At 44.1% G+C, this 60,948-nt stretch overlaps 3 protein-coding genes, 1 long non-coding RNA gene and 7 other non-coding genes across 20 annotated transcripts; 4 read left to right on the top strand and 7 right to left on the bottom strand.

Moving 5' to 3' along the window:
* Positions 1-14,070: 14,070 nt before the first annotated feature.
* On the top strand, positions 14,071-24,820 carry LOC139554901 (CTP synthase 1-like). Of its 5 annotated transcripts, none has more exons than XR_011670912.1 (17): positions 14,071-14,204; positions 15,249-15,421; positions 17,938-18,108; positions 18,457-18,557; positions 18,721-18,921; positions 19,033-19,113; positions 19,337-19,488; positions 20,053-20,185; positions 21,359-21,447; positions 21,755-21,849; positions 21,997-22,103; positions 22,194-22,290; positions 23,560-23,581; positions 23,695-23,791; positions 23,884-24,028; positions 24,128-24,204; positions 24,301-24,455. XR_011670912.1 is itself a non-coding variant. In XM_071368164.1 (17 exons), the coding sequence occupies exons 2-17, from the start codon at positions 15,256-15,258 to the stop codon at positions 24,315-24,317; spliced, it is 1,785 nt and encodes a 594-aa protein (XP_071224265.1). In that variant the 5' UTR covers positions 14,071-14,204; positions 15,249-15,255; the 3' UTR covers positions 24,318-24,820. The 5 variants fall into 5 exon arrangements, 3 of the variants coding, with proteins under 3 accessions (XP_071224265.1, XP_071224266.1, XP_071224264.1); XM_071368164.1 differs by having other exon boundaries at positions 23,560-23,615; positions 24,301-24,820; XM_071368165.1 differs by having other exon boundaries at positions 14,136-14,325; positions 23,560-23,615; positions 24,301-24,820.
* LOC139554903 (uncharacterized) lies at positions 24,558-27,485 on the bottom strand. Of its 2 annotated transcripts, none has more exons than XR_011670914.1 (9): positions 27,429-27,485; positions 26,712-26,776; positions 26,380-26,438; positions 26,096-26,160; positions 25,853-25,900; positions 25,622-25,682; positions 25,251-25,330; positions 24,989-25,072; positions 24,558-24,792 (listed from the first exon to the last, which is right to left on the bottom strand). It is a non-coding gene; the product is annotated as an uncharacterized lncRNA (long non-coding RNA). The 2 variants fall into 2 exon arrangements; XR_011670913.1 differs by having other exon boundaries at positions 25,255-25,330.
* Positions 24,859-24,931, bottom strand: LOC139555428 (small nucleolar RNA SNORD99). Its single transcript, XR_011671010.1, has one exon. It is a non-coding gene; the product is annotated as a small nucleolar RNA SNORD99 (small nucleolar RNA).
* Positions 25,453-25,584, bottom strand: LOC139555425 (small nucleolar RNA SNORA44). Its single transcript, XR_011671007.1, has one exon. It is a non-coding gene; the product is annotated as a small nucleolar RNA SNORA44 (small nucleolar RNA).
* Positions 25,986-26,064, bottom strand: LOC139555413 (small nucleolar RNA SNORD103/SNORD85). Its single transcript, XR_011670995.1, has one exon. It is a non-coding gene; the product is annotated as a small nucleolar RNA SNORD103/SNORD85 (small nucleolar RNA).
* Positions 26,254-26,334, bottom strand: LOC139555414 (small nucleolar RNA SNORD103/SNORD85). The gene has a single exon (XR_011670996.1). It is a non-coding gene; the product is annotated as a small nucleolar RNA SNORD103/SNORD85 (small nucleolar RNA).
* Positions 26,528-26,663, bottom strand: LOC139555415 (small nucleolar RNA SNORA16B/SNORA16A family). Its single transcript, XR_011670997.1, has one exon. It is a non-coding gene; the product is annotated as a small nucleolar RNA SNORA16B/SNORA16A family (small nucleolar RNA).
* LOC139555416 (small nucleolar RNA SNORA16B/SNORA16A family) lies at positions 26,933-27,058 on the bottom strand. Its single transcript, XR_011670998.1, has one exon. It is a non-coding gene; the product is annotated as a small nucleolar RNA SNORA16B/SNORA16A family (small nucleolar RNA).
* A 1,744-nt stretch (positions 27,486-29,229) lies between the features above and the next one.
* On the top strand, positions 29,230-31,292 carry LOC139554902 (ras-related protein Rab-39B-like). The gene is made up of 2 exons (XM_071368166.1): positions 29,230-29,567; positions 30,660-31,292. The coding sequence occupies exons 1-2, from the start codon at positions 29,353-29,355 to the stop codon at positions 31,093-31,095; spliced, it is 651 nt and encodes a 216-aa protein (XP_071224267.1). The 5' UTR covers positions 29,230-29,352; the 3' UTR covers positions 31,096-31,292.
* A 4,443-nt stretch (positions 31,293-35,735) lies between these two features.
* LOC139555426 (U11 spliceosomal RNA) lies at positions 35,736-35,871 on the top strand. Its single transcript, XR_011671008.1, has one exon. It is a non-coding gene; the product is annotated as a U11 spliceosomal RNA (small nuclear RNA).
* A 179-nt stretch (positions 35,872-36,050) lies between these two features.
* Positions 36,051-44,715, top strand: LOC139554900 (glucocorticoid modulatory element-binding protein 1-like). Of its 5 annotated transcripts, none has more exons than XM_071368160.1 (10): positions 36,051-36,189; positions 37,282-37,429; positions 37,633-37,679; positions 37,765-37,883; positions 38,350-38,453; positions 38,723-38,871; positions 39,189-39,326; positions 40,665-40,802; positions 41,176-41,313; positions 43,186-44,715. In XM_071368160.1, the coding sequence occupies exons 2-10, from the start codon at positions 37,299-37,301 to the stop codon at positions 44,184-44,186; spliced, it is 1,965 nt and encodes a 654-aa protein (XP_071224261.1). In that variant the 5' UTR covers positions 36,051-36,189; positions 37,282-37,298; the 3' UTR covers positions 44,187-44,715. The 5 variants fall into 5 exon arrangements, with proteins under 5 accessions (XP_071224261.1, XP_071224258.1, XP_071224263.1 ...); XM_071368157.1 differs by having other exon boundaries at positions 37,762-37,883; XM_071368158.1 differs by having other exon boundaries at positions 36,093-36,189; positions 37,285-37,429; positions 37,762-37,883.
* Positions 44,716-60,948: the final 16,233 nt, after the last annotated feature.

Below are 60,948 nucleotides of genomic sequence, written 5' to 3'. Positions count from 1 at the left end.
TGAAGCACCTTACCACCCTCCTGAAGCACCTTACCACCCTCCCGAAGCACGTGACCACCCTCCTGAAGCACCTTACCACCCTCCTGAAGCACCTTACCACCCTCCTGAAGCACCTTACCACCCTCCCGAAGCACGTGACCACCCTCCTGAAGCACCTTACCACCCTCCTGAAGCACCTTACCACCCTCCTGAAGCACCTTACCACCCTCCCGAAGCACGTGACCACCCTCCTGAAGCACCTTACCACCCTCCTGAAGCACCTTACCACCCTCCTGAAGCACCTTACCACCCTCCCGAAGCACGTGACCACCCTCCTGAAGCACCATACCACCCTCCTGAAGCACCTTACCACCCTCCTGAAGCACCTTACCACCCTCCTGAAGCACCTTACCACCCTCCTGTAGCACCTTACCACCCTCCTGAAGCACCTTACCACCCTCCTGAAGCACCTTACCACCCTCCTGAAGCACCTTACCACCCTCCTGAAGAACCTTACCACCCTCCCGAAGCACGTGACCACCCTCCTGAAGCACCTTACCACCCTCCTGAAGAACCTTACCACCCTCCTGAAGCACCTTACCACCCTCCCGAAGCACGTGACCACCCTCCTGAAGCACCATACCACCCTCCTGAAGCACCTTACCAGTCACGCCACGTATGTTTTACATCTCCCCATGTGCTACACACACACTTATCTCTCTTTCTCTGTCTTGTTTTTCCTAGCAAGCAGAAAACATTTTGTTCCACGGTGTTGCGCTACGTTCGTATGACTTGCCACTAGTTCTTAGAACCGAAACAAACAGACTACGGACACAGATATTGTGTTCTCCCTTCTTCCTCTCTTCCTGCCCTGCTCTCGCTCTGTTTTCTCTTGCTGTGAGCTCTGAGAGAAACAGAACATTCTCAACATTCCAGACGTTCTGATTGGACAGTGTGGATGCAGCTGGCCTCATTCACAACTATCCCAATCTTCATCACGATCATCATCATCGTCATCATCATTTCTAAAACATGACACCCTGAACTCAAAACACAACTGAATACACCCTACTAATTGTAATGGGTCTGGAAGTATAAACAATATCAGGTCATTGTGTGTTGCAAAGTCCTGAGTAACCTTCACTGAACTCCAGTTATATTCCAGCTATTTGAATTGGCATATTGCGTTCTCGACTGCTGGGCGACAAAAAAGTGAGTTACTGCATCTTTATTCGGTGTACACAAAGGTCCATAGAAGGTTTACTTTTTTTTTGTCACAAACAAGATTGAAGTTCGGCAACATGGCAGTACCCGTGAAGTGTTGAGTCTACATGGTTACTACATACTACACCCCTGTCCCACACAGCCAACCGATTACTGTAGAAAGACACAGATCATATGGGTTGTGAACTGTAGATGTAGCTTAGACCTTATGCAAGAGTACAATTTTACCTCATTCAATGAAACGTTTTGTGTTGTTAAGCATGTACTATGGCGCAAAGTGTTAATGAATCTGTCAGATAGCTTATGTTTCATGAGGCTTCTAAGGATCCATGTCACTTGTTCTTCAATACAGCTGTGACTCATTGTTACCATTGTGCCTATGCAAACATCCTTCTCCGTCTCTCTTGCCCACTCTCTTTCACACACACACACACACACACACACACACACACACACACACACACACACACACACACACACACACACACACACACACACACACACACACACACACACACACACACACACACACACACACACACACACACACACACACACACGAACACACACACACACAGTGAAGCTAGAACACTCCCCCCACTGCTGCCCTTGTTTGAAACATATATCCTGCCTAATTCACTGTTATATAAGACACAATTATACAAGCAATTCACGGGGCTCCTCAAAGACCCCGCCCGCCTAGCGTCACAAGGGCACTTCAAACACATAGCAGGGAAAGGGAGGGGGCAGGGGAGAGAGAGATATATAGGAGATAGAGTGTGGGGGGGAGAGAGAGAGAGAGAGAGGGGATAAACTACATTGAGAAAAAAAATGGGGGGTAAAGGTAGGGATTCAAACCATTAAAGAAGAGGAATATAGCTGGAGATCCCTCACAGAGAAAAGGGGAACAAGGGAGGAGAGAGAGAGGGGGGGGGGGGAGATATAGGGTGCTAGACTAGTAACCATTAATCCTTACAGTTTATGGAATATTTTTCTTCTCTATATAGCTGCACTCTTCCATTCCTTTCCTGCTCCTCCAGATATGAGTGTCTACATAGTGGCAAGGCAGCAATGCTGTGTCCAAAAGGCTTTTGCTTCCTCTTTGCAATTCTGTACACTGATGACTGTGTGTCCGGCCTTCTCACACCAGCCTAACATTCCAGTAAACATGTGACTGATCCTCCTCTCCCTAGTACCTTCCCTACCCCCGACCATGTGACCGCAAGCCTCAGCTAGCCATCGACAAAGTTGATAAGGAATCGGATATAAGCAAATGAGTTAGGGCAGTGCCAAAACTATTATTATGAATCATAGCTACCACCGCGCACACACACACACACACACACACACACACACACACACACACACACACACACACACACACACACACACACACACACACACACACACACACACACACACACACACACACACACACACACACACACACACACACACACACACACACACACACACACACACACACACACAATCCCCATATGGACAGACATATTGGTTCGCATGTCCGTCTCCTTACCACTAAAGACAGCAAATCAAACAGCTGTTGAAGACTGCAGTGATGTCCAATCATCCGGCCTGGCCATCATGTCTAGGACGGTCACTAATACAGCCAGCGGTTGTAATTTACCCACACACACATCTGCCTCTCACAGAGAAATAGTAGTCCTGTGTGGGTCAATTGGTAAAAGCGTGATGCTAGCAACGCCAAGGTCGTGGGTTTGATTCCTGCAAGAGTCATATGCAAAATGGATGCACATACTGTAGCCTATTATAAGACCTCTATACCAGGCGGTGTTAGAGGAAGGCCATAAAAATTGTCAAAGACTACAGCCACCCAAGTCATAGACGGTTCTCTCTGGTACTGAGGCGCCAAGTCTTGGACAAAAAGGCTCCTTATCAGCTTCTAGACATAAGACTGCTGAACAGTTCATCAAATGGCCACCTGGACTATTTGCATTGACCCCCTTATTTTTTTTTGCACTGACTCTCTTGCACAGGCTGGATGTACACTCACTGGACCCACACACTCATAAATACTACACTGACACTCCAACACACATACATGCTCACATTCCTTCACACTCTTCACATACACTGCTGCTACTCTCTGTTTATTAGCTATGCATAATCACTACCCCTACCTACATGTACATATTACCTCAATTACCTGGACTAACCCGTACCCCTGCACATTGACTCAGTACCGGTACCCCCTGTATATCGCCTCGTTACTGTTCTTTAAGGTGTTACTATTTTTCCTTTAGTTTAGCAACATTTTCTTACTTTTTTAAACTCTGCATTGTTGGTTAGGGGCTCGTAAGTAAGCATTTCACTGTAAGGTCTACACCTATTGTATTCGGCGAATGTAACAAATACAATTTGATTTGTACGTTGCTTTGAATAAATGTCTGCTAAATGGCATATATCAGGAAGATACATCAACCAACCAGTAGATTTACAGTAGAACCAATTGGATTTACACTATGTAAGTTCAACAGGTAATGATATAAAGGATACCTTGGGATAGTATAATACAATATGTGAAACCTGCAGCTCGTGTATGCACCATTATACTGTACTGCCAAGGTCATAGAGGAATATATAGGTTAGGAAGACCTCACACAATGTAACATCCTAGAAGATTTTATGGGATTTGTTTTTCAGCATGAATATGTTTTTGTCCCTCTCTCTTTTCCTTTCCCCTCACCAGCTGCATCACGTTGTTCTGTTGGGCCAGGAAGACACCCAACCAGCTGTATCATGTTGTTCTGTTGGGCCAGGAAGGCACCCAACCAGCTGCATCATGTTGTTCTGTTGGGCCAGGAAGACACCCAACCAGCTGTATCATGTTGTTCTGTTGGGCCAGGAAGACACCCAACCAGCTGCATCATGTTGTTCTGTTGGGCCAGGAAGACACCCAACCAGCTGTATCATGTTGTTCTGTTGGGCCAGGAAGACACCCAACCAGCTGCATCATGTTGTTCTGTTGGGCCAGGAAGACACCCAACCAGCTGTATCACGTTGTTCTGTTGGGCCAGGAAGACACCCAACCAGCTGCATCATGTTGTTCTGTTGGGCCAGGAAGACACCCAACCAGCTGTATCACGTTGTTCTGTTGGGCCAGGAAGACACCCAACCAGCTGCATCATGTTATTCTGTTGGGCCAGGAAGACACCCAACCAGCTGTATCATGTTGTTCTGTTGGGCCAGGAAGACACCCAACCAGCTGTATCATGTTGTTCTGTTGGACCAGGAAGACACCCAACCAGCTGCATCATGTTATTCTGTTGGGCCAGGAAGACACCCAACCAGCTGTATCATGTTGTTCTGTTGGGGCAGGAAGACACCCAACCAGCTACATCATGTCATTCTGTTGGACCAGGAAGACACCCAACCAGCTGTATCACGTTGTTCTGTTGGGCCAGGAAGACACCCAACCAGCTGCATCATGTTGTTCTGTTGGGCCAGGAAGACACCCAACCAGCTGTATCACGTTGTTCTGTTGGGCCAGGAAGACACCCAACCAGCTGCATCATGTTGTTCTGTTGGGCCAGGAAGACACCCAACCAGCTGTATCATGTTGTTCTGTTGGGCCAGGAAGACACCCAACCAGCTACATCATGTCATTCTGTTGGACCAGGAAGACACCCAACCAGCTACATCACGCTGTTCTGTTGGGCCAGGAAGACACCCAACCAGCTGTATCACGTTGTTCTGTTGGGCCAGGAAGACACCCAACCAGCTGCATCATGTTATTCTGTTGGACCAGGAAGACAACCAACCAACTACATCACGCTGTTCTGTTGGGCCAGGGAAATGAAACAGTCATATGCTGGCCTTTCCCTCCCCCTCTTTTCAGCCTGTGATATAGATATGAATGAGATATGTGGGGGATGAGGCTTTAAATATTATCACTGTGTCCTTGTCCTCTCTCTCTCTCCCCACTCCTCTCCCTCTCATCGCTCCCCACCCTCACTGCCTCTCTCTCCATGGCAGCAACAGTAGTTTGATTCATGATTTGTGTTATCTGTTCTCCAGGAACCACCAAGCCCAGCTGTTCCAACAGTCACCGTGGAGCAGAAGGCTAAATGTAATTAGCCAATGGATGGGAGAGTGGGAGATGGGGCCTGGGTTTGGCTGTGTGTGTGTGTGTGTGTGTGTGTGTGTGTGTGTGTGTGTGTGTGTGTGTGTGTGTGTGTGTGTGTGTGTGTGTGTGTCACTCCAATATGACAGTGCGATTTCGCACCATGTATAAACCCCCTGGTCGAATGTCATCCTCTCAGAATAATCAAATGAGATAAAAGTCACAGTGGGTGGAAGAGAACAGCCCAACACACCCACACACACACCCTTCACACACACGCACACACTGCCATGACTATTAGCTGGGTTTTGGTTGTTCTGATGTTGATGAGATAACATGTGTGAATACATGTGGCCGTCCTCCTGACTTGGGACCCTAGGGAGATAGCTGTAGATTAGAAAGTGAGAGAGAGATGGAAAGAGAGAGAAAGAAAGACAGTGAGAGAGAGCAAGAACACACAGTCCTCACTACCCATCCCCCCTCACACACATACTCACTCTATCAGCCTGGTCAGTGGTATGCTCTGAGCATGTCAAGGTAATCCACACCACCATTAAAGAGCCTCCACTAGGTCTGGCCCCTACCTTTATTACAACCCAGCCTGACCCGAAGTTACTACTCTCTTTTCCCACCCCCTATGTTGTTACCTGCACTTCCCAGTCTCCAGCCTCACAGATCAGGGAGGGAGGTTTTCATGAAAAAGATTGAGAAAGGGATGAAACCCTGTTCTTTTCTTTTATCACACAGGGCATATGGGACTTAGGCCTAGTACACCATGTGGTTAATCAGCTGCCATGCTGCGTTTCCATTTCTAACCAGAGGAAATGGCTTGTGGAGGAGGCAGGCAGCCAATCAGCCAGTCACACTGTGGGAGTTTAATGAGATCATTGCCATGGTCAGATTCCATATTAAAATGGACTCATTAAGCGTTACTTCCCAGAGACAGGGGCCTGATGATAATATTCACTAGCGTGGAATGACTGTTTCTGGACTAAAGGAATCATTTAGCCCTAGGAAGTGCTGTGGTCGTCACCCCTCTGGTCCAGTCGTCAGTCAGACACTCCAATACTCAATGCCCAGGGTTGTGTTCAATATAGATTAACGTTCTGAAACGGGGAGGTATTACCTGAACACATATTTTCATTGTCTGTTGCTAAATGTTTTCCTACTGTGTACCATATTGGAATAATGAAGATAACCCTGCTCTCCTGTATATTGGCCCGTGGCGACCCGTCATTCAGGGCAGGTGGGACAGAGCCCCACCTGTTTTGAGCTCCACATGTTTAGCAAAAAATAAATGGAAATGTCATGTAATTTTGGCATTATTACGTGTCACATATCAGTTTGCAAACAACGTAAAACATTTTAATAATAATTGAGTTAATAAAGCCGCATAACAACATGGTCTCTTTTTTGCTTTCTTCAATAAGGCAGCTCCAAAATGCAGGTATTTCAGCCTAGCTCAGTGCTTTCTGTGGTAGTGGGGCAGCCAGCGGAAAATACAGCGCGTAGGGGTTGGTAATGTTCTCTAGTTGCGCCATGATTGGCTCAGTGTTCTGTCACTCATGGGGACGCTACGTCACCGCAAATTCTACGGGGAGAGCTAAAAAATTCAAGCACCTTAGGTGCTGCCATAGAAGTACCCATCCACGAAGGCTCAAGGTCATTGTCCACAGATAAAATGATGTCAAATCACGTTATATCTACCATAGCTTTGATTGGTCTGATCATGTCAACATCATACCTTCAAAATCTTAGCTAGCAAGCATGCAGTCATCATCATGAATCAAGTCAGCTATCTACTGGCAAATTCTTTTCAATCCTTGTCATTTGAAGAGAAATAATGAAGAGAAATTATAGATCAAACATATCGGTGCTCATCGGCAATTGGACATAAACATTACACAACAAGTTAGAAATCACAAATTCAACAATGAGTGGTTTGGAAGGAATCAGTGACTAACTGCAAGTATTGCAAAACAATCACTAGCCTGCTATTCAGTGGAGTGGCTGTGTGGTCCAAATCTGGTTTTAAAGGTTTCTTTTCAATCCAGCATGACTTCCGCCACGTTTAAAAAAAAATGGAAACTTCAAACTGGGAAATCTCAGACTTCAATGAGTTCAAGACAACTGGGAACTCTGAAAAAACTAGCTCTGACTGGGAAAATACGTTTTCAAAAGTCATCCAACTTGGAATTGCAAGTGGGGAACTCGGGACTCTTTCTAGAGCTCTGACCTGAAGATCACTGACGTCATGATTCAACCTTGTTTTTTTCAGAGTTGTTTTGAAAGCACCATAATTCCAGAGAATGCCAGACTTTGATGACAAAGTTCGATGACAAAATTTGCCCATGAAGGACCGCCGTACCACCTTCCTGTTCAAGTGAGCACAGCACAACAAGGTGAGCCCAAAAATGTATCGTATGTTGCTGCATAAATTATATGCTGTACCTAGGAAAGTAATACTAAGTGTATGTTGTGTAAGCTGTTGGTAGCCCATGTGCCTCACCCTAATAATTTGGTCCTAACAGCCCATGTGCCTCACCCTTATAATTTTGTCCCTTTTCCTTTCATAATTTAGCCTACTGTTCTGACTTGGTGGTGGACATGTAGCCTTTAGCCTGTTTTAGAGAAATGTCATCAAATATTGAAGGAGCTTTCATTGTCAGCTTATATGCCCCCTTTATTTATCCTAACGTTCTGACTTGGTGTACAGGGAAAATACTGTAAGAATGGCTCATGTTCTGAATTCTGGCTGTACATTTCAAAAGAGCTGAACAAATAGTTACAATGCATTCGGAAAGTATTCAGACCCCTTGACTTTTTCCACACTTTGTTGATTAGCCATATTTTAAAAAAAAAATTTTTTTTTAAAATCCTCATCAATCTACACACAATACCCCGTAATGACAAAGTGAAAACATGTTTTTAGAAATGTTTGCAAATAAAGCCCTAAGCCTAATTTATTTACTTCAATTGACTGATTTGTAACTCAGTTAAGTCTTTGAAATTGTTACATGTTTATATCTTTGTTCAGTATAATATCCCTCATAGTAGAAAAGTGTTCATATTCTATTGGTCAGCTTGTCGAGAAAGAAATAGCTCCCACAACTGTCCCAGAGTCTCTGGGACAGTTGTGGGAGGATAGATACCAAATTAATATAACCAGTAGGCCTAGGCTACATAAAAATATGTTTAAAATGATTGAATCTGATGCGACAGATCAGAACGTTTAGCTTAACATTTTGAGAAACTATTATTTCTTAACATTATTAGCACATCAATGCGCACAAGGCAGTAGGCTACGCGCAAATCTGCATTTGGCTACCGGACAATGAAAGAAAGTTGAAAACCAAAGAACATGAGAGAAATAGGAGATCAGAACGTTTAGCTTAACATTTTGAGAAACTATTATTTCTTAACATTATTAGCACATCAATGCGCACAAGGCAGTAGGCTACGCGCAAATCTGCATTTGGCTACCGGACAATGAAAGAAAGTTGAAAACCAAAGAACATGAGAGAAATAGGCTACTGGTTTCAATGCATGTGGAAGTCTTATAAAATAATTGCCTCTTCTGATATGGTCTGATTTTGCCTAGGCTACTTTGAAGCAAGGTAAAACATGCCTCATCATTTGTAGTAAAACATTCAGGTTTCAAACAATTCAGTAGCTATATGTTTTCAAAATGCGTACTGCCTCTAGATCATTGCAAAGTGGTGTGTGAAGCGCTGATGAAGTCTGCCTTCCGTTGTCTATTAATTTGAACGGCGAATGGGAAGCTTGCTTCAATTACCAGTTGAGAAATAAAAAGAGTAGCTCTTTTTAATCTTGCATTTAGAACTGTTGCGCAATGATTGGGCTTATAAAAGCGCTGTCTGACAGGCTCTGTATCTGTATGCTGTGCAAGTGTGATAAATAAGATACATTTATTTATTTTTTTATTTTATTTTTTTTACCGTTATTTTACCAGGTAAGTTGACTGAGAACACGTTCTCATTTGCAGCAACGACCTGGGGAATAGTTACAGGGGAGAGGAGGGGGATGAATGAGCCAATTGTAAACTGGGGATTATTAGGTGACCGTGATGGTTGAGGGCCAGATTGGGAATTTAGCCAGGACACCGGGGTTAACACCCCTACTCTTACGATAAGTGCCATGGGATCTTTAATGACCTCAGAGAGTCAGGACACCCGTTTAACGTACATAACGAATATACAAACGCACCAATTGAATTCCACTAAATTATGCAAATTAACTCATAGACCGATAAGCATGACCACTCAAATGTATTTACATCAACTTCTATTTCCATCAATGAATAGGCTGAAAAGCATTATTTCTAAATTGTAATTTTTTTTCCTTCTCCCAGTGTGAATTTTATTTATCTGCATTTCAAAAACAAAAAATGTACCTGCTAATGGAAATGCACACACACACACACACACACACACACACACACACACACACACACACACACACACACACACACACACACACACACACACACACACACACACACACACACACACACACACACACACACACACACACACACACACACACACACACACACACACACACACATGGAGCCAGTGTGTTGGAGTGGAGGACATCATGTCAGTGTAGTGCTCCTATGAATTACTATGAGTCAAAAGGAGATCATGTAAGATGCACCACTCTGTCCTGCCCAGGGAGCTCTATAAGGGGATGGTTTGTTTTGGAGTTTGCTACATAAGAGAGGGTGACCTTTGTCTGTTCAACTACACTGAACTGAAACTCACCCTAAAACATGTGCTTTTACTCCCCCCACAAATTATATTAGCCGACTCCTGCTGTACCCTGATAAACTGCCTGCATGCTTGGAAGCACATCAACATGTCACTGGCAAGAAACCATATTGATATACTGTAGCAATGCTCCAAGAAACACACAAACTCCAAATGGACTCACATAGAATAGAGAACCATTTGTACAAATTGGCTGCTTGTTCATCAGCCGCATACAAAACTAAGGGTGTAATCATAATGATACATAAGAAACTCAAAATCACCATCCTTGGCAAAGGTGAAGACCAAGAAGGCAGAATCACTTTCCTTAAATATATCCAAAATGGAACGAAAATTGCCTTTATTAATGTGTATGCTCCAAGTTTTTTGATTCTCTGAAGAGCATATTGTTAGAATTAATTGAATTCCAACTGGATATTGGGACAACATGAATGCTATTTTGGACATGTGGGACAAATCTAATAAGACCAACAACAATCCACAGGCAACTAAGGCTCTCCAACATATACTCTCTGATTACAACCTCATTGATGCCAGGCGAGCTCATAACCCTAAAGCCAAAGAGTACACTTTCCATTCAAACAGGCACAAACCATTCTCCAGAACCCATTTAAATACAATTATCTACTACTCTATTTTCTTCAATCACGAAAATAGAAATTTGTCATATGAGCCTATCTGATCATTGGTTACTACTGCCTGTTACACATTTCAGAATTTACTAAAAGAGCCACCATATGGTGCTTTAATGTTTCCTTACTACAAAATCATGACTTTCTGTGAAGAATTTTAAACTGAATTGAATGAATTCATAATAATTAACAAAAATTCAGTCGATGACCCCTGGATTCTATGGGATGCCACCAAAGGCTTTATTAAAAAATAGTGCAACTGCATTTGCATCTGGGTTGAATAAATCACAATTAAAGAAGATTTCAGAATTTGAGATGTTGTTAACTGTGATAGAGCGTTCTCAACAAACACTAATTTCAGACCTTGGTAGCTGATACTCTTTCCAAAGGCAAGACAAAATAATTAAGAACTCCACTTTCAACAGAGGTAGCCACCTCGCTGGGAGACCAAATCACTCTCAATGAACTCAAAAGGACATTGGATAGCATGAATAAAGGCAAATCACCTGGATGGGACAGTATTCCTCCTGAGGTCTATTTAAAAAAAAAAAAAGTTAATAAAGGTTAAATTAAAATAAATAACGTTTTTAAATCAATTAGGTCCACTATTGCACGAAATGATTAACAAAGCCATTCACAAAAAAGGTAAAGATGCCACCCAGTGTTCTCACTATCTTCCCTTATCTGTGATGAACTGTTTTACAAAATGTTGTGGTTCTGTCTAGACACTTACTTACCCAAATTGTTCCACACGGACCAAAGCTGGTTTGTTAAAAAAAATACTTTTATCCCCGGATTACCTCAATTGACTATTACATATCTTAAATGCTTCATCAGAAACAACAGCTTATTTCTCAATACAGAAAAAGGTTTTGACAGACAAGAATGGCCATATCTCTGGTCTGTCTTGGAACATATGGGAATTGGCTCCAATTTCATGAATATGATTAAAATGCGTTATGCCAATCCCTCAGCCATAGTTATAAGAGACAATATATTCTCTACTCCGTTCAGAATCACTAGAAGCAGCATACAAGGCGATCCAAAATTCATAATGCCGTTTTCTAAATGTATATGGCAAGGTAGGCTAAAGGATCCCGGGAAAAAATTAACAAACCTACAAAAAGGGAAAGACGTAGGAGGACTATCCATACCAAACATAAATAGTATTTCCAGGCAATAGCATTTCACCCAATCCTAAATTGGTTGAGACATGGTTTACCCCCTGGCTGAGTATAGAGAGAAATATGATGTCTCCTATTGCCCTGCAAGAGGTGGTCTTTACTGATATATCCCTTAAACAATGCAAACTATGCTTTGGTCCTATTATTGCTCCCAGAATTTCTATTTGGCGCAACATTTTAAAACAATGTAACTGGGAATCAAAATGGCATGCTCCTACTCCAATATTTCACAATAATGACTTGCGATCTGGAGTGCCGCCTTTTGCATCCCCCCAATGGTCCAAATGTGTAATCCATACCCTTGTCAATATCATGGACAGTAATGGTTTGAGAACATTCCAAGATTTGAAAGATACATACACATTACCAGGCAAATCCTTTTTTCTATATTTACAATTTATGTCTGCTATGCTGCCTATGGAGTCCCTTGGGAAACCCAACTACCGAACCATCTAATGATGGTATTTATAAATAAATGATCTGGTCAACTTTTGGAAAGCTCATAGTCTCAGGTAGCCATTATAAAAGTATGGTCCACAGATCTATATTGAATCTGAACAACCCTTTATCTGGAACAGAATATGGAAAAATATGTCCTTGGCATCCCGTAAACAGAACCATCAACAGTTTGCTCACAAACTGTTTTTAACATCAAAGAAACAGTTTATGATGAAATTGGCCCCAACTCCCATCTTTTCATTTAGTTTTTATTTAACTAGGCAAGTAAGTTAAGAACAAATTCTTATTTACAATGACAGCCTACCCCAGCCAAACCCAGATGAAGCTGGGCCAATTGTGCACCGCCCTATGTGACTCCCAATCACTGACAGATGTGATACAGCCTGGACTTGAACCAGGGACTGTAGTGACACTTCTTGCACTGAGAAGCAGTGCTTTAGACCTCTGCACCACACAGGAGTCCTGAATTAGGTATGTACATTCGTCCATTTGATGTGGGAGTGCCCTGCAGTTAAATACTTATAGGGTAAAGTTTATTTTAGTGCATGAATGTAAATATTCAATTATTTGCATTTATTGTGTTACCTAACGATGATAGCTCCTTGAATCTCTCCATAAATCAGAGACGATTACTGCTGGCAGGCAGCACTGCAGCAAAAAAATATGTTGGCTCTTAGAAGGCAATCACCTCACTCTCTCCCCATTCGCCAGCGGATAAAGTTACTATTAGAAGTTATAAAATTCGACAGTGAGAAGGAATGGTGCTAGTCATAGAACAATTGAGGCCTGGACAAATATACTTGACTTTAAAGTCAAGAATATTCAGTTCCTGAGTGTCGCAGCGGTCTAAGGCACTACATCTCAGTGCAAGAGGCATCATTACAGTCCCTGGTTAAAATCCAGGCTGTATCACATCCAGCTGTGATTGGGAGTCCCATAGGGCGGTGCACAATTGGCACAGCGTTGGCTGGGGATGGCTGTCATTGTAACTAAGAATTTGTTCATAACTGACTTGCCTAATATATCATATACTTTTCAAAAGATGTATATGCATTAAAGACAACGTTTATTGTTTCCTCATTTATTTATTGCGTTTTTCTGCCATGTACAGCGCGTCAAAGCAGCCACCAAGGATTTTAGATGGAGCAATACTGTCACCTGCCGGTTGCCCCACTAATTATCAGCTGTAAACACTTACCTCCACCATCATGTGGACTGTTCGGCGTATTTATTTTTTATTTAACCTTTATTTAACTAGGCAAGTCAGTTAAAGAACATATTCTTGTTTACAATGACGGCCTACCAAAAGGCACCTCCTGTGGGGACGGGGGCTGGGATTAAAAAGAAATAACATAAATATAGGACAAAACACACATCACCACGAGAGACAACCTAAGACAACAACATAGCAAGACAGCAACACATGACAACACAGCATGGTAGCAACACAACATGACAACAACATGGTAGGAACACAACATGGGAGCAGGACAAAACATGGTACAAACATTATTGTCGTTTGCTGGTTTGTATCGGACATCATTTGACTATTTTACTCACAATCATGCAATTATTATAAAAATGTAGACATAACAAAAATAACAATATGAAATAACGATTGGCATATTGATATAGCTCAAACCCTGAAAAAAAAATACAATAGTTACATTTCCAGCGTGGTGCATGCGCAGATCCTACGCAACCTTGGCGTCCTCGACCACAAGGCCACTCTTGCTTAGTCGCGGGTCTTTTTCTGTACTGCTCTGGTAGAAGATTTGGCCAGTGAACACGTGTTGGAATTTGGAGTGGATGGATAGTCAATTCTAATTAAGTAACTTTTTTTTTTATTATTCAAGATTTGAAGGAAGAATTGAAATGTATATACATTGATAATTTAAAATGAATAAAGTCCAAATATTTACCATTTGACCGCCTTACACTATTTAGTTTTGGTGAGTTGAAAAACATGCTTCCTTTGTGAACACCGCAGCGCTGAGGTAGCCTAGCCTGCTGTTCGCTTGTTAGCTCAATTGACGCGATGGAGTCAAATATTTGTAGAGCTCGTTGTTCTATCTATGATGGAATCCTCGGGCCTGGTTCCCTTGGAGTCCGCATTTTATATATCCCCTGTACTGTATTATGACAGGTTTGGGCGCGTGGTACATCAATGCATTGTCCTAGGTTAGGATTCAGTTTAGCTAGCTATCCGGCTAGTGTGGCTCATAGTTATTGACAATAGAATAGGATATCAAGCTAACTGTTCTGTAGATAACGTTACTTTATATGTTGCAAGTCCTTTACTGTTAGGTAACTTGTGTTACAACCTTTGCACCTGGCTAACTGCAATGTTTATTAACGAGCTCAGTTGTTGTACATTGTTGCATTTACTTGGTGGTTGTAACCACTGAGAGTAGATATTTTAGATCTCCGATTTTAGCGTTGATGCCTTCGATGCGCGCGCCCTCTTTGTCCTTTATTTCTCTGACCACCACGCAGGTATCGCTGTACGGTCTTTGCATGTACTGTACTATCGAACGATAGGAATCAGCAAGACCCCCCCCCCATCCTGAGGGGAAGGAATGTTGATTTAAAAAAAAACTCTTGTGCGATTTTTCCACTATCTCAGAGGGGTAGACTTGCTTGGTTGAGCAACACTAAATGAAAAAGAAAATGCTAAAGTTTCTTGCTTAAGGGCACAACGGCAGGAGATGGCATCTAGGTGTAGGATACCTAGAATCATCCCGGTCGGACTTGGGATTCGAAACAGAAATGTTCCAGTTGTTGGTGCACCTCTCCAGCTTCCAGCCGCCTCAGGTAGCTACTCGAATCAATTAACTACATTACTGTAATCCGTATTATTTTGTCTCCTACCCAGTGCCACAATGAAGTACATCCTGGTCACTGGTGGCGTCATTTCAGGCATCGGGAAGGGCATCATCGCCTCCAGTGTGGGAACCATCCTCAAGTCATGTGGTCTGCGTGTCACCGCCATCAAGGTTGACCCCTACATCAATATAGATGCAGGGACCTTCTCTCCATACGAGCATGGTGAGTTCAGGAAATGTTCTGTATTATAGAAATAGGGATTTTAAGATCTGTCTTGTGTGTATGCTGTGTAACTTGGTTCACAATGGTGAGTCCAGGGTCATGAAACAGAAGAAAATGCTAACAAACTATTATAGGTTGAAACGACACTGTCAATGCAATTATATGCCATGATGAGGCCTCCTAAGTACTATTCTCTGTTTGTTATGGAATTACTTTCTTTGCTCAAGCACAGTTGTCGGAATCAGAAAATGTTATTGCCATACAATAAATGTTACTAGGAATGTGTGTTGGTGTCCTGTGTACACAGAAGGGTACCGCAACATCAATAGTCTAGATTAGAGGTCGACTGATTAATCGGAATGGCCGATTAATTGGGGCCCATTTCAAGTTTTCATAACAATCAGAAATCGGTATTTTTGGACACCTTTATTTCACTAGGCAAGTCAGTTAAGAACACATTCTTATTTTCAATGACGGCCTAGGAACGGTGGGTTAACTACCTTGTTCAGGTGCAGAACGACAGATTTTTACCTTGTCAGCTCAGGGATTCGTTTTTTGCAACCTTCCCGTTACTAGTCCAACGCTCTAACCACCTGCCTTATATTGCACTCCATGAGGAGCCTGCGTGGCAGGCTGACTACCTGTTATGCAAGGGCAGCAACAAGTTAAGTTGCTAGTTAGCATTAAACTTAAAACAATCATTCTTCACATAATCACTAGTTAACTACACATGGTTGATGATATTACTAGTTTATCTAGCGTGTCCTGCGTTGCAAATAATCGATGCGGTGCCTGTTAAATTCTCATCGAATCACAGCCTACTTCGCCAAACGGGTGATGATTTAGCACTGTCGTTGCACCAAACCTAACCATAAACATCAATGCCTTTCTTTAAAGTCAATACACAAGTATATATTTTTAAACCTGCATATTTAGTTAATATTGCTTGCTAACATGAATTTATTATAATTAGGGAAATTGTGTCACTTCTCTTGCATTCCGTGCAAGCAGTCAGGGTATATGCAGCAGTTTGGGCCGCCTGGCTCGTTGCGAACTGTGTGAAGTCCATTTATTTCTAACAAAGACCGTAATTAATTTGCCAGAATTTTACATAATTATGACATAACATTGAAGGTTGTATAATGTAACAGCAATATTTAGACTTAGGGATGCCATCCGTTAGATAAAATACGGAACGGTTCCGTATTTCACAAAGAATAAACGTTTTGTTTTTGAGATGATAGTTTCCGGATTCGACCATTTTAATGACCTACGGCTCGTATTTCTGTGTATTATTATGTTATAATTAAGTCTATGATTTGATAGAGCAGTCTGACAGAGCGGTGGTAGGCAGCAGCAGGCTCATAAGCATTCATTCAAACAGCACTTTTGTGCGTTTGCCAGCAGCTCTTCGCAATGCTTCAAGCATTCAGCTGTTTATGACTTCAAGCCTATCAACTCCCGAGATTAGGCTGGTGTAACCGATGTGAAATGGCTAGCTAGTTAGCGGGGTGTGCGCTAATAGCGTTTCAATCGGTGACGTCACTCGCTCTGAGACTTGAAGTAGTTGTTCCCCTTGCTCTGCAAGGGCCACGGCCTTTGTGGAGCAATGGGTAACGATGCTTCGAGGGTGGCTGTTGTCGATGTGTTCCTGGTTCGAGCCCAGGTAGGGGTGAGGAGAGGGACGGAAGCTATACGGTTACACTGGCAATACTAAAGGGCCTATAAGAACATCCAATAGTCAAAGGTATATGAAATACAAATGGTATAGAGAGAAGTAGTCCTATAATTCCTATAATAACTACAACCTAAAACTTCTTACCTGGGAATATTGAAGACTCATGTTAAAAGGAACCACCAGCTTTCATGTGTTCTGAGCAAGGAACTTAAACGTTAGCTTTTTTACATGGCACATATTGCACTTTTACTTTCTTCTCCAACACTTTGTTTTTGCATTATTTAAACCAAATTGAACATGTTTCATTATTTCTTTGAAGCTAAATTGATTTTATTGATGTATTATATTAAGTTAAAATAAGTGTTAATTCAGTATTGTTGTAATTGTCATTATTACAAATACATTTTAAAAATCGTCCGATTTAATCGGTATCGGATTTTTTTCGTCCTCCAATAATCGGTATCGGCGTTGAAAAATCCTAATCGGTCGACCTCTAGTCTAGATCCGTCAAACTCAACTCTGGACCTTGAAGTCAGTTCCACCCCTCCCTCCCCTCTAATCAGGGACTGATTTTGACATGGGGCTCCAGGTGTGTGTAATTAATTAGGTCAAACAGAAAACCAGCAGGCTCTGGACCTCGTAGGGTAAGAGTTTAATACCCCTGGTCTAGATCAACATCGATACAGATGGAGACATGGACATCTATTCAAATATACAGAATCCTGTCCCTCGCTCTGTGTCTACGTGACATGTTTGCGTGTTGACTAGGGTTTTAACCATACCACTCGACTTCTTCCGGGTGAGGTGTTTTAACGCTGTTCCTCTGCTCTCCCTCCAGGTGAGGTGTTTGTGCTGGACGATGGGGGTGAGGTGGATCTGGACCTGGGGAACTACGAGAGGTTCCTGGACATCAGACTGACCAAAGACAACAACCTGACCACCGGCAAGATCTACCAGTCTGTCATCAACAAGGAGAGGAAAGGAGACTACCTGGGAAAGACCGTACAGGGTAAGACTACCTATAAGACGGTGCGGGACAAGGGCTGGGATGACTTGTAGAAACTGTGTATATACAGGGGTTAAAGGAAGAGCTACTAATCTGTCATCAACAGGAAGAGGAGACTACCTGGGAAAGACTGTACATAGTCATGCTGGGAGAGAGACTGGGTATACAGGAGTTCAGACCCTTGTTGAATAGTTGATGTGCATTTGATTTAGCTTGTGTGACATGGCGTGACCTCAGTCCAATATCCTATGAAGAACCAATGACAAAAAGGAAGGATATGAGCTATCAAGTTCTCTTGTCACTTTCTCTGCATCTCCAGACTAACTGTCCCTGTTTGGTATATCCTTGCAGTGGTGCCCCACATCACTGATGCGATCCAGGAGTGGGTGATGCGTCAGGCCAGAGTACCTGTTGACGATGACGGTGTGGAGCCTCAGATCTGTGTCATCGAGGTAAAAGATTATGGTTAACACTGGTAGATCAATGACTTCCAGAGAACCTTTATTGGTTTGATAATAGTGTGACATATGTACTTGGAGTCATTTCAGGCTGGCTAGTTACTAGTTGTATTCCTGTGTAATTGTGTATCCCGGTATGTCTGTTTTATGTGTGCAGCTAGGAGGCACTGTGGGAGACATCGAGAGCATGCCTTTCATCGAAGCCTTCAGGCAGTTCCAGTTCAAGGTGAAGAGGGAGAACTTCTGTAACATCCACGTCAGCCTGGTCCCACAGCCCAGTGCCACAGGAGAGCAGAAGACCAAACCCACTCAGAACAGTGTCAGAGAGCTCAGAGGACTCGGCCTGTCTCCTGATCTGGTGAATTTAAATTAACCCAAGTTTTTCTAGTCCTAGCAAGCCGTCATAACCACTTTTCTGTCCATTTGTACATTTAGTGCAAGGATTGTTTGTGTTGTCAATTCCCTCCAGATCATGTGTCGCTGCTCCACTCCCCTGGAGAACTCTGTCAAAGAGAAGATCTCCATGTTCTGTCATGTAGAACCTGAACAGGTAAGACCTGATCGCACAGTCACACACTAGAATGAAACGACACTGGCTCAATAAATCTTCCCAGTGATTCCTCACATCCTACCTTGTCATCTCCTTCTCTACTGTACTAGAGAAGGTCCAATAAATCTCCCCTTGGAGGATGTGAGGAATCAAGGAAAGATGAATAAAGAACCACTGAAGCCTTTAGTTGTGACTGAGTGTTAGCTCTCCCCTCCTCTCCCAGGTGATCTGCGTGGCAGACGTGTCGTCCATCTACAGAGTGCCTCTGCTACTGGAGAACCAGGGGGTGGTGGGCTACTTCTGTCAGAGACTAGACCTTCCTATAGAGACACGCCCCAGGAAGATGCTCACCAAGTGGAAGGAGATGTCTGACAGGTGGGTGTGGCGGGCAGGCTGGTAGCGTTCGATTATTTAGACCGGGGCTCAGTTTCCCATGCTTAAGATGCTTTTGGGAAACCGGGCCCTGGGCTGTTAATTGTCAGTCCTAATAAAGGACCAATTCAGACCTGGGACACCAGGTGAGTGCAATTAACTACCAGGTAGAAACAAAAAACAAGTGTGTCGTCCCTCCAGGACCAGAATTGAACAGCCCTGATTTAGACCCACCACGTTTGAGTTTGACCTCTGGATAAAGAACTACATATCTGGATGAGAACTACAGAGAAATGTAATGATGCTGTTTGGTTGCTCTGCCTATTCACCTGTTGTATTGCAGCACTATGGAGTGACCGGTATTCAGATGATTGGTGCTTTAGACAACTGGGAACTCTGAAAAAGGGGGTCAAATCATGACGGCGGTTATCTTCAAGTCGGGAGCTCTCGAAAGATGTCAGTGTTTCTGAGTTCCCAGTTGTCTTGAATGCACTGAAGTTGGAGATTTCGGAGTTCTCCGTTTTGAACGCGGCATATAACTTTGCCTATGGTGTTTTTGAATCCCAGGTCAGACAGGCTCCTAGAGCAGTGTTCTATAGCCCTGGTGGGGAAATACACCAAGTTCACAGACTCCTACGCGTCAGTCATCAAAGCGCTAGAACACTCGGCCTTAGCCATCTGCCACAAACTGGATATCAAGGTAAAACACACACAGCCAGGCTAAAACACATGTACAAACTACACACTTGGAAAGGCACTACTGGCTGGTTTCCTGGACATATAATAAGACTAGTCCTGGACTAAGAAACACTTTCAATGTAGAAAGCACATTCTAGTCCAGGATTACGCTTAATCGGTGTCTGGAAAACCAGCCCTACATCCAAAAGCATCTTAACCTGTGCATGACAGTGCATCTTTTTCTATTTAGTTTCTTACACAGCAAGGTTAAATTATACTGTTCCTCTGGCTTGGATGTCCTCAGGAAAAGGTTTTATTTTGAAGAAGATTGCTGCTATAAAGTGTGATTTCATGTTTAAGTCTTACTTGTTTGTGCAGTCATGTCAACTATACTGAACAAAAATATAAACGCAACATTTAAAGTGTTGGTCCCATTTTTCAAGAACTGAAATAAAAGATCCCAGGAATGTTTCATATGCACAAAAGGCTTATTTTGCTCAAATTTGTTTACATTCCTGTTAGTGAGCATTTATCCTTTGCCAAGATAATCAATCCACCTTGACAGGTGTGGCATATCAAGAAGCTGATTAAACAGCATGATCATTACACAGGTAGACCTTGTGCAGGGGACAATAAAAGGTCACTCAAATGTGCAGTTGTCACAACCCAATGTCACAGATGTCAAGTTTTGGGGGAGTGTGCAATTGGCATGCTGACAGCTGGAATGTCCAACAGAGCTGTTGCCAGAGAATTTAAGGGTAATTTCTCTACTATAAGCTGCCTCCAATGTTGTTTTAGAGAATTTGGCAGTACATCCAACCGGCTTCAACTGCATACCACATGTAACCACGCCACGCCAGAAACTCCTTATCCGGACTCTTCACCGGGGGGGGGGGGGGGGGGGCTGCTGAGGAGTGTTGTCTTTAAAGCCTTTTGTGGGGGGAAAACTCATTCTGATAGGCTTGGCCTGGCTCCCTGGTGGATGACCCTATGACCGCCCCTGCCCAGTTATGTGAAATTCATAGATTAGGGCCGAATGAATTTGATTTAAATTGACTGATTTCCTTCTATGAACTGTAACTCAGTAAAATCGTTTGTGTTAAGTATTTGTTCAGTATTGGATAAGCTACGTCCTATCGGGTCAATAGCAAACCATTCTCATGTCTCCCCCTCCCGTCATCTATTTTTTTCTCAGTATATTGACTCAGCAGACCTGGAGCCAAACACACTGAAGGAGGAGCCTATGAAGTACCATGAGGCGTGGCAAAAACTCTGCAGTGCTGAGTAAGTATGGTAGGGTCTGGGGTAGAAGGTCTAGCAGTGGGATGTGGCATCTTGTATTCTCCAATCCTCTTGTACCCCCAGCCAGTTCTACTTATTTTATGTACGGTAGTCCAGTACCAGCACAGCTGATTCATCCAGTTGAATAGGGTATGCCTGAACTTAAACACATCAATTAAGTAGAAGTGGCTGGGGGGGACACGGGGAGAAACACTGAGATATGGCATCACAGGGGGTCAGTTGGACTGGTAGAGAACAGGGTCAGTATTGTGACTATGTTCATGATGATGGTGTTTCCCTCCCTCCACAGTGGCATCCTGGTACCTGGGGGGTTTGGAGTCAGAGGGACAGAGGGGAAGATCCACGCCATCAACTGGGCACGCAAACAGAAGAAACCCTTCCTAGGTACAGAATTGTCTATCGGTGGCAGGCAGCCATGAGGATGCAGTCTTTAGATCAAGGAACAAATTACACCTAAGGATGGAATTAAAGCTTTCCATTCACATTCCTTCATGTATGTGCAGCGTTAACCTGACTCCTATGGGTTTGCAGGTGTGTGTCTAGGGATGCAGCTGGCTGTGTGTGAATTTGCCAGGAATGTGCTAGAATGGGAAGATGCCAACTCTACAGAGTTTCATCCCGAATCAAAGCATCCTGTTGTAGGTTCCACCTTCATAAGATCTCCCCTCCCCTTTACTGGTTGTGAAGGCCAACAAAAAGAAATCTGATTCCTTACTGGTTCTTTCTAGGTGATTGACATGCCAGAACACAATCCTGGGCAGATGGGTGGGACCATGAGGCTGGGAAAGAGACGGACCATTTTCAAGACCACCAACAGTATACTAAGTAAGAGACCAAACTTTGAGAGTAAAGTCAGTCATAATCACACACTATAAAGTGCATTCGGAAAGTATTCAGACCCCTTGACTTTTTCCTATGTTAGACTTGTTTTAAAATTGATTAAATAAAACATTTTCCTCAATCTACACACAATACCTCATATTGATAAAGCGAAAGCTGTTTTTTTTTTTTGCACATTTATATTTTAAAAATAAAAAAAGATACCTTATTTACAGAACTATTCAGACCCTTTGCTATGAGACTTGAAATTGAACTCAGGTGCATCCTGTTTCCATTGGTCTTCCTTGATGTTTCTACAACTTGGAGTCCACCTGTGGTAAATTAAATTATTTGGAAAGGCTCACACCTGTCTTTATAAGGTCACACAGTTAACAGTGCATGTCAGGTCGAAGGAATTGTCCATAGAGCTCCGAGGCACACATCTCGGGAAGGGTACCAAAACATTTCTGCAGCATTGAAAGGTCCCCAACAGTGGCATCCATCAATCTTAAATGGAAGAAGTTTGGAACCACCACGACTCCAGAGCTGGCCTCCCGGTCAAGCTGGGGAGAAGGGCTTAGGTCAGGGAGGTGACCAAGAACACAATGGTCACTGGCAGAGCTTCTCTGTGGAGATGGGAGAACCTTCCAGAAGGACCACCATCTCTGCAGCACTCCATCAATCAGGCCTTTATGGTAGTGGCCAGACAGAAGCCACTCTTCAGTAAACGGTACATTACAGCCCGCTTGGAGTTTGCCAAAAGGCCCCTAAAGAATCTGACCATGATCAACAAGATTCTCTGGTCTGATGAAACCATTTGAACTCTTTGGCCTGAATGCCAAGCACCATCCCTACGTTGAAGCATGGTGGTGGCAGCATCATGCTGTGGGGATGTTTTTCAGCGGCAGGGACTGGAAGACTAGTCAGGATCAAGTATAGAGATCCTTGATGAAAACCTGCTCCAGAGTGCTCAGGACCTCAGACTGGGGGCGAAGGTTCACCTTCCAACAAGAATGGAATGGCTTCGGGACAAGTCTGTGACCCAGCCAGAGCACGGACTCGAACCAACCTGACAGGGCTTGAGCATCATACCCAAGAAGACTCGAAGCGGCAATCGCTGCCGGATGTGATTCAACTAAGTATGGCGTAAAGAGTCTGAATAGTTATGTAAATATATTTCCGTTTATTTTTAATGATTTTGCTTCATTATAGGTTGTAGATATGGGGGGGGACTTTCATCCTTTTTACAATGTGGAAAAATGTGTTTCATTGCAGGAAGACTTTACGGAGATGCTGAGTACGTGGATGAGAGACACCGACATCGCTTTGAGGTTGATGTTCACATCACTTTATATACCTTCTCTACATGTCACTAGTGTTTCAGTGTGCTTACCTTGTTTCCGGTCTCAGGTGAACCCAGAGCTGAAGGATCACTTTGAGGGGAAAGGCTTTCACTTCGTGGGTCAAGATGTAGAAGGAGAGCGAATGGAAGTCATTGAGCTAGACGGTAAGAGTGTCTGGGATCATGTGTAGACAAAATGGTTTTGGTCTGGTTTGCATGTACCTTTTATACTCACATCCCTCTGCTTTTATTTCTAGATCATCCGTATTTCGTAGGGGTGCAGTATCACCCTGAGTTCACCTCTCGCCCCATCAAACCATCGCCTCCCTACTTTGGCCTCCTGCTGGCATCAGCCGGGAAACTACAGAGCTACCTACAGAAGGGTTGCTGTCTGTCTCCACGGTAACTCAGTATGAGTGTTAAATTTTTCAGTGGGGCAATGAATGTTACAGGTACGAGAACTGGCAAATGAAATGTGTCGTTTGAATACCATCTCTGTAGGGACACGTACAGTGATCAGAGCGGCAGCAGCTCCCCAGACCCGGAAATAACTGAGTCCTCACAGGAATGTGTGACTGGTAAGCAACACTAATATTTAATTCTGACTTTCTATAGCATGTCAGTTTGGATTCTAGGCTAACCATTTAACTGCCCACAATTTTCCTTTCTTGCAGAGGGAAAGGAACAATGAAGAGTTGTAAACAGGAAATCCATTTCTAAATGGAGGATCAAGGGCTAAATTAGCTCTTAAAGATGTTTATGTATATGCTGTGAAATGTAATTGTCATTTTGGGTCAAACATGCCTCAATACACTTACGCAGTACTAAAGATGTGACTTTCTTTACCTGGGACAAATCGCTTGAGATGAAACATGGATTGGACGAGCTTCTCATTTCATTGAAACTTATGACAAGAAATGAGGTCTGTACATTTCAGGGTTAATTAATTTTATTTTACTGAAAAGATGCACATGACAAGATTTTTTTGCAGTGAAGAGCAAATATCGTTCCATCAATACTTGAGCTCTTAAAGCACAAATGATTTAGTCATCGTGAAGGATGTGAGCAGCAGCTACATACCGTTAGTGGAATTCCCACTAGAGCATAACAGCTGATGTTATGCTGGCAAGAGAAAGCCCCTGTGTAGGACATTCTTTTCACAAGACCTGAGAATAAAAGTAATGTTTTAGTGGCTGGAGACAATTTGTATCGTACACACTTTGAAGGTACTGTTCTGATCTCAGTCCCATATCCGCATGTTTCATCCATCAGTCACATTTTAAAAGGTATCAATCATTGATCAGAACACACCAGAGCCTGCACAGATGATTCAGTGATTAGCATGATGCAAAGTAGAAGTACCTTAAAACCCTGTTTACGGGTAATATCAACGCTGAAGTGTAATTGGTCAATGCCAGTCATTTCACCCAGAGGCAGTTGCAAGACCTGCAAATGAAATAAGTTCAGTATCTTGATATATACACATACATTACGGCCAAGGAATTACTCTGATCTAAGTCCCATATCCGCATGTTTCATCCAGCAGTCACATAAAAGGTATCAGCATTGATCTGAAGATTAATCACAAGCACTTAACCCCCCAAAATGATAGTTCAGTATATACCTACAGATGGACATTCCCATCAAGGGACCTGGATTGGGCCATTTCATCTCAAGTGTTGAGGCACACTTATACCTCCATACCTGCAGAAAGACCCAGTCAGACATTAGAAATTCAGCAGTGCACAAATTAAGCGCTAATGGCAGAATTTACATTGGTGGAACCATCGAAGCTACATTACTACGGTTCAAAGATGCAGCTAAACATCTGTAGGACAGTAGAGTGACTACCTCAGACACAGAGAGGCTAGGACAGTCAAAGACTCCCCATTTCTCTGGCATGCACTTGGAGAACCAGAGGCTACAGACAGAGCCCGGGTCCTTAGGATAGCATGCTACCATGGGGACCAGACAACACTTTTAAAAAATCCTTACCAGCTGTTCAATCTCTAGGCGATTGGATCGTCACCTCTGCCATTTCAGTTGGGTACGAGACCTGATGAGAAACAAAGTGACCTTATTGGGATGATCAATCTAGGCTCATTTCCATTAAACAGGCTCAGAAGTTGAATAGTGGAATGTCCTCATTTATCCAGGTAGGTTAAATTATCAAGACAATGAGGGCAAGTGTGTCAGACCGAATGAAAGGCAGACATTTTGAATTACCTTCAGAATATTAAGTGGTTAATTCTCAAGGCATCTGAGGTTATAAGCCTATAGAGAAAATTGTGAGTCAGGTTAGACAGCTACATATTTATTTACATAGTAAAAACACCACAATTTGCTCTCATTGCAATATCTTGGCTCAGACGAGTACTATAAATTCTCATCAAAGAGGTACTCCTCTAAGTGAGGGCAAGTTTGTCATCACAGCCAAAACATAGATGTATTTTTTTTTTTTTTTTTTACCTCCTTTTAGAACGTCCACTGGTTCATTCTAATCCCATTCTATAGGGTCTTCAGATTGACTAATCCTGTAGAGCATTAGAAGATTAGGATCAGGTAAAGAGATACTTTGTTGTATAGCCAAAACAAAACAGTTTACATTCAGTTAAGTAAATGATATATCTGGGCTCAGACGAGTACTAAGAAGTTCTCAGCATCGAGGCACTCCTCTAAGTGAGGGCAAGTGTCTCATCACAGCCAGAATGAAGGATGGTGAAACGTCTTGAAATCATCCTGCATAAACGTACCTTCTGCATATCCATTTGTTAATCCACCATCGGGGGACTGCTCAGAAGATACCATTGGGCTTCGAGCGCATAGGGAAGAAATCCAATTAGAAAACGTAATCCATCATATGACCAATACATCCGCATTTTCTAAGTACAATGGTGCATGGACTGTCCTTCCCCTTAATGTTGCTGCGTCAGTTACTTTCGAACTGGACAGCGACCGTCGGTGAAAGTATTGTTTTTGGCATCATGTTGACCATGTCTGCTACAAGAATGCAGGAACGGCTTCGATAGTTGCCTGGGTTTTAGAATGGGTTGTACAGAGATCATAGTTCATTGACACTGCTCACCTATTCTGCAGTAGCAATGCAGCCATATTGGGTTGGGCAGGGTTCATCGTATGGCGTTTGTCCACCTAGAAACAGAGATCAATGAGGTACTCAGTAGGGCTAACCTTAAGCCCACACAGCTAGTTAGCTACACTCACTGCACAAAATGTAACAATTGCTTGTATAACCATCTACTCAATGTTTGACATCGTTTGCCATAGTTGCTGGCTCACTAAAATTGTCACCGTTCTTTCCCAAATTGTTGCTGATAAGTTAGACCTTAACAGCAACCGTCGGTAAAACCATGGCTCTTTTGTCGACCGATTCAGCGGGAAGAATGGACTGAATCCGCATCGATAAAGGCCGCGAGCAGCAGCGGCCACGTGGAAATCACAGGCCAACGTAGTTAGTTAACAATGAGTATTGAACTAGCGTAGGTAAGCATGTTCGAAACGGTACATGTAACTTCACGATTAACATAAGCTTGCCCACAAGGTTCACAGAAACTACTTTAGTTGCTAACTTAACTGGCTATAGAAAACTAGGTCACAATAACGTGCAGGTCCCGCCGGAAGTTAGTCTACCAGTCCTAGGAACCGATAACAAACGCCAGAAAACCCATTCTAACATTAAAGTACATGCTTTTCCCAAGACATGTAATATTGGCAAATAAGTTAACAGCTTTCACTTGAATATAAAAGGTTCTGTCAAGCGATAACTCTTTTGCTGGTAACTCACCTTTGCATTTAGCTTGAACTGAAGAGAGCGAAAACCCGCCGTCTATTGGTTTATATAGTGTGGGACAACCTGGCGATTGGTCCACATGTGTCACATGGACGAGATGTATGACGGTATATGACGTTCGCCATAAATCCTTGACCGCTATCAACATAGCTACCAATGCTAGAATGTGGCAGAAATTATATAGCTAATGGCTACTGATAAGACTAACTATAAATAATGAATAAATAATACAACGAAAATAGACGGGGTAAAAAAATGAAAACCCAAACAGAAATACCTGTTTGAAGAGAGGCAAACAAAAACATTTTCACTTGAAGCTATTGCTAATTTATTACGCCTGGTCAATGTAGTTCTGACCAAGACAAATCAATGGATTGCTGCCAGTGCCAACACTTGTGATTTTTGGATTAAGGCATCTGAGGTTGATAAAGGCCACACACCAGTATTTATTCCAGACGTCCTATGCCTATACGAGTAGGCAACCATGGGAAATTACACTTCCGGATTTGAAAATAGATGTATAGGTCTGTAGGTGATAGAATAATTTTTATGTTTAAGATAATGACTAAAGTATTCCACCCTGAAACCATATAATTGTATGAAATGTGTTAGAGTCATAATCCAATAACGTGTGTGACTAGACCTTTTAAGACTAGGCCATTGTGTTACTATTTCGCAATATGAGCAGGGTATAGTTGAGACATTCAAGGACAACTGAACAGTCGACTTGTGATAACGGTGAAACTAATAACTGGAAAGAGGCCTCCCCAGCCTAGGGAGGAGAGCAACTGTTAGAAACGGCTTGCAGAAGATAATGAAACATGTTGCAGAAGGGTGATAAACAATGTATGTGAACTGTGGGAAAATACAGGCCACCTAAAGCGAGGTGGAGTTTCTACTGATGTGAGTTTATTTGTGTGTGTGTGCTATAAAAAGACTGTAGATAGAGCGCTCTCTGAATAAAGAATTGATCTATTGCAGGTTGAGACTGTCTATATATTTGAACTGGAGCTTTACAACCTTCAGGAATTAGACAGAGATATAAAATAGTTCAGTTAGAACATTGAGATAGAAATTCTCGTGATAGTAGAACATCTATGCAATCGAGGTGTATATATTTAGTAGGCCAATAGTGTTGAAAGTGATTACTATAATCAATGCTGTTAGGCAAGCCTAAGTGAGAACTAGATTTCAACTGAGCAAAGTCAACAACCCAACAAACGCACACACTGACTGACGCCAAAAACCGGTCTCAACATTTCAGCACCAGGGACAGTTCCATGACTGCTGCGACTAAAGTTTAATTGAAAAGCCAGAATTGAATTGCCTTTCGAACGGACATAACAAAACAAATACAAGAATATCATGCAATGCATATCACAATTCGTGTACAGCGCAGGAAATAGTTTCGCCTACAGCTCATGCTATGCCGTCATGGCCATGTCAAGTCAATAAGCAATTTATAGACGGACCAGGCATAGGCTCCATTGAATTTCACACCAATTTGAGAGTCGGATAACAGCTTGCCTTATCATCTGCTATCTAACTATATTTTCACACTGTATAGGCCTCACGTACGATTCATATTTTCATTATCGAAATTACGCTTCGTGGCCTTGGCCCATAGGCTAGAATACAATACAATAACGCTATAGAGTTGTCATAACATAAATGTGACGTTATATTCTTTTTATGGTGATGTTCTGAAGCAATAAGCCCTATAATAAAGCCCGTGCATGGACCTGGGTAGGTAGCCTATCACATGACTGCAGCACTATCGCTCTTTGCTCGCTGGCGCTCCCATCTCTGTCTGACCAGAAGGCAATAGGCAGCAGCAGTCACTGGCTTTGTAAACACAACGTGCTGCGCAGCTTTGTTTCAAAACCACCACCATTGTGGGTCTCTCTCTAGCCATGTCATGGATATTTTGTGGCAATATCAGTTCAGGATAATTTTGCTCGGAGACTCGACCGTAGGGAAATCGTCTTTGCTGAAGCGGTTTACAGATGGAATTTACAGCGATGTAGCGGATCCAACGGTCGGTGTGGATTTTTATGCCCGTTCGTTAGACATTGAGCAAGGGATTAAAATCAAGCTTCAACTGTGGGACACGGCTGGACAGGAACGATTCAGGTGAGATGTAGACAATAAATGTTATCCTAGGCCTATATCTGTTATCAATAATCTGTTGACAAGATCATGTAATTCATTATTTCCATCAGTATAAATTAACCGAATTGTATCAAATAAGTAACACGCACAAGCCCTCACGATATCTATTGTGATCGGTTTACAATTTTTGGTGAATAACAGTGGAGAAAAATATTCGTTTTTATTGTCTCTCTATTCTCTCTAGAGAAACGAGGTCAGTCATCGTCAGTCATGTTTTACCCTATGACTGTAATAACGGAGGCCCCTTACTCCAATCTCCATCATAAAAACAGTCACCAAATTGTGGCGCATCATCAGTTACATTCATTCACGGATGATGGGCAACAACCTCGCCTTGATATTGTTTTGTGTAATACACAAATTAAATATCCCTTTATAATACAATGATAAGAAGGTTTTGTCTTTGGATGGAGTACACTCAAATCCAGTTATTCTGTAAGTGTCGTTTGTTGCTGCTGAGATGGCCTGTAAATCCGCAGGCATGTCTCTCTCTCTCTACATACATGTTGTAATGTGCCTCGTTGAAGCCTAGTCTGCAATGCCCAGACATATACAGTAGCCATCCAGGAGTCAGTATATTGTAGTTGAAAAAAACATGTAAACAACATAATTCATTCCCCACTGATGCCTGAAGTCTCAGATACAATTCCTCTAAGATCATTATAACTGTGTTTGCAGACTCTGATCTCAGATCTCCCTTTCCTCTTGAAGCCAAACCTGCATGTCTCTGACAGAATATTATGAAAGAAAGACTTTTTTCCCCTAGGAGGTTCACAGTACACACCTAAAATAGATTCTCAGTGGCATGAATGAAATGTCTCTACAGGTCTGTACTGTTATCGTTCCTTTGTAAGCCACAAGTGATGTTTTTCCCTGGACCTGCAAGGAGTCACGGATCTTGTTATGCTGTTTCGCCAACTCCTATATGGCTGTTGTCATGCTATGAGTGTAGTTTGGTTCCGAGTTACACTGAGATTCAAGTCAGCATTGTTGAAATTCACGTTTCACTATCGGTCAGAGCTGAATTGTAACATCTCCTACTCCATCTTCCAGGTCCATCACTACTTCCTACTACCGTAACTCAGTGGGCGGGCTCCTCGTGTTCGACCTGACCAATCGCAAGACCTTCGACCACGTGAGGGAGTGGCACAAGGAAGTAAGCGAGCACATTCTGCCGCACCACATGGTCTACATTCTGATTGGCCACAAAAGCGACCTAAACAAGGACCGGAAGGTGACGCGGGACGAGGCTGAGCAGCTGGCGGCGGAGATGGGGATCCGCTATGTGGAGACGTCGGCTAAGTGCAACAGCAACGTGGACCGGGCCTTCCAGCTGCTCAGCAGGGACATCTATGAGCTGATGAAGATGGGGGAGATCACAACGAGGGACGGATGGGATGGGGTGAAGAGCGGCCTCACCACCGGGGTCCTGTACCCGGGCGAAGAGGACATTGAGGTGGAGCCAAGGGAGAAGAGCTGCAACTGCTAAAAGACTGAGCCTCGATCTCTGACCCCTGACCTCATCCATGGTCATGTTCATTAGGCACCAAATGGAAGAAAACGGACTGAAAAAGAGAGGGACTACTTGGAATTGTCCAATAAGAAACGCACATTTTTATTTTCCGTTGCGAAACGTTTTAGAAAACGTGTTCCGATATGTGCCCTAATAAACACGACTCGTGTCTCCACTGTTGTTCCCCCTCTCTTATCTCCACAAGTATCTCACATCGTCTCACAGTTTAGTCAGTTTCCCATCGAAATTAAGCCACAGTCTAAAGTGAGGCCCTTGTCCTATGACATCATCATCATGCGTCCACGTGTCACCCTATGCTTAGTGTAGATAGGATGCCAGTCCCCTCTGTATCAGTTCCTACAGAGGTAAGGACGGGCCTGTTTTCTGATGGGAGTACACAATACACATCCTGTGTATACATCTTGATGTGACAAAAGCTTCTCTACAAACACAAAAGTCTGAGTCTTTAGGAGTCTGAGTCAAACACCAGTGTAAATCCTTGCAGTGGAAAAGCATCATACATGTACATGCTAAACGTACAAAAATTAGCATCACCTGGGTAGCTTTGGGCCCAGTTAGGTAAGGCAGACACAGAGGCTGCATTTTCACAGGCAGACAATTCTGATATTTTGCCCAATTATTGTTCATTTGACCAATGAGAAAAGGCCTTTTGCCAATAATTGGGCAAAAGATCCGAATTGGGCTGCAGCCAGAGACACCTGTATGAGAGAGATCAGGCCTTGAGTTATTCCAGTACATATCCTATTCATTCCTGGATGCCCTTTGCTGCCGCAGGAGTTACTGGAGTCTCAAGCAGGCAAGGTCTGGACTTGCGGACAATGCATTATTGCGGTCTGGCATCACTCCTATTACGTTGTTGTTGGTTGGCTCCTGTTTGGCTGTGCGTGTGTGTGTGCATATGTCGTTGCTCTGCCTGCAGTCCCCTGAGACTGTACATCATGTTCGGTATGGTTAGCTCTGGTGTTAAAAGGTCACTGATAATAGGCAGGGAGAATAAACTGTACTCTATATGTGTCACCACGACCCCCCGTTCCCTGCTAATCAATATGGTCCTGTAGACTACTAATCTATGTAAGTGCACATAAGCCAAATCATTTTCATGTTGCATCATGTTGTGGACTTCCTACTTCAGAGCAGACGAGTAATGTTTTCAACATTTTTAAAAACATATCTATCATTTGTCGTGCATTGCTGAAGCCACAAACCATTTGGTAGCCACTCTTTGTATTTGTATACTATATGGCATATTAAAAAACAAAACAAACCTTCCAAAGTGGGTCTTCAAGGGGGAAAACCACACCAAACAATTTTCCTTTAACTGGAGAGAGGTATTGGCTGACTTTAAGACTGTTCACATGGGGCTTTTGTAGCCATAATAGCAATTTATTGGCATTATTACATTATCTGGTTGAGAACATGACATTTCGGCCCTAATGGCTTCCATGCTCCATCAGAATGGTTCCGATATCAAGACAGCCAGAATGTTGCACTGCTCTGACTATAGGCCCTTTCTACTTGCAGAGAGGCATAGGAAGATAACTCTAGTTTTCTTTGGTTACTACCTCTATACAGCAAACCCCAGTGCAGATAACAGTTGCGCTGAGACTTGGCTGTAGATTCTGGTGTTACCATAGGAGTGTACAGCCATGGCTCAGGGCCTAGATAACAGCTCACTTTGCCTGGTCCCTCCTACCTCCCTCCTTCCTTCCTTCCTTCCCCTCAGCTCACCTTGTCCACCTCTCACCAGCACCACACCTCACCAGACACTTCACACACTGTAGATGACAGGAGAGACATTGTGCATTCAGCAACAGTGACTTTATAATATTGTGTTCTATGTTGGTTTTGTGTTTCAGTGGTCATTGGGCAAGGTCCAGGAGCATACGGGCTGTATCATGGTCATGCGACTTGACTTGTTGAAAGGAATGTCTAACTAACTAATCTTTTGGAAGCCTTTATATACATTCTGGCAAACAACTTACAAAGCCTCAGCAAACAATTTCTTGACAACAGTATGTGTTTGTCGACATACAGTCCGTATGGTTTTGCCTCTTGCTTTACAAAGTCTGATGCAAACATAGTTTAGTTGTTCCCACACTCATGGGTTTAACCGGGTTTATAGTTATGCCGTGGTCAGTTTTTCAGCTCTAGTGAACATTCACAGACTTTATTTAAACCTCTGTTATCACAGGTCATAACCCATGTCTCATTTCTTTAAAAGTTAAATCAGTTGGCTAACTAATAACTATGACAATCTGTATTGATCCATGTTCTTGTTATGGTAAGGAAGGACACATCTACAAAGAGAAGGCAATACCTGAGGCCTAGGGAGAAGAGACATGCCCTTTAAATGAACAAAAACAGTCTTGCCTGGGAATGTATGGAAATTGAGAATTATATTTTTCAGACATGGTTTCAGAGGTATGATAATCTAGGCTGCTGTCTGTTTGGTCATCGCAATTCAACTCCTTTTGAAAAGCAGCAAATATTTCCATTCTAATCCACAAAGGAAGTTAAAGTCAAATCATGTTCCTTATGGTATGTACCTCTTCCATTTTTCAGCTTTGTGTGTAATTTATAACAGGGTTTCTTTTGTACAGCTGTATTTTTAATGCTTACAATAATGATAATATGTGCTGTAATACAGCTGCTTGTCAGTGAATGCAGTCAGTGAATATTCCCGATCACTGAATTTGATAAGGATTCTTATTGGTTGTATTGTTACATGAGATATGAAGAAAACAGGAAATAGCAAGCTGTGGTGATGATGCTGATGACGGTCTATGAAAAAGTTGTATCTGGAGAAAGTCCCATGTCACTGAGATGGAGCACCAGCTATATTCAACAGCCTAATCAGGCTCAAGGACTTGAAAGAAGAGATTGAGCTTGGTTCTTGGATCTTGACGCGTTGCCAGTTGAACTAGAAACGTTTAGATTTTAGAGCAGAAAAATGCTAAATAATTGATATTTTAGAAAGTGTTTAGTTGATTATAAGTAATAAGTGGCAATTTTCATTGTGATGATAGTTATATCATAATACTGTAACTCGAATATCAATTGACAAAACAATCTATTTAAATCTGTAGTATCCAACAGGTCCTTGATAGTACAACAACATATGACAAATCACTAATGCATTTTTCTTGCAAATTCTGTTTTTTGGCAAGCTTGGAACTAGACATAGCATCACAGCAGTGCAGTTGATGCCTCTATTTTGCCTCTGACTAAGTCTGATCACAGTTCACAGCTTGACGGAATACATGTTATTTATTTTCTATTCTAAATGTTCTGGGCAAGGTACTCTACTGTTAAAGGGGTATTCAGTCAATAAACAACATTATGTCCATGGTGCCATATTATGATTGACCATCTCCATGCCAGGGTTGTGGCGTCCTCTTTTGGTAACAACAGAACTGCATACCTGACCCACTTAGCTGAATCACAGTGCAAATAAAATACTAAACTTCAACTAATAAACATAAAACTGTGTATGGTAATAATAGTGATGTTGTGTTTTAATTTTCATCAGCCTCTGTTGAAAATCACAACTGTTAATTGGTATAACTAATCAATAACAACAATAACAAATTAATACCACTTGTGGAAATGAAGCTGTTCACTGATATTGCTTTCACTTGCACCCTCCACTGCTGTCCAAGCTCACCTTTAGAAACCATGGTAGACTTATGGTAGAAACAACCGTGGTTCTCAATGAAACATCTGGAGTGAGGAAATGCAGACACACACAAGCTAAAGGTGCAAATTCATTAAAATGACAGTGCAAATCACTCTGTGCAATTTCTAATGTACATTTAGTTTAGCTGAGCTGTATCATATGGTTTTGTAAGCTGTCAAAATGTGTGATTATGTGGTGAAAGATAAAATAAATGTTATGTTAAATTAAAGAAAGACTTGATGCATTTATATGATCATATCTTTTTAAAGTTAATTATTTTATGAAAGTGACAGTAAAGGTATTTTGTAAGCCTACTGAGCATGGATTTTGGCCTGGTACCGAGTCTAGATTGGTCTAGATCAGGGATGGGCAATCCGCGGACCAATAATAATACAATTAAATAAACTGATGAGATTCGTTTTTTTGTGGACCCCAATCAAAGTTGCCCATTCCGGAATGGTTAACCCCTAGAGGTGTGTCCCAACAATCTCACATTTCTTCTGAAGTGTGCATTTGTTCCCTTCATGGATTTGAAAAGAAATGAATGGTATATGGATGGAAACGCCAGTACACCGATCCAATATTTGTACATTTGCGGGGGAGTCGTGAACAAGTACACACTTCAGGAGGAATGGGACGTAAGAGGGTCGGTGGTAGTGTCGATTTGGAATAAAATTGCAAGGTCAGCCTATTTATCCCATGATGCTTTGCGGCAGGAAAAATTACAGATAAATTCAATTAATTCTGTTTTGATTCAATGCTATCTCTTGTTTTGTCATCTAATATATGATTTAAATGCTTAACCCAACTGAAAATCACAAACAGAACATGTTTCGTAAAATAAAGGTAATTATATTCTCTACCCTGACTGAAGTCCCTGTGTTCCGAGACCAGATTGTAGAACTGTGTGTTTTACCGTAAAAAGGGCTTCTGCTATGTATAGCACAGGGAAGGTAGTGATATTCCACCTTTCCTGCGGAATCTATATCAAGAGATTTCGGAAGCATAATTTTTACCTTCTGGGGTTGCGAATGATCGTGAATCTTTGCGCCCCAATATGTTGTACAAATAAAGTAGATCAATTGTTGTTCGGCGCCTGTACAAACAGACAGGCCTGTGTCACTGGTCCACAAAATTAAATATTCAATTGCTAAAGCAGGTCGTAACCCGAACGTCAGTGAAATAAGTGATGATTGCTGTCAAAACATTTTTTTACAGCGACTGATTGTCAACAGGCTTGTGTTTTATGTTTGACCTATTTTGGGGGAAGCAGCATGCATGACTGGCGAGCCGCGCTATATCTCAGGAAGTGTAACTGCACGAAGTGCGCATGCCCAGCAGCTTGTAGGGATGTATTCGACTTCGTAAAAACGGTAAGGAAATTCAGAACGATGGCTTTGTAATTTTAGGTTTATTCGGGTTATAAAGGCGAACTGATTTATATGCTAGGTAATGTCTATCTCCACGTAGAGTTTGGTATTTGTAAAGGGGCAACACCCCGGGCTCGCTCCGAATGGCTGGGCAACGCCGTCGCCGCGTTGTTGTTTTCGTGTACGTGCTGCCGCACAGGGACGTAATTTTGAGAGCGGAGAAAAGGAAAAAGTTGAACGAACGGGCGCACGCTTGTTCAGAAAAAAGCGTCACGTAACCGCCGTCACTATGTAAATATCCAAGGTGGCTAGTAACAACCCAGCCTTAGGTTGCTTAAGCTCCAAACCTCTGCCCAGAGTCTATTATTTTAGTTAGCCTAGCCATCTTGCTAGTTACAAGCCGCCACCTTGCTAGCAAGATAGTACATTGTCATTGCATGGGCGTAAGCCGTTCATATATACCTCACTGGTGTAGGCTATTTGGGCAAATGGTGCATTAGCAGCTAGCTATCAATGTTAGACCTGATCTTATGACTAACTAATGCACTGCCCTGCCCATACCCATAGAAACGTTGTCAGTAGAAAAATTGTGAAAACTTGCTGTGCATAAAGTTGAACTAGTAGCTAGCTAACGCAACGTTTCTGTGGGTATGGGCAGTGCAGTACACTAGTTTCAGTTTGGAGATCCGGTGTAACAATAGCTAGCTACTAGTTAAAAGTTATGCACAGCAAGTTTTGTAGAGATCAAGTAAAAAAGGAAACTAGCTAGTAACCATGTTGTGCCCCCTTTTCTAAATATGACAGAATAAAGTAACACTTTGGAGGTTAAAATGCTGAAAAACCATACTGTCATTGGCTGAAACTTTGAGGCAATTGAATCTGTTTACGAGCATGGTCTGCCCTAAGAACATCTTATCCAGATTCTGCCTCGTCCAGTCTGTCCTCCTGTAATCTTTGTCACACACACACACACACACACACACACACACACACACACACACACACACACACACACACACACACACACACATTATTCTAATCTACTTTATTTGTAACCATTGTGCTCTTCTTCCCTATACTCACCTGGGCCTTCAGTAGGCTACACTGGGAGGATGGCACAAACCGAGGTGACAACGGTCTCCATGGGGGACCTGGTGGTGGTGAAGGCTACTGATGAAGAGAATGGTGATGATGAGGACAGCAACACACAGGTCATCCTCCAGCTACAACCAATCACAGCAGGGTAGGTACAGACTGATGTTTACTTGGGCCTGATAGGGGAAAAGGGGACAAGACTAGTGTAACAGAGTTGGTTCGGTGAACCATGCTCACATGATGACTCCCCAAGCTAATTGCCCAGGCTTTAGGTTAGTGAGCTAACATAGTCAGACCCTGCTTTGTTTTTTGCCAACATTTTCATTTGTTGTGTTTCACTTTCCCTTGCAGTATGGATGAGTCAGGAGAGACAGACACAGCTGTGGAGGCATACCCAGGTAAGGAACATATACACATATATAAATAAACACACACATAAATAAACACAAACAAAGTATATAATAAAAAATGTTCCTTCAGAAGAAGCCACAGTTGATGGGGAGGAGGTAGAGCTGGGTTATCCCATCACATGTGGAGAGTGTAAAGCTGTGCTGCTGGTCAAGAAGTTTGTCTGTCCTGGAATAAACGTCAAATGTGTCAAGGTTAGTATTGTCATGGTCATTGTATTTTCTACAGAAATCATCAAGTTTTTCAAATGTTAGTATGCAGAGAAGGAACAGCTCAGCCTGCCAGCTATTGATATACTTATAATCCTGTTTGTACAATGTCAGCAGAAGAGATTGTCACATACCATTTAATATATGCCATTTAGCAGACGTTTTCATCCGAAGCCACTTAGTCATGTGTGCTTACATTTTACTTATGAGTGGCCCCAGGAATCGAACCCACAACCCTGGCATTGCAAACACCATGCTCTAACAACTGAGCCATACAGGACCAGTTGTTTGCTTTAACAATGCCTTAGACATCGGTTGAATGTTTCTCATTGGCCAGTTGGTTCTTTGCTGTCTCCTTTCTAATAAGGTGGTGTAGGTATATGTTTGTAATCCCAGTGAACAGGTATGGTTCCTTTCTAAACTCTCTCCCAATAACGTCTGCCCCATACAGTATGAAGACCAACTGATCAGTCCCAAGCAGTTTGTCCACATGTCTGGGAAGGCTACACTGAAGGACTGGAAAAGAGCTATCCGGATGGGAGGGGTCATGCTCAGGTGAGGAGTAGAGTCGACCAGTCCCAAATCAACCGCTAGACTCTAGCCCCTAAGCACCTGTGTAGAGATCTGAGATCATTTGATAGACAGACATAATCTAGAGGTAGTTTGAATTTAGAGAGGTGGGCCAGAAACTGGAGGGTTGCCAGTTAGGATCCCAGGTCTGAGGGGAAAATCAACCCGAGGTGATTGATGTAGATGATGTTTCCCTTCTCTTCCCTCTGTCTTTCCTCACTCTTGTCCTTTATCTAATAATCTCTCTCCTTCAGGAAGATGATGGACTCGGGGCAGCTAGACTTCTATGAACACAGCACTCTGTGCACCAACACGTGTCGTAGTACCAAGTTTGACCTACTGATCAACAACACACGCTTCCCCCCTGATGGCAGCGGACTCACCACACCCATCTCCTCACAAGGTGAGACCAGACCCACCCCTCACTGAGGGCTGTAAAGATCTCAGGTTATCTGATGGCAAAACAATTTAAAAGTTTGTCAGGCAGTTATTTTCTGTAAGGAACCTTTTAATCCTATTTTCTACCATTTTAACTTATTTTTTAATTGGTGATATCGTACACATGTCCATTAACTTTACATTTTCATTGGGATATATACACAAGTTTGGAATACAGTATCAGTCAATAAACATCCAGGCCCAGAACCATCCGTGTTATTTTGTGCATTGAATATTGTAAGTAGTGTAGCTGACCATGTCTCTCCCCTGTTGGACATGTAGCCCAGGTGGTGATAGGTAATGGTGGCCAGGTTGCCATGACAACAGAGGAGCGGTCAGAGATTCTGACCGGAACAGTGGAGTGGAGTTCAGGGGCTGTAGCCATGGAGACAGAGAAGAAGGAAACCAGTGAGATATCAGGTGTGTTCTTCACCCAGACAGCTCCCACTAGTGACTATTTCCTGTAGTTGCACTCACAACTCTGATGTCAAATATATTGAACAAAAATATAAATGCGACATGCAACAATTTAATTGATTTTACTGAGTTACAGTTCATATGAGGACATCAGTCAGTTTAAATAAATTCGGCCCTAATCTGGCTCCCGAGTTGCGCAGCGGTCTAAGACACTGCATCTCAGTGCTACAGGCGTCACTACCGGCCGTGATCGGGAGTCCCATAGGCCGGCGCACAATCGCACCCAGTGTCGTCCGGGTTAGGGGAGAGTTTGGACGGGGTAGGCCGTCATTGTAAAATAATAATTTGTTCTTAACTGACTTGCCTAGTTAAATAAAGGTTAAATATATAAAAAAATATCTATAAAAAAATATATGGATTTCACATGACTGAGAACACAGTTATGCATCTGTTGGTCACATATACCTTTTTAAAAATGGGCCTCACAATGGTCCTCAGGATCTCGTCACAGTATTTTTGTGTATTCAAATTGCAATTGATAAAATACAATTGTGTTTGTTGTTCGTAACTTATGCCTGCCCATACCATAACTCCACCGCCACCATGGGGCACTCTGTTCACGACGTTGACAATAGCAAACTCCTCGCACACACCAGGGGTCTGCGCTTTGAAGCCGGTTGGCCGTACTGCCAAATTCTCTAAAACGATGTTGGTGTCTTATGGTAGAGAAATAAACATAAAATTATTTGGCAACAGCTCTGGTGGACATTCCTGCAGTCAGCATTTATTGTCCCCAGCACAACGGGCACCTGTGTAATGATTATGCTGTTTAATCAGCTTCTTGATATGCCACACCTGTTAGGCGGATGGATTATCTTGGCAAAGGAGAAATGCTCATTAACAGGTATGTAAACAAATTTGTGCTCAAAACTTGAGAGAAATTTTTGCATATGGAACATTTCTGGGATCTTTTATTTCAGCTCATGAAACATGGGACCAACACTTTACATGTTGCATTTATATTTTTGTTCATTGTAGTTTTCTGGTCATTAGTCTTGTATCAATCTAAGGTTCATACCTGGGTCAAATACATTATGTCAGATACTTGCTATTGGGTGCCATTGGTTTAGCTCGACCGGTAAAATGGAACCAATGGAATAATCCCCAAAGTGCAAACTCCGCCCATCCTATATGCCGGTCAAGCTAAACCAACCACATCTCAAGTATTTGAAAGTATGTGACACATGTAATTGACTTAAGATCTTTCTCATCTCTCTCTACCTCGTTACTCAAATGGCATATAAACTACTTTGAACTCTGCTGTGTCCTTTGTTCCCCCAGAGGAGACGTTGAACTTCTGGAAAGGCATAGCTGACGTGGGCCTGATGGGGGAGGTGGTAGACAACATCAGGACAGAGCTGTTGGAGATGCTGAGAGGAGTGCAGCTACGCAGCGAGCAGGCTGCCCTGCAGGACGCGGGTGGGTACTGGCACACTGGCACCTAAGACACAGGGAATAGGGTACAGGGTACAGGTACTTTCTAAGGGTATATGGTGTCACACAGGTGCAATGTTGGTTTCTGGGGATTAAATAAAGTAAAGTCTACATTATGGGTCTTTTGTGGGGCATCCCCACAAATAGGGGACACATTTTATGTCTTGTTGAATTGTCTTACTTCAGTAAGTGAATAAAGTTTACATTTCTTTTCTTTGATTAATTGATTGACTGATGGATGTGTTGTTACAGATGATGTGAGGGGGGGGTGGATGGATGTGTTGTAAGTGACCCTGTGATGGGTTGATGGATGTGTTGTTACTGACCGTGTGATTGGTTGCCCACTGATGGATCTCAGATTCCTGTCTGGTAGAGGTGGCAGTGTTGAGTAACCTGGCCCAGGTGTTTGGCCTGCTGGACTCGGTCAAACACATCCTGAACGTAAGGAGAGAACAGACTGACCCTGGAGAGGAGCAGTTCATTAGCACACTGACCAGTGAGTAATGTTTAATTCAGTAACTTCAGGCAGAGGAAGGGAGATTGAGATATGTACAGTGGGGAGAACAAGTATTTGATACACTGCCGATTTTGCAGGTTTTCCTACTTACAAAGCATGTAGAGGTCTGTCATTTTTATCATAGGTACACTTCAACTGTGAGAGACGGAATCTAAAACAAAAATCCAGAAAATCACATTGTATGATTTTTAAGTAATTAATTTGCATTTTATTGCATGACATAAGTATTTGATCACCTACCAACCAGTAAGAATTCCGGCTCTCACAGACCTGTTAGTTTTTCTTTAAGAAGCCCTCCTGTTCTCCACTCATTACCTGTATTAACTGCACCTGTTTGAACTCGTTACCTGTATAAAAGACACCTGTCCACACACTCAATCAAACAGACTCCAACCTCTCCACAATGGCCAAGACCAGAGAGCTGTGTAAGGACATCAGGGATAAATTGTAGACCTGTACAAGGCTGGGATGGGCTACAGGACAATAGGCAAGCAGCTTGGTGAGAAGGCAACAACTGTTGGCACAATTATTAGAAAATGGAAGAAGTTCAAGATGACGGTCAATCACCCTCGGTCTGGGGCTCCATGCAAGATCTCACCTCGTGGGGCATCAATGATCATGAGGAATGTGAGGGATCAGCCCAGAACTACACGGCAGGACCTGGTCAATGACCTGAAGAGAGCTGGGACCACAGTCTCAAAGAAAACCATTAGTAACACACTACGCCGTCATGGATTAAAATCCTGCAGCGCACGCAAGGTCCCCCTGCTCAAGCCAGCGCATGTCCAGGCCCGTCTGAAGTTTGCCAATGACCATCTGGATGATCCAGAGGAGGAATGGGAGAAGGTCATGTGGTCTGATGAGACAAAAATAGAGCTTTTTGCTCTAAACTCCACTCGCCGTGTTTGGAGGAATAGAAGGATGAGTACAACCCCAAGAACACCATCCCAACCGTGAAGCATGGAGGTGGAAACATCATTCTTTGGGGATGCTTTTCTGCAAAGGGGACAGGACGACTGCACCGTATTGAGGGGAGGATGGATGGGGCCATGTATCGCGAGATCTTGGCCAACAACCTCCTTCCCTCAGTAAGAGCATTGAAGATGGGTCGTGGCTGGGTCTTCCAGCATGACAACGACACGAAGCACACAGCCATGGCAACTAAGGAGTGGCTCCGTAAGAAGCATCTCAAGGTCCTGGAGTGGCCTAGCCAGTCTCCAGACCTGAACCCAATAGAAAATCTTTGGAGGGAGCTGAAAGTCCGTATTGCCCAGCGACAGCCCCGAAACCTGAAGGATCTGGAGAAGATCTGTAGGGAGGAGTGGGCCAAAATCCCTGCTGCAGTGTGTGCAAACCTAGTCAAGAACTACAGGAAACGTATGATCTCTGTAATTGCAAACAAAGGTTTCTGTACCAAATATTAAGTTCTGCTTTTCTGATGTATCAAATACTTATGTCATGCAATAAAATGCAAATGAATTACTTAAAAATCATACAATGTGATTTTCTGGATTTTTGTTTTAGATTCCGTCTCTCATAGTTGAAGTGTACCTATGATAAAAATTACAGACCTCTACATGCTTTGTAAGTAGGAAACACTGACGATTTTGCAGGTTATCAAATACTTGTTCTCCCCACTGTATATAAATATTCCTATGATGTTTTGTTCCGGATCATTTCCATTTTAGTCATATTATTTAATGTCAATGGTCAGGAAACAAAAAAGCCAAGTCTACATTCAATAGCAAAGATGGACCTGTTTTGGATCTTGCCTCAAACTTGCTAATTGATACGGTTGATTACTGTAGGGCACCACCTGAGTAATTTCTGACCTCTGACTGATCTCCACAGACCTGGAGCTGCAGCTGGAGGAACAGAGACGACAGCAGCACTTCAGAGCTCAGCTCTGCCACCCCCAGCCCCACAACAACATCAGTCACACCCCAGGAGGCAAACCCACCAAGCCCAAGGCCAAACGACCTCGCTTGCAGCGGCCAGCCTCCACCACCCTCCTCACCTCTTCCCTCTACCAGCCCCAGACAGCCACCCTGCAGCCCCAGCAGTTCACTGTACTTTCCCCCATTTCATTCTCTTCCATGGGCCAGCCCTTCTCCCTGTCCGGCTTGTCTGGCCTGTCAGGTCTCCCCATGGCCACGCTGGGTCAACAGAACAACACGGTGACACTCCACACCCTACCGGCTGGCGCCCAGACCTTCACCCAATACATCACCACCATGTTTGGGGCCGACGGCAAGACAGAGACCCTGACCCTCCAACCGTCCCAAGGGCTGACGCTGGTGGGCACCACCCTCCAGGACCCAAGTCAGCTGGGAGGAACCATGATGAGTCCCCTGGAGCTGGTCCAACTCACCCAGGGAGAGGTGACCGTCAGTGGGGAGATGATGGTTGAGCAGCCCATGGGCCAAGTTGTGGAGAGTAGGACAATGGTACTCCACCAGGAGGGGATGGTACAGGAGGGATTGGTGGAGGGAGTAGAGGACAAGAGCCAGGCACAAACGACCGTGACCGAGATCGACCCTGCACCGGGCGACCAGACCATGGGGGCGGTGATGGAGCTACAGCTGGCCCAAGAAGGAAAGGCTGAGGTTGGGGAGGAGGGTTTCGCCATGGTCGTCCATGGTGGGATGGATGTGACCATGGTCTCGGAGGAGGGGAAGGGAGGGGAGGGAATGGTGGTTCAGGGGGAGTCAGAGAATGCCCAGGGGGAGGTTCTCGAAGCTGGGCAGCAGAGCCAGGTAGAGGGGGTAGAGCTGGATGCTAACGGGCAGATCTCATGCCTAAGGATAATGGTGATCGAGGAGGAGACTCAGGAAGAGGACAAGGCTAAATGACCCAGCTCTGCTCTGCAGACAGAGACAATACCCTCTCCTCTCCATGTTGCCATGTGAGACAGTAGGGATGGACTAGCCTGGTTCCAGATATGTTTGTGCTGTCTTGCCAACTCTCTGTGACTGATCATAAGAGCTGGCAAAACAGCACATACAGAGGGTGGACTCATAGACAGAACATAAAAGAGCATGCAGGCATACTTGTGGTGTGAGTAAGTGTTTGGAGTATGCTATTTACACAGAGAGCTGCCAAAGATCTAGCCTTCTTAAGCTGTGGTCCTTAGCAGCTAGGCCAGGGTATCCATTATTTTCATTGTTGTTTCGGTCATTTGTATCAAAATGACAACACAGCCAGGCACGGTATCTGATGTTGTTTGTTTTGTAACATGTGTGTTACCCTTTTGGTGTGTGTGTGTGTGGCTAGAGGTCTACTGTGGGATGACAGCAACAGTTCTAAAACAATAAAGTCTGCTCTATATTTCTTTCATTAAATAGAAAGCATACCACTCTTCCGCTGTGCAGCTTTTGGGATGAAGTCTTTTCTGCAGTTTTTGTAAAACAAAACAAAGATAATATGTTGAGCTCACTGTTGTCAGTTCTGTGAATCGACACTTATTGTACTCTTCACTGGAAGCCTTTTCTTTTCAAGATTTGCATAATTTTTCACGTGATTGTCTGTATGGTGAGAAAATCTAAAGTCTGGACTCATCAGACCAAAGGACAGATTTCCACTGGTGTAATGTCAATTGTTTGTGTTTCTTGGCCCAAGCAAGTCTCTTCTTATTATTGGTGTCCTTTAGTAGTGGTTTCTTTGCAGCAAATCGACCATGAAGGCCTGATTCACACAGTCTCCTCTGAACAGATGATCTTGAGATGTGTCTGTTACTTGAACCTATCCTCTGCTGCAGAGGTAACTCTGGGTCTTCCTTTCCTGTGGCGGTCCTCATGAGAGCCAGTTTCATCATAGCTCTTGAGAGTTTTTGCAACTGCACTTGAAGAAACTTTCAAAGTTCTTTAAAATTTCCAGATTGACTGACCTTCATGTCTTAAAGTAATGATGGACTGTCGTTTCTCTTTACTTATTTGAACTGTTCTTGCCATAACATGGACTTGGTATTTTACCAAATAGCGCTATCTTCTGTATACCACACCTACTTTGTCACAACACGACTGATTGGCTCAGACACATTAAGAAGGAAAGATATTCTACAATTAACTTTTAACAAGGCACACCTGTTAATTGAAATGCATTCCAGGTGACTACCTCATGAAGCTGGTTGAGAGAATACCAAGAGTGTGCAAAGCTGTCATCAAGGCAAAGGATGGCTACTTTGAAGAATTGTTAAACACTTTTTTGGTTAATACATGATTCCATATGTGTTATTTCAAAGTTTTGATGTCTTCACTGTTATTCTCCAATGTAGAAAATAGTAAAAAAAAAAAGAAAAACCCTTGAATGAGTAGGTGTGTCCAAACCTTTGACTGGTACTGTATATGCAAGTTCCATAGAGAACACATTTCTCTCCATTGCAATTTCTTTCTCTGTTTATGATGTTTAGTGTGTGGTTATTTTGCCTCACAAGTTTAATAGACAGAAATGGACCTAAAGTTAAAGTATGACTAAGATGGTTATTTATGTAAGTCAAAGTAGAATAACAGGGTCTCTAATGTCAAGCTGAACAAAATGCTGTTAACACTTTAGGAAGCGGGTATACATACGGCATTCATAACACCTTTACCCAAACCGCTGCCCAGCCTAGAACAAATAACAAAAGTTATTACTTTGTTTTCTTTACTCATAATAACATGCAAAGTTCCATTATCCTGATCGCTTTCAGACACAGAAGTGCGGTGTTGAGACAGAAATTAATAAATCCATTCAATTATTTTGGTCAATGAATGTGAACAAACTTGCAGGGTATTTAAAGTTAACTAATATATCTGTAATGACCTGTTCTATAGTTAACTTTTCAAGCCTTGAGTAAACAGAGGTTATTTCCATAATGACTTTGTAATGTGTTTTAATATTAAAATTAAAAGACAAATAAATTGGTGGTGGTTGGTAGTGGTGTGGTTGTTGGTGTGGGTGTGATGGTTGGTAGTGGGTTTGGGTGTGGTGGTTGGTAGTGGTGTGGTGTTTGGCGGTCGTTGGTAGTGGTGGTTGGTGTGGGTGTGGTGGTTGGTAATGGTGTGGTGGTTGGTAGTGGTGTGGGTGTGGTGGTTGGTAGTGGTGTGGTGGTTGGTAGTGGTGTGGTGGTGGTTGGTGTGGTGGTTGCTAGTGGTGTGGTGATTGGTGTGGGTGTGGTGGTTGGTAGTGGTGTGGTGGTTGGCAGTGGTGTGGTGTTTGGCAGTGGTCTGGTGGTTGGTGGTGGTGTGGTGGTTGGTAGTGGTGTGGTGGTTGGTGTGGGTGTGGTGATTGGTGTGGGTGTGGTGGTTGGTAGTGGTGTGGTGGTTGGCAGTGGTGTGGTGTTTGGCAGTGGTCTTAGTGGTGTGGTGGTTGGTGTGGTGGTTGTTGTGGGTGTGGTGGTTGGTGTGGATGTGGTGGTTGGTAGTGGTGTGGTGGTTGGTGTGGGTGTGGTGGTTGGTAGTGGTGTGGTGGTTGGTGTGGGTGTGGTGGTTGGTGTGGGTGTGGTTGTTGGTGTGGGTTTGGTGGTTGGTAGTGGTGGTTGGTGTGGATGTGGTGGTTGGTAGTGGTGTGGTTGTGGGTGTGGTGGTTGGCGGGTGTGGTGGTTGGCAGTGGTGTGGTGTTTGGCAGTGGTTGGTAGTGGTGTGGTGGTTGGTAGTGGTGTGGTGGTTGGTAGTGGTGTGGGTGTGGTGGTTGGTAGTGGTGTGGTGGTTGGTATGATGGTTGGTAGTGGTGATTAGTGTGGTGGTTGGTAGTGGTGTGGTGGTTGGCAGTTGTGTGTTGTTTGGCAGTGGTCTAAGTGGTGTGGTGGTTGGTGTTGTGTTTGGTAGTGGTGCTGTGGTTGATAGTGGTGTGGTGGTTGGTGTGGGTGTTGTGGTTGGTAGTGGTGTGGTGGTTGGTGTGGGTGTGGTGGTTGGTAGTGGTGTGGCGGTTGGTGTGGGTGTGGTGGTTGGTGTGGGTGTGGTGGTTGGTAGTGGTGTGGTGGTTGGCAGTGGTGTGGTGTTTGGCGGTGGTTGGTAATTCAGTGGTGGTTGGTGTGGCGGTTGGTAGTGGTGTGGTGGTTGGTAGTGGTGTGGTGGTTGGTGTGGGTGTGGTGGTTGGTAGTGGTGTGGTGGTTGGTGTGGGTGTGGTGGTTGGTAGTGGTGTGGTGGTTGGCAGTGGTGTGGCAGTTGGTAGTGGTGGGTGTGGTGGTTGGCAGTGGTGTGGTGGTTGGTAGTGGTGTGGTGGTTGGTAGTGTTGTGCTGGTTGGTGGTTGGTGTGGGTGTGGCAGTTGGTAGTGGTGGTTGGTGTGGATGTGGTGGTTGGTAGCGGTGTGGTGGTTGGTGTGGGTGTGGTGGTTGGCAGTGGTGTGGTGGTTGGCAGTGGTGTGGTGTTTGGCGGTGGTTGGTGTGGGTATGGAGGTTGGTAGTGGTGTGGCTGTTGGTGGTGGTTGGTAGTGGTGTGGTGGTTGGTGTGGGTATGGTGGTTGGTAGTGTGGTGGTTGTTGGTGGTTGGTAGTGGTGTGGGGGTTGGTAGTGTGGTGGTTGTTGGTGTTTGGTAGTGGTGTGGTGGTTGATGTGGGTGTGGTGGTTGGTAGTGGTGTGGTGGTTGGCAGTGGTGTGGTGGTTGGTAGTGGTGTGATGGTTGGTGTGGGTGTGAAAGTTGGTAGTGGTGGTTGGTGTGGGTGTGGTGGTTGGTAGTGGTGTGGTGGTTGGTGTGGGTGTGGTGGTTGGTAGTGGTGTGGTGGTTGGCAGTGGTGTGGTGGTTGGTGTGGCAGTTGGTAGTGGTGGGTGTGGTGGTTGATAGTGGTGTGGTGGTTGGCAGTGGTGTGGTGGTTGGTAGTGGTGTGGTGGTTGGTAGTGTTGTGGTGGTTGGTGTGGGTGTGGGTGTGGCAGTTGGTAGTGGTGGTTGGTGTGGATGTGGTGGTTGGTAGCGGTGTGGTGGTTGGTGTGGGTGTCGTGGTTGGTGTGGGTGTGGTGGTTGGTAGTGGTGTGGTGGTTGGTAGTGGTGTGGGTATGGAGGTTGGTAGTGGTGTGCCTGTTGGTGGTGGTTGGTAGTGGTGTGGTGGTTGGTAGTGTGGTGGTTGTTGGTGGTTGGTAGTGGTGTGGTGGTTGATGTGGGTGTGGTGGTTGGTAGTGGTGTGGTGGTTGGCAGTGGTGTGGTGGTTGGTAGTGGTGTGAAAGTTGGTAGTGGTGGTTGATAGTGGTGTGGTGGTTGGCAGTGGTGTGGTGGTTGGTGGTGGTTGGTAGCGGTGTGGTGGTTGGTGTGGGTGTGGTGGTTGGTGTGGTGGTTGGTAGTGGTGTGGTGGTTGGCAGTGGTGTGGTATTTGGCAGTGGTTGGTAGTGGTGTGGTTGTTGGTGGTGGTTGGTGTGGGTATGGTGGTTGGTAATGTGGTGGTTGTTGGTGGTTGGTAGTGGTGTGGGTGTGGTGGTTGGTAGTGGTGTGGTGGTTGGCAATGGTGTGGTGGTTGGTAGTGGTGTGGTGGTTGGTGTGGGTGTGGCAGTTGGTAGTGGTGGTTGGTGTGGGTGTGGTGGTTGGTAGTGGTGTGGTGGTTGATAGTGGTGTGGTGGTTGGCAGTGGTGTGGTGGTTGGTAGTGGTGTGGTGGTTGGTAGTTGTGTGGTGGTTGGTGTGGGTGTGGCGGTTGGTGTGGATGTGGTGGTTGGTAGTGGTGATGTGGTTGGTGTGGGTGTCTTGGTTGGTGTGGGTATGGTAGTTGGTAGTGGTGTGGTGGTTGGCAGTGGTGTGGTGGTTGGCAGTGGTTGGTAGTGGTGTGGTGGTTGATAGTGGTGTGGGTGTGGTGGTTGGTAGTGGTGTGGTGGTTGGTGTGGGTGTGGTGGTTGGTAGTGGTGTGGTGGTTGATAGTGGTGTGGGTGTGGTGGTTGGTAGTGGTGTGGTGGTTGGTGTGGGTGTGGTGGTTGGTAGTGGTGTGGTGGTTGGTAGTAGTGTGGTGTTTGGCGGGGGTTGGTAGTGGTGTGGGTGTGGTGGTTGTTGTGGGTGTTGTGGTTGGTAGTGGTGTGGTGGTTGTTAGTGGTGTGGTGGTTGGCGGTGGTCTTAGTGGTGGTTGGTAGTGGGTTGGTGGTTGGTGTGGGTGTGGCGGTTGGTAGTGGTGGATGTGGAGGTTGGTAGTGGTGTGGTGGTTGGTGTGGGTGTCGTGGTTGGTGTGGGTGTCGTGGTTGGTGTGGGTGTGGTGGTTGGTAATGGTGTGGTGGTTGGCAGTGGTGTTTGGCGGTGGTTGGTAGTGGTGTGGTGGTTGGTAGTGGTGTGGGTGTGGTGGTTGGTGTGGGTGTTGTGGTTGGTAGTGGTGTGGTGGTTGGTGTGGGTGTCGTGGTTGGTAGTGGTGTGGTGGTTGGTAATGGTGTGGTGGTTGGCAGTGGTGTGGTGTTTGGCGGTGGTTGGTAGTGGTGTGGGTGTGGTGGCTGGTGTGGGTGTTGTGGTTGGTAGTGGTGTGGTGGTTGGTAGTGGTGTGGTGGTTGGTAGTGGTGTGGGTGTGGTGGTTGGCAGTGGTGTGGTGTTTGGCGGTGGTTGGTAGTGGTGTGGTGGTTGGTGTGGTGGTTGGTAGTGGTGTGGTGGTTGGTGTGGGTATGGTGGTTGGTAGTGTGGTGGTTGTTGGTGGTTGGTAGTGGTGTGGTGTGGGTGTGGTGGTTGGCAGTGGTGTGGTGTTTGGCGGTGGTTGGTAGTGGTGTGGTGGTTGGTGTGGTGGTTGGTAGTGGTGTGGTGGTTGGTGTGGGTATGGTGGTTGGTAGTGTGGTGGTTGTTGGTGGTTGGTAGTGGTGTGGTGGTTGGTGTGGGTGTGGGGGTTGGTAGTGTGGTGGTTGTTGGTGTTTGGTAGTGGTGTGGTGTGGTGGTTGATGTGGGTGTGGTGGTTGGTAGTGGTGTGGTGGTTGGCAGTGGTGTGGTGGTTGGTAGTGGTGTGATGGTTGGTGTGGGTGTGGTGGTTGGTAGTGGTGTGGTGGTTGGCAGTGGTGTGGTGGTTGGTGTGGCAGTTGGTAGTGGTGGGTGTGGTGGTTGATAGTGGTGTGGTGGTTGGCAGTGGTGTGGTGTGGTGGTTGGTAGTGTTGTGGTGGTTGGTGTGGGTGTGGGTGTGGCAGTTGGTAGTGGTGGTTGGTGTGGATGTGGTGGTTGGTAGCGGTGTGGTGGTTGGTGTGGGTGTCGTGGTTGGTGTGGGTGTGGTGGTTGGTAGTGGTGTGGTGGTTGGCAGTGGTGTGGTGTTTGGCGGTGGTTGGTAGTGGTGTGGTGGTTGGTGTGGGTATGGAGGTTGGTAGTGGTGTGGCTGTTGGTGGTGGTTGGTAGTGTGGTGGTTGTTGGTGGTTGGTAGTGGTGTGGTGGTTGATGTGGGTGTGGTGGTTGGTAGTGGTGTGGTGGTTGGCAGTGGTGTGGTGGTTGGTAGTGGTGTGAAAGTTGGTAGTGGTGGTTGGTGTGGGTGTGGTGGTTGATAGTGGTGTGGTGGTTGGCAGTGGTGTGGTGGTTGGTAGTGGTGTGGTGGTTGGTAGTGTTGTGGTGGTTGGTGTGTGTGTGGCAGTTGGTAGTGGTGGTTGGTGTGGATGTGGTGGTTGGTAGCGGTGTGGTGGTTGGTGTGGGTGTGGGTGTGGTGGTTGGTAGTGGTGTGGTGGTTGGCAGTGGTGTGGTATTTGGCAGTGGTTGGTAGTGGTGTGGTTGTTGGTGGTGGTTGGTGTGGGTATGGTGGTTGGTAATGTGGTGGTTGTTGGTGGTTGGTAGTGGTGTGGGTGTGGTGGTTGGTAGTGGTTTGGTGGTTGGCAATGGTGTGGTGGTTGGTAGTGGTGTGGTGGTTGGTGTGGGTGTGGCAGTTGGTAGTGGTGGTTGGTGTGGGTGTGGTGGTTGGTAGTGGTGTGGTGGTTGATAGTGGTGTGGTGGTTGTTAGTGGTGTGGTGGTTGGTAGTGGTGTGGTGGTTGGTAGTTGTGTGGTGGTTGGTGTGGATGTGGTGGTTGGTAGTGGTGATGTGGTTGGTGTGGGTGTCTTGGTTGGTGTGGGTATGGTAGTTGGTAGTGGTGTGGTGGTTGGCAGTGGTTGGTAGTGGTGTGGTGGTTGATAGTGGTGTGGGTGTGGTGGTTGGTAGTGGTGTGGTGGTTGGTGTGGGTGTGGTGGTTGGTAGTGGTGTGGTGGTTGGTAGTAGTGTGGTGTTTGGCGGGGGTTGGTAGTGGTGTGGGTGTGGTGGTTGTTGTGGGTGTTGTGGCTGGAAATGGTGTGGTGGTTGTTAGTGGTGTGGTGGTTGGCGGTGGTCTTAGTGGTGGTTGGTAGTGGGTTGGTGGTTGGTGTGGGTGTGGCGGTTGGTAGTGGTGGTTGGTGTGGATGTGGTGGTTGGTAGTGGTATGGTGGTTGGTGTGGGTGTCGTGGTTGGTGTGGGTGTGGTGGTTGGTAATGGTGTGGTGGTTGGCAGTGGTGTTTGGCGGTGGTTGGTAGTGGTGTGGTGGTTGGTAGTGGTGTGGGTGTGGTGGTTGGTGTGGGTGTTGTGGTTGGTAGTGGTGTGGTGGTTGGTGTGGGTGTGGTGTGGTGGTTGGCGGTGGTGTGGTGTGTGGCAGTGGTCTTAGTGGTGGTTGGTAGTGGGTTGGTGGTTGGTGTGGGTGTGGCGGTTGGTAGTGGTGGTTGGTGTGGATGTGGTGGTTGGTAGTGGTGTGGGTGTCGTGGTTGGTAGTGGTGTGGTGGTTGGTAATGGTGTGGTGGTTGGCAGTGGTGTGGTGTTTGGCGGTGGTTGGTAGTGGTGTGGGTGTGGTGGCTGGTGTGGGTGTTGTGGTTGGTAGTGGTGTGGTGGTTGGTAGTGGTGTGGTGGTTGGTGTGGGTGTGGTGCTTGGCAGTGGTGTGGTGTTTGGCGGTGGTTGGTAGTGGTGTGGTGGTTGGTAGTGGTGTGGTGTTTGGTAGTGGTGTGGGTGTGGGTGTTGTGGTTGGTAGTGGTGTGGGTGTGGTGGTTGGTAGTGGTGTGCTGGTTGGCAGTGGTGTGGCAGTGGTCTTAGTGGTGTGGTGGTTTGTGTGGTGGTTGGTAGTGGTGTGGTGGTTGGTAGTGGTGTGGTGGTTGGTGTGGGTGTTGTGGTTGGTGGTGGTGTGGTTGGTGTGGGTGTGGTGGTTGGTAGTGATGTGGTGGTTGGTGTGGGTGTGGTGGTTGGGGGTTGTTGATAGTGGTGTGGTGGTTGGTGTGGTGATTGGTGTGGGTGTGGTGGTTGGTAGTAGTGTGGTGGTTGGCAGTGGTGTGGTGTTTGGCGGTGGTTGGTAGCCAAAAGTGCAAACTCCGCCCTCCCTGCATGCTGGTCAAGCTAAACCAACCACATCTCAAGTATTTGAAAGTATTGACACATGTATTTGACTGTAGGTTTACTTGGTATGCAACTGGATGAATTCTTGCTCACCTCTTTCACAACCGTATCATTAAGTGTGACTGAAATGGCATATAAACTACTTTGAACTTGAATTTTGAACATAGCTGTGTCCTTTATGTTCCCCCAAAGGAGATGTTGAACTTCTGGAAAGGCATAGCTGATTTGGGCCTGATGGGGGAGGTGGTAGACAACATCAGGACAGAGCTGTTGGAGATGCTGAGAGGAGTGCAGCTATGCAGCGAGCAGGCTGCCCTGCAGGACGCAGGTGGGTTCTGGCACACTGGCACCTAAGACATAGGGAATAGGGTACAAGGTACAGGTCAAGTATTGTTGACTTCTGAGGTGTAAACATAAAGCAAAGACTAGCTTATGTTTTTTTTTGTGGGGCATCCCCTAAAATAGAGGACACATTTTGTCTTGTTGAATTGTCTTACTTTAGTAAGTGAATAAAGTTTACACTTCTTTGCTTTGATTAATTGATTGACTGATGGATGTGTTGTTACAGATGATATGAGGGAGTGAGGGGGGGGTGGATGGATGTGTTGTAAGTGACCCTGTGATGGGTTGATGGATGTGTTGTTGCTGACCGTGTGATTGGTTGCCCACTGATGGATCTCAGATTCCTGTCTGGTAGAGGTGGCAGTGTTGAGTAACCTGGCCCAGGTGTTTGGCCTGCTGGACCAGTGAGTAATGATCAATTCAGTTTTCAATTCAGTAACTTCAGGCAGATGAAGGGAGATTTAAATATGTAAATAAGTATTCTTATGATGTTTTGTTTCTGATCATTTCCAAAGTAAGTCAAAACATTTTTTAGCAGATGCCAAAAGATCTGGCATGGGGTGGAATGAGCTGGAGAAGCCCAGAACAGAGTACGATAGAGAGAAGTCGTCGATTGCCTACGCAGGGTTATTCAACATAGGAAGTCCGGAGCCTGCTGATTTTTTCTTCTTCTATCTGATAATCAATTTCACCCACCTGGTGTCCCAGGTCTAAATGAGTCCCTAATTAGGGGGGAACATTGAAAAAATGCAGTGGACCTCATAGGAGGCTGCTGAAAGGGAGGACGACTCATAGTAATGGCTGGAATTATAAAAAATGTTAACCTTAATTTAACTAGGCAAGTCAGTTAAGAACAAATTCTTATTTACAATGACGGCCTACCCCGGCCAAACCCAGACGACGCTGGTCCAATTGTGCGCCGCCCTATGGGACTCCCAATCACGGCCGGGTGTGATACAGCCCGGTGTACACCTGGTGTCCCAGGTCTAAATGAGCCCCTAATTAGGGGGGAAAAATTAAAAAATGAAAAAATGCAGTGGATCTCACAGGAGGCTCCTGAAAGGGAGGACGGCTCATAATAATGGCTGGGACAGGGGAAATGGAATGCCATCAACCACATGGAAACCATGTGTTTGATGTTTTGATACCATTCCACTGATTCTGCTCCAGCCATTACCACGAGCTCGTCCTCCCCAATTTAAGTGTCACCAACCTCCTGTGGTGGAACTGGCTTCGAGGTCCAGAGTTGAGTTTGAGGGGCCTGCTGTATGTTCCTAAAGGAAGGAAGTAAGTGTCGTGTCTTTGGCACGACACTCATTATTACGTGATTAAACTAATCATGTAAATGTAATTAACTAGGAAGTCAGGGCACCAACGAAACTCTTCAGATTACAAAGTTATAATTTTCCTAATATAACTTCAGATATTTTAATATCTGATCAATTAGTCTTCTAATTAATGAAATATTCTTTACCTCACGTTAGTCTCATTCCAAACGTCGTAAATTGTTGATTATCTGCACAAACACAGTCTTTACTATGAATCACCCATACATCAATTGTTTTAATCATTTATTTACTAATTAACTAAATAATCACAGAAATGCATAAGCAAACAACACAGTAGATATGGTTACAAGGAAATGATAGGGGAGGTTCCCTAGTGGGCTAAGCCGATATAACGGCTTGGTGGACAAAGGGAAGTGGGTGTGGACTGAAAAGGGCGGGAAAGACAAAAGGAGTCATTACACAGTTGATAATTATATTAATTGAAATGCTAATCCTTCACTCATTCGAGAATAATTGCAATCAATATATATATTTACGCCTAGTGTGTCGTTGTGATCTCTGTTGGAATGATCCGTTTTTCTGTTGGAGAGTCAGTTCATCATCGTCTCTCTCTCTGCCTCCCTGAAGTCTTTTGTGGTTAGAATGGATACTTCAGAGTACCATTCAGAAATGTTCTCATAGAACAGTTGTTTCGGAGGTTGCCAGTCTTCGCATCCCAGGTTGACATAATTTCTAGCTGCAAACTAGAAATTCCTATCTAAGATTTTCTCTTATTCTGTAGGGACTGATAGTCTCAGAGTTGAACCATTTCCAGCCGTGTAGCCAATGCTCCACGTGGTGTGGTTAGGAATTCAACAACCATTACAACCTTAGCCCTTTTGTCAATAGGGGGAGCTGTTAGCATTATTTATTTTTTTACATTTCCAAATTAAACTGCCTCGTACTCAATTCTTGCTCGTACAATATGCATATTATTATTACTATTGGATAGAAAACAATCTCTAGTTTCTAAAACCGTTTGAATTATGTCTGTGGGTGAACCAGAACTCTTTCTACAGCGAAACTCATGACAGGACATGCGAAGCTCTGAAAAATAGTCTCTGATCTCGGATCAGTTTAAAACTCTGTGTGTGCCCTATGGCTTGACATGAACTGCACCCGCCTTCCCCTGGATGTCAGTAACCAATGAGAAGTGGAATGGTGTCTCTAGGTGTTTCTCAGAGTTTATAAAAGGGAATGGAGTGAGATGTCCCTTCTTTTCGACGCTCGCCAGGACGCAAGGGAGGACATCAGAATCGCATGCTCAAAAGCTCTCGTTATTGATCAAAGATATATCAGTCTGTGATTTAATTCGATATAGGTGTTAGAAACATCATAACGAAGTTATTTGAAACCGATTTATATCAGTTTATGCGAGTATATTGCTATTTTTCTGAATTTCCTTAGTATTGCGTTTGAGGATTTGGGCATGTGTGTGCCGTGTAGCTATCGTTAGCTGCTAGTTCCGAAGTTGAGGAGGTCGTTTTACAACAAAGCAACGATTCTTTTGGACAAAGGACACATTGCCCAAGATACTGATGGAAGCTCGTCCAAAAGTAAGAGTTATTTATGATTTTATTCCGTATTTATGTGGAAAAATGTAAACGCAGTTGTCAGCCATTTTTTGCGGCACTAGTCTGGCTGTAACTCACAATGTATGTCTAGTAACGTAAATTTTGAAAATCTAAATCAGCGGTTGCATTAATAACCAATGCATCTTTCATTAGCTGTCCAACCTGTATTTTTTTAGTCAATCTAATCGATAAATAATCGTAAACTTAGGTGCCTTTCCAAGATGGCGCCGCCCAGAATGCATGCCATGTTTTGACAGATTACATTGCATAACCACGATTTGTGATGCTAAATATGCAAATTTTCGAACAAACTCTATATGCATTGTGTAATATGATGTTACAGGACTGTCATCTGAAGAATTCTGAGAAGGTTAGTGAAAAAATTAATATATTTTGGTGGCGATAACGTTATCGCCCCTTTTGCCTTGATTCAATGCTGGTGTGATGTTAGCTCATGTGGTATGCTAATATAACGATATATTGTGTTTTCGCTGTAAAACACTTTTGTATTGTCTGGATTCACAAGATCTGTGTCTTTCGATTGCTGTAGGCTGTGTATTTTTCAGAAATGTTTTAGGATGAGTATTTTGGTAATTGACGTCGGTCTCTGTAATTATTCCGGCTGCTTCCAACGCTATTTCAGATTGCAGCTGCAATGTAGAACTGTGATTTATACCTGAAAAATGCACATTTTTCTAAAAAAACATATCCTATACCATAAATATGTTATCAGACTGTCATCTTATGAAGTTGTTTCTTGGTTAGTGGCTATATATATCTTTATTTAGTCGAATTAGTGATAGCTACTGATGGAGTAAAAAACTGGTGGAGTAAAAAAAGTGGTGTCTTTTGCTAACGTGGTTAGCTAATAGATTTACATATTGTGTCTTCCCTGTAAAACATTTAAAAAATCAGAAATGATGGCTGGATTCACAAGATCTGTATCTTTCATCTGGTGTCTTGGACTTGTGATTTAATGATATTTAGATGCTTGTATTTACTTGTGACGCTATGCTAGGCTATGCTAGTCAGCTTTTTTACTGTGGGGGGTGCTCCCGGATCCGGGATGAGTACCAAGTAAAAGTTAAACTTTTTATTTTTTATTTTATTTATTTCACCTTTATTTAACCAGGTAAGCTTGTAACGGTTTCTCTCCTCCTCTTCGTCTGAAGAGGAGGAGTAGGGATTGGACCAACACGCAGCGTTGTATGAAGACATAATGAAGATTTATTAAAGCAAAGACGAACACGAAAAAACACTTGGAAAATTACAAAACAACAAAACGACGTAGACAGACCTGAACATGTGAACTTACAATAAAACACGAAGAACGCACGAACAGGAACAGACTAACCAAACGAACGAAAACGAAACAGTCCCGTGTGGTGCGACAGACACAGACACAGGAACAATCACCCACGAACAAACAGTGAGAACAGCCTACCTTAATATGGTTCTCAATCAGAGGAAACGTCAAACACCTGCCCCTAATTGAGAACCATATCAGGCAACACATTTAACCCAACATAGAAACACATAACATAGAATGCCCACCCCAACTCACGCCCTGACCAACTAAACACATACAAAAACAAGGAAAACAGGTCAGGAACGTGACAAAGCTAGCTGAGAACAAGTTCTCATTTACAACTGCGACCTGGCCAAGATAAAGCAAAGCAGTGCGACACAAACAATAACACAGAGTTACACATGGAATAAACAAACATACAGTCAATGATACAATAGAAAAAAGTCTATATACAGTGTGTGCAAATGGCGTGAGGAGGTAGGCAATAAATAGGCCATAGTAGTGAAGTAATTACAATTTAGCAGATTAACACTGGAGTGATAAATGAGCAGATGATAATGTGCAAGTAGAGATACTGGTGTGCAAAAGAGCAGAAAAGTAAATAAAAACAATATGGGGATGAGGTAGGTAGATAGGGTGGGCTATTTACAGATGGACTATGTACAGCTGCAGCGATCGGTTAGCTGCTCAGATAGTTGATGTTTAAAGTTAGTGAGGGAAATATAAGTCTCCAGCTTCAGCGATTTTTGCAATTCATTCCAGTCACTGGCAGCAGAGAACTGGAAGGAAAGGCGGCAAAAGGAGGTGTTGGCTTTGGGGATGACCAGTGAGATATACCTGCTGGAGCGCGTGCTACGGGTGGGTGTTGTTATCATGACCAGAGAGCTGAGATAAGGCGGAGCTTTACCTCGCATAGACTTATAGATGACCTGGAGGCAGTGGGTCTGGTGACGAATATGTAGCGATGGCCAGCCGACTAGACAATACAGGCCGCAGTGGTGGGTGGTATAAGGGGCTTTGGTAACAAAACGGATGCCACTGTGATAGACTGCATCCAGTTTGCTGAGTAGAGTATTGGAAACTATTTTGTAGATGACATCGCCGAAGTCGAGGATCGGTAGGATAGTCAGTTTTACTAGGGTAAGTTTGGCGGCGTGAGTGAAGGAGGCTTTGTTGTGAAATAGAAAGCCGATTCTAGATTGGATTTTGGATTGGAGATGTTTAATATGAGTCTGGAAGGAGAGTTTACAGTCTAGCCAGACACCTAGGTATTTGTAGTTGTCCACATATTGGTCAGAACCGTCCAGGGTAGTGATGCTAGTCGGGCGGGCGGGTGCGGGCAGCGAACGGTTGAAAAGCATGCATTTGGTTTTAATAGCGTTTAAGAGCAGGAGGCCACGGAAGGAGTGTTGTATGGAATTGAAGCTCACCGCATGTGTGGGGAGTGGGACAAAGGAGGAATCTGAGGCATGTAGAGTGGGACTAGGGAGGGGCTCCACTGTAAACTAAAACAAGGTTTTTGAGGTTTTTGTGGACAAACTCAACCTCTGCCCCCTCGGTGTCCATCGAGGTATGCATGGTCTGAAGAGGATTTCCTCGGGGGGGGGTTTATTTGTAACAGATCATGACGCCAGGGGGCGTGCCAATGACTTGATTAAACTTTAAAGGCAATACAATTCTCTTTCATTAAAGTTTGAACATCACCTTACATCATTTCACAAATATTTTCATCTTTACTCATTCATTTTATACAAGAATTAGATACAAACCCCATAATTGAGAAATGTACATATTCAGAGACATTGTCATGTGTGTTTCCTGTCCTCTCTGAGGTCACCAAATGAAACACACTCGTCATACCCATCCCTTAAGTGTCCACGGACCATTCCCACCTTCTCACAAGTGGACATTTTGTATCAAATCCTAATTTTGGGGATTTAGGAGTTCGCCATTTGAAATCCTTTGTTCTCTCTATATGTCTCTTTTTGCATGGCCAGGGGGAGAGAGTCTCCTCCAGGAATTCATGACCTGAGATAACAGAACCTGGGTGTAGGAGTGAGAGAGAGGGGAAGCCACGAGCTATACCCAAAAAGGGCCATGTCATGACATAAGCCATGACATTATTTCACCACCAAAGAGCAGTAGAGGTCTATTTTATTGCAGGTTGCAGAGCTTGAGTCAAAGATTGCTTCTGCCTTGTCCTGCATTAATATAGACAGCACGAATAGACTGTTTGGACTCAGACACACAGACACACACACACACTATTAATCTCCATGTCTCTCTCTGTCACCCCCATTGCTCTGCAGGGTTTAATCTGCCCTGTCATGTGATGTATCCATGAAGGGCGTGGGGCTTGTCGCTGTGCATTGCTGACATGGTACCTGGGCCCAGCTGGTTATTATATGGGATATCTTCCTTATTCTGAACTGTCAGAGCATTTGAGGGCTGGGCAAGTAGGCAGGAGGTGTAATGGTGCACAGGTCAGCTGTTTGTTCACTCGCACCCACCTGCAATTGGTGATAACCCATCCATAACCGCCGGACTACATGTGATAACCCATCCATAACCGCCGGACTACATGTGATAACCCATCCATAACCGCCGGACTACATGTGATAACCCATCCATAACCGCCGGACTACATGTGATAACCCATCCATAACCGCCGGACTACATGTGATAACCCATCCATAACCGCCGGACTACATGTGATAAAGTGTAAATCTGAGCGCCGTACCGGACCCTAACCTGCTAATATAGAAAATACGCTGTAGGCTACAGTCAGAGACAGCGGACATTGTTTTGACAGGGGATGCAGGATATTTTTTTGTTAGTCAACTTGTCTATAATTATATACATGCAGCTTCTCTTCTGTCATTGTATGTTGCCCTAGAAGACTACATTTGCTCGCCAGAATAATGTCATAACTCGATAAATATTGTTTCAATATAATTGACATTGGTAAAGTTTTCTGTGGGATCTCTGCTTCTTTCATGGAGAATGCAATAACTATTAAAAACACGTGAACGATTTTCTGTGCAAATTTTCCAAATGCACAGTTCATATATTATTATTTGTATTATTATCTATTTATATGATCTTTTATTGTTAATTTCACTTTGTCCTGAATTTTTGGAGTTCGGAGCACAAGAATTTCATTGTACTCTGTAATTACATCTGCAATCATGTACAGTGGGGCAAAAAAGTATTTAGTCAGCCACCAATTGTGCAAGTTCTCCCACTTAAAAAGATGAGAGAGGCCTGTAATTTTCATCATAGGTACACTTCAACTGTGACAGACAAAATGAAGAAAAAAAATCCAGAAAATCACATTGTAGGATTTTTAATGAATTTATTTGCAAATTATGGTGGAAAATAAGTATTTGGTCAATAACAAACAAGCAAGATTTCTGGCTCTCACAGACCTGTAACTTCTTCTTTAAGAGGCTCCTCTGTCCTCCACTCGTTACCTGTATTAATGGCACCTGTTTGAACTTGTTATCAGTATAAAAGACACCTGTCCACAACCTCAAACAGTCACACTCCAAACTCCACTATGGCCAAGACCAAAGAGCTGTCAAAAGACACCAGAAACAAAATTGTAGACCTACACCAGGCTGGGAAGACTGAATCTGCAATAGGTAAGCAGCTTGGTTTGAAGAAATCAACTGTGGGAGCACTTATTAGGAAATGGAAGACATACAAGACCACTGATAATCTCCCTCGATCTGGGGCTCCACGCAAGATCTCACCCCGTGGGGTCAAAATGATCACAAGAACGGTGAGCAAAAATCCCAGAACCACACGGGGGGACCTAGTGAATGACCTGCAGAGAGCTGG

The sequence above is a fragment of the Salvelinus alpinus genome, chromosome 26 (genome assembly GCF_045679555.1).
Source record: "Salvelinus alpinus chromosome 26, SLU_Salpinus.1, whole genome shotgun sequence".
In the NCBI taxonomy this organism is placed as follows: domain Eukaryota; kingdom Metazoa; phylum Chordata; class Actinopteri; order Salmoniformes; family Salmonidae; genus Salvelinus; species Salvelinus alpinus.
This window is presented reverse-complemented; position numbering and strand designations above follow the sequence as displayed.

What these genes read in the sequence shown, in the direction of transcription:
- LOC139554901 (XM_071368163.1), top strand. Translation starts at nt 15,082, where the DNA reads ATGGCATCTAGGTGTAGGATACCTAGAATCATCCCGGTCGGACTTGGG. An exon ending in CCTGGGAAAGACCGTACAGG is followed by an intron (nt 18,109 to 18,456) that starts GTAAGACTACCT and finishes ATATCCTTGCAG; the next exon opens with TGGTGCCCCACATCACTGAT. An exon ending in TGGAAGGAGATGTCTGACAG is followed by an intron (nt 19,489 to 20,052) that starts GTGGGTGTGGCG and finishes TTTGAATCCCAG; the next exon opens with GTCAGACAGGCTCCTAGAGC.
- LOC139554902 (XM_071368166.1), top strand. Translation starts at nt 29,353, where the DNA reads ATGGATATTTTGTGGCAATATCAGTTCAGGATAATTTTGCTCGGAGAC. An exon ending in GCTGGACAGGAACGATTCAG is followed by an intron (nt 29,568 to 30,659) that starts GTGAGATGTAGA and finishes TCCATCTTCCAG; the next exon opens with GTCCATCACTACTTCCTACT.
- LOC139554900 (XM_071368157.1), top strand. Translation starts at nt 37,299, where the DNA reads ATGGCACAAACCGAGGTGACAACGGTCTCCATGGGGGACCTGGTGGTG. An exon ending in ATGGGAGGGGTCATGCTCAG is followed by an intron (nt 38,454 to 38,722) that starts GTGAGGAGTAGA and finishes TCTCTCCTTCAG; the next exon opens with GAAGATGATGGACTCGGGGC. An exon ending in GGAAACCAGTGAGATATCAG is followed by an intron (nt 39,327 to 40,664) that starts GTGTGTTCTTCA and finishes TTGTTCCCCCAG; the next exon opens with AGGAGACGTTGAACTTCTGG.